Source organism: Micromys minutus, assembly GCF_963924665.1.
Source record: "Micromys minutus genome assembly, chromosome: 1".
Lineage (NCBI taxonomy): Eukaryota > Metazoa > Chordata > Mammalia > Rodentia > Muridae > Micromys > Micromys minutus.
In genome coordinates this window covers 122,140,354-122,212,442 of record NC_137969.1, presented here as the reverse complement: position 1 = coordinate 122,212,442, position 72,089 = coordinate 122,140,354, and the positions used below count along the sequence as shown (strand labels likewise).

The following is a 72,089-nucleotide window of genomic DNA, read 5'->3' as shown; positions in this document are numbered from 1 at the left end:
GAGAAAGACTGAAATGCGAGGGGGTGAGCAGAATTTTGGGGTCCAGTGTGTGAACGCCTAAGGAGTGGCTGCAAACTGCCTGCCACAAGTTCCTAGCATCCAGTCTACCGGAGGAGGAGGCCTCCGCCTCTTCTCCTGCTGCCTTGATAGGGATCTTTGGTTTGGGCACAGACATCACAGGGTAACTGTAACCAGAACATCTGCTCAGAGCACAGCGTGCAAACATTTCGGTTGCCAGGCAGAGCGGGGAGAACCCTCACACGCCTTCTCCCCGGAGTAACCGATCAATGCGGTTCTGAAGGGAGCATCCTGAAGCATGCTGGGAAGAGTGGAGAAAGGGGAAGTTCCGGTTCGAAGTTCCGGTTCAAACCAGACGTATTTTCAAACTCACCTCCAGCTTCTAAGAACAAGGACCTTGACCATGCCATCAGCAATACAGGTAGATTACTATCTAGCCTGCATGAACTGTATTAAAAACCTAAAAAATAAGTAAGCCTTGTCTGGTGCAGTGGCCAGTGTCTCCCAGTTAGCATAGGAAGGTTGATGTGGGTATTTCAGAAGTCTAAGGCCCCGTTTACACAGTGAGACCCATCTCATAACAAATTAACTAAAGCTCTACGGTGCTTGGGATGTGGTGGCCGCACGCTCCGTGGGTGCTGTCACAGACACTGGGATTTTTTGCCTCCTGGGATCCTTTCACACTCACCTTTAACCCCACCTTAAATAACAACTATTGAATCGTAGGACTGGAGAGATTTTTGTCAATCCCCAAATCCTGGTGAGGACAGACTCACAGAGGCCTGTACGCCACAAACAAAATTGCAATGTTGTGTAGTCACTGTCCAGAAACTTCCAAATTAGTTTATCAGTGCAATAACAGAATCTCTTACACATAAGATGAACATCGTGGAACATTCAAGACTATCTCCTGATGTCATCGCACTGTGAACGCTTAGAATATTGCTCTCTTTCACTGGGCAACTATTTACCGAACATTTAGTTTTACTCTTTACTAGACACTGTGTTAGGCACTAGGAAGGTGGTGTTTACCAACAAAGAAAAAAAAATATCGGTCTTCTGAGTTTGCCTATGGAGACAATCAGCCATAATGATGTTTTCTGCTACAGTGTGCTGACTACTAGGAAAGAAAATAAACCAAGCAAGGAAGAGGAAGCTTGGAGGCAGGGGAGGCAGGAGAGTCAGGGGAGGCTTCCCCTGCGGGGAAGAAGATAAAGTCTTTTTGTAACCATCTTGTACAGTTTTGTTTACAGGATCCTTGATCCCTTGATGGTAATTTCATTGCTGTGTCCTGGCCTTCCATGTGCCAACAGTAACCAGCTTCCTCTTCTTCTGGTCTTCTGACTGCTCAGCTGACAATAGCAGGCCCCCCAGCAGCAGGGGACCCAACTCATTTTCACCCTACCTCAGCCCTCCTCTCAACGAACGCTCCTGCACAGCTCTGAGCCTCTCTTGTATCTCCAGTCTCCAGTCCTGGGACTTTTTCCATGAACAAACTGCTGGCCTTCGTCTAGACAATGGCTCTAGCACCTGGTGAGCAATTCCAAGCCTCTGTCACTGGACTGTTTTCTTCTTCAGCTCGCCAGCCTGTCTTAGAGAACAGTGCCGGTGGTACTGCTGAACCGTTAGCTGAGCACCTAAACTGGATATGTTACGCATTTTCTGTGAGTTTTCCTACTAATCTCCCCAACAGTTATGAAGACACAACACATCAGTGTTATCTGGGTTTTCAAAGGGAGAAACTGAGGAATAGGGTGTTTGAGTATCTAGCTTAGGGTCACAGATACAAGGTGACCCAGCCTGACCCCAGAGGGCCTCTTTGTTTCACAGTGATAGCCATTGGATTTGCCTATCGAGAGGGTACCGCGACCCCTGAAACTTGTCTTATCCTGAATTCAAAATGGCCTGGGAGGATCAATTTTAAACTTTAAAAACTATTATTAATATGCCTGCCTCGTGACCGTAATCCCAAAACTAGAGATGCTGAGGCAGGAGGATGGAGAGTTTGAAGCCAACATGGTCTGTGCAGCAAGGTCCTGTGTCAATAATGAAGAGAAATAAGTTCTCATCACTGAAAGACTTTTATTTTTCCTCTCCTTTCCTTGCCCCTTTCTCCCTCCCTCTCTCTCCCTCTCTTACTCTCTCTTTCTCTCCCTTTCTCTTCCCCCCCATCTCTGTCCCTTTTCCCTCTCTGCCCCCACCCTCTTCTCCCTCCCACACAGGCTCAACTTTCAGACACACTCATTTTTAGGTGCTATTTTTACGAGCTGTTGTCACTGTACAACTAAGCTAGAGGAATTTCACCCTTGGCCAGGTAGTTGTGCTTTAGTATGAACCGTGTGTGAAAATGGCTCTCTTTTGCATTTTTGAAAAGGTTCTGGAAGCTTACGGATGTGCCTTCATTTATGCATAGGGCATGTCACTGCCTTATCAATGTCACAGAAAAGTAGATATTGCTTTTTCACTTTGGACTACTTTTTCTACAAGGGACTGACGGTGCGTGGCCTGAGCAAGTACAGGACTCTTCAGGGAAGAAATGTGTTTTATATGAATCTCCTGTCTTAGAAATATCCACTAGCTCTGGTCTACAGAGATGGCTCAGTGGTTAAGAGCGCTTTCTGGTCTTCCAGAGGACCCAAGGTAGGTATCAGGCAGCTAACGAGCACCTGTAACTACAACTCCAGAGGGTATGACACCCTCCTCTCCAGACATGTATGAACACACACACACACACACACACACACACACATAAACAAATAAATAAATAATATACAAATAAATCTTAAATAAGAGAAATGTCCACATGATTTAAATGATAAATACTATACCACTTAAGTAAAAATGTGAATTCTCTTTCTTACACATGTAACCTTCAAGAAGAGAAATTGCTGCATAAATGTCTGTACTTATTTATAAACTAAGAGACAAGGAAGTCAGAATACCTCCTGAATTGAAAATAAAATGACCAATAGTATTATTTGTTTTGTTTTTGTTTGTTTGTTTGTTTGAGACAGGGTCTCTCTATTGTGTAGTTCTGGTTATCCTGGAACTTGATATGTAGATGAAATTACCCTCAAACTCAGAGATCCTCCTGCCTCCACCTCCTAAGAGCTGAGATTAAGGGTATGTACCACTACACCCAGCTGAACCATGGCATTCTAATTACATATACCAGGTCAAAAATACTTTTATACAAATATCCAGAATATGCTTAGATTTCGGGCCTTGTATAAACGTAGGCTTTGTTTTTCTTTGTAGATTCCACGCACTGAATTAGAACGGTTGATAGTCTCACCAGGGTCAAGCAGCTGACTCCTTCGGTTCTGTTTGCTTCAGGGAAAAAGTTTCTGTCTGACCCGACGGTGAATCTGAAAGTTTGTCCAGAGCTTTAGAACACTAAATTAAGATCAACCTACATACTTATTTTTTTTAATCAATATGCTTTTTAACATTTGGCACTTGTGCAAGTAGGTGAGCTACCTTCCTTCCCTCCTAATTAACTTTACATCCTAGGAACCCCAACTTGTTCTCTACAAATGATCTACGTTGAATTCTTTTGGTAAGAGTGTAAATCCTGGTCTCCTTCTTGCTGATAGAACCTTTTAGGGGAGAAATACACAGCAGAATATCTGTACTTATATATAATTCATCCTGTAGATAAATTACATAAACAGGTGAATCAGAGTCACGTGACATCCAACTGACCTCATTCCTGAGGAGAGTCAAGGGCCCAGTGAGCAAGTCCCTTCGGACACTGGCCTGTATGTTTTTTCTGGAAGGCACTGCTCTCCAGTCTTTCCTGCTATTGCCTCACTCCCAAGATGACAATATCAACTCCGTAAATCACAGAATCTTTAGTGACTGCGTGCACAATATGTACTGCTCAGCAAAAAATGCTAGCTCAACTCTGTTTGTAACGGCATTGAGGAAGTCTACCTAAGTTTCTTCTACAAACCCTGAGCGTTGCTTTATCCCCAGCATGTTTTGTGTAACAACTAGTGATTTTATAGCCAGTGTGTCTCAGAGGAGGGTTGATGAACCATGGCGGAGCACAGCAAAGTCATGTTCCCACCATTCAGCCTCTCTAGAGTCACAGTTACATGATTCCAACCAGATGTGGATTGCAACTCTCAGACAGACCCTCCCTCAGTGGGAAACTCCAGAGGTGGGGGGTTAAACCTATTAGAAATCCTGCCTCAGCTTTCCTTTAAAATGGGAGTCACAGCTGGACAAATCTGGGCTATCTACCAATTTCCTCTTCTTCTGGGAAGATGAAGAAGTGTTCAGAAACAAGAAACTGGGTTTCCGGAAAATTAATTCAGTGTCTGAGCTCAGAAAGAAAGAGGTAGTGGGAAATGCTTGATGCTCATTAAAGGAAAACATGTTTGTGGCAGGGGTAGCCAACGATGGCGAGATAGGGCTCCAACCCAAACCCACGTCTTATTATTATGCCTATTATTGTGACTGTGCATATTTTATCATTTAGAAGAAAAAGAAGTCTTCTTGTAACTCTCATACATTGGCACTTCCTGTTCAAACTGCATTTAAAATTTCAAGATTAGTCATAAATATCTATTTATTTTACTTCTTTATCTGCATACATCTTTTTATTAAAATACTTTTGCCAAATAAGACCTTTCATTTCTTAAATGTGTATAAAAAGCAAAGCTTTTTTTACCATTTGAACAACCTATCATTATGACGTTCATCACCCAAAATATAGGGGTTTTTTGCCTGCTAATTCCTGTCTTTTCATCTTTTAATTATAAGATGTTAAGCTTCTTTAAAGTAGTTTGAAATGATTATATTAACATGTCTAAGCTTTATTTTAGCTTAGTTAAAAAAATCTTTATTTTTTATTTATAGTTCACTTCTATAAATATTACCAGAATTGACCACTTCACAAGATTACCTTAAAACATCAAAAGCCATTGGCATCATCTGTATTTTATTTTTGTAAATGAAAAAATCAGAAACTCAGAGAGTCTGAGCAACTTTCACAAGGTCACACAGCCAGGGAGAGGAACACCAGGATCATTTGTCTCCTATCAAGTTACCCTCCCCCAAACCAAACAACTTTCCCAAATTAGCTCTTTATAATATGAGAGGTCATACTGCGTGGATAAGAGCATTGCAAACTGACCTTTGACCTCTTCAACAGAGGTCATAGACATACTAGAATAAAGGTAGGTTATGAAGTTATATGTTCAGTAAAATACAACTTTTTAAAGAATTATTTTTATATGTGTGTATACACACATGTGTGCATGCATGGGTGTTACTATATGCCACATGCATGTGTGTGCCCATAGGGGCCAGAAGAGGTATTAGGCCCCACTCAAGTGGAATCATCTGCAGTTTTAGAAAAACAGCATGTGCTCTTAAATGTTGAGCCATCGCTCCAGCCTCCAATTTCAGTTCTATATGGGAAAAAAATGTATCCATATGTCTAAAGGCTAAGAATAATTATACAGAACAGTAATAGATAACTGAATGTGACATTAGAAATAATTTCTCTCATTCTTTTCTTTAGGTTTTTTTTTTTTTTTTTTTTTTTTTTTTTTTTTTTTTTGCCTCTGCACATTTTTAGTAAATCGGTGAGAACAAACTCTGTAAATAGAGAGATGAATGTTCAAGTTCATCTATTTCAGTCTCTTCTGTGATTAAATCATCTAGTATATTTGATTTCACTTCTTGTTTTTTTCTCTCTTTTTTTGGTGTTGCTTTGTGAGGTGTCTCCTGCCACACAACCTGGAAATTTTTTTAAGGTAGGTGTGGTTTCAATGTTAATATCTATCTATCTATATATATACTGTCCAATAAGTACAGTGTAGTATTTAAAGTGTGTTTTTCCATTCTGGTTCAAGTAGCATAGAGAGTAGGTTTTGAGAACTTGATGCTAAAACAAAACAAAACAACAGAAAAAAAAACAAAACAAAAAACTCACTTCTATAGTTCTCATTATCTCTGCCTTGTCTTGATACAGAATAACACTTGTTCTTAACAGATTTCTAATTTTTCTTGCTATGCCCAGGAACCATTTATTATTTTCTTGTGAAACAAATTCTATTTGGAAAGGAAAAGTGTAAACTGCCCCATACCAGAGTGTGACTCACACTGTCTAGTCAAAGATAATAGAAAGAATCTTCCTGGCTTTCCTGCTTCCCTTGCAGCTAAGAATGTCCATGTCATACAGCTCAAGTCAGTCAAACGTGGAGGAAAATCTTGCTTTCTTCCTAACCAGCAGAACCAGGAGATATGGGCAGGGGCCATGCCATTTTTTTCCTTGTGTTGAGAGATAAATTAGATGTGGAGTACCAAGGACTGGAAAGACAAGAGACCCTGCAGAAGCCTGCCTTGCTGACCCATCCACCACGGCTCGATTATGTCTGCCATGTTTTCTTGTTCTCATCACTGAAACTGAAGGCCTGTTAATGATGTAGTTAAAATAGAAAAAAAAATATATCAAATAAGAAAGATTTTAAAGTTGATGCCACCAATATCTTATAAACTATAAAGAACCAGGGCTGGAGAGATGGCTCAGAGGTTAAGAGAACTGACTGCTCTTCAGAAGTCCTGAGTTCAGTTCCCAGCAACCACACAGTGGCTCACAATCAACTGTAATGGGATCCAGTGCCCTCTTCTGGTGTGTCTGAAGACATCTACAGTGTATTCACATACATAAAATAGATAAATCTTTAAAATATATACATATAAATTTTGGGGGCCTAAAGACACAGAAATGGCTGAAGTCAGACTCGGGGACTTTCCAGTCATCCCAAGGCAGTGAGATAACTGTTGCTCTTAGAAGAAACCAAGTCCTGCCTGTGCTTGACAAATAAAAACAATGGCCTAGAGTAATTCTCAGAAGACCCACAGAATATACTGACTGATAGCCACCTGGCCCTCTAGAAAGCCCTAGATAGGGTTCTGATGCATGTCATAATTATCTCATGCTCAAATCCCAGTTCCAAGAAACAAAACAAGGACAAAAACCCACAGAATTTGCTGGCTGACAGCCACAAGTTCTCATGGAAAAGACTCAAATATGCATCACTGCCAGTCTAAACCCCCTCATCCAATGAATCCAGAGGTCACTGTAACCCACCAATGAGAGGCCACCACACTATGCTGTTGCTGAAATCTCCTCAGAACTGTATAAAAATTGTGTTCTTTGAAGCCTCGGGGTTGTCTCTGTCCCGATTGCAGAATGACTCCAGTATACTGGACTTATTAAACCTCTTGCTTATTGCATTGTTCTCAGACTCTGTGTCTCTGTGGGAGTGGACACTCCAATTGTTGAACCATGTGGGTCCAACAAATGAACTTAGCCAAACCCCAACCTAAATAACCAACAGCATAAATACTTGGTTGTTTTACAAGGAGGTTTGTTTTTGAGTCCAGTTCTCATGTAACCCAGGCTGGCCTTGAGCTCGTAGCCAAGGATGGCCTTAAATTTCTGATTTTCCTCCTTGTACCCACTTAGTATTAGGATTACATTCATATGCCACCCATCTGGTTTTATCCAGTGCTGAAGATCAACCCCAGAACTTTGTGAGTATTAGGCAAGCTGTCTACCAAGTACACCCCCAGCAATATTGGTACTGTTAGTACAGCTCAGTAGAACAGAGTTTTCCTAGCATGTGCAAGGCCCCAGGGTTTGGTCCTCAGCACCACAGATAACAACAATAATAATATCTGTTATGATGGTTAAGAAAATTGTGTGCCTTATAAGATGACATGGAAGAAACAGCAGTAAAGGAGGCAAGACCAAGTTTCCCTGCAACTACAGAGTGCTCAGAGTGTTCAAAAAACCACTAAGGAATCTATTTAAGGAGCTAGGATTGACTGCCAATTACCTATCTCATCCATCCCCCCAGTTTCTAAATGGTGGGTCACATAGGGTGCTTTTTTTTTTTTTTTTTACTTTAAAAAGTATCAAATAACTAGACATGATGGCTCCAGCACTTAGGAGGCTGAAGCAGGAGGATCACCACTAATTCATGACCATCTAGGCTATCTAGTAAATTCTTGGCCAGTCTGGGCTACAGAATGAGATCCTGTCTAAGACAGTAGAACAAAAATATGCACGTACACATATGTTTACAATGAAGTCACTCCGACAGACAGAAATGCCTTTTTAAATCCATGGAGGAAGTTGTATCAAATATAAGATGTTTTGCTCCCTCCTATGTACAAGACAATGTCAATCTTCTCAGTCCATGACCTCAGCTCGATCCTCCCACCACTTCCACTTTGGACACACTTTTTCTTGCCTCTGTGTAGGTTCTTGGAACAGAGCAAGATTCAAAAGGTGAGAGGAAACAAGTTTTAACATTTTCATTATAAAGAGATGATAAATGCTTGGTGAGCATATTTGGCTTGTGCTGACGTGTTACACGGTTCTCCATTGATGTGCACATTTTAAAGCATTATGTCTCAGTTCAAAATCAATCTAACAGCATCCTCTGCCTTTCTCTTCTTGCATGGACATTGCTCTGCTCCCCTTCCATCTTCTTGAAACCAAGAGGCACACCTTTGATTCAACTGCAGAATCCTGCCAGAGAGACAATTAATGGCACAACCAAACACACTGTGACCGCAGAGATCACGTTGGAAGACCTGAAATGCAGCGATGAAGAGGAAGACGAAGGTGAAAGAGATGATGACCCCGTTTTTCTGATGACCCAGTTTCTCTCCCAGATGTTATTTTGCCAGCGATATTGAGAACAGACAGTTCAGGAAAACATCTACCACACAGATGGACTGCCCTTCTCGGGGTAGTGAGGGCAAAGTAAGCCTAGGACGGTCGCTGCTGGAACAGAAATTCCTGAAAGCTAAGCAAGGGCATCGTTGACTTTGTTCTGTCTGCAAACTACTTAGACACCAAAGGTTGACTTGGTGAATCACGCAAGACTGTGAGCAATAACATGCCGGTGGGAACCCTTGAGGACCCTGACAGAAGCCCAACATCAACGTGGCCTTATGGGACAGCCAAGGAGGCCTGGTGCACAGGGTGAAAGGCTGTTCCTAACACTGTGGAGCCATAAGGACTGCTTTAAGTACCAGCTGCACTTCTCTATTTTTAATTGTGAATTTAATTAGACACCCAGAAGACAGACAAGCAAAAGTAAAATCAATCATATTAGCAAGACAACACCTCAGCCAATGTGCAATTTGAGAAGAAATTATCCACCTCTTGTACACATGTTTAACTCCCTTTCCTGAGCCATAGAACACTGTTTTTAACCACGTGCTTGGAGCTCAGGATGGAGCTGTGACGTGGTACAGGTCTGGAATTATAGTAGAAAGGGATATGCCCTGCCCCATCCACCTCCTCCACACTAACAACCCTCCACCAAGCATCCGATAGAAGTGTCTCCAATAGAACAACCGTTCTCCTCTTCCTACCATCCTCCTTTGGTGGCCAAGTTTGAACAAGGACCTTGGATCATGAAGTGAAAGCCACAATCACACTAAAGAGAACAGCTCCTACGGCTCGTACCATGTCTGTTGTTTTTGCAGTGTTTTCTCTATTTCGGAAAGAGAGTCACACAACACACATTGTTTTGCAGTTTAGTTTTATTTTATTGTAACCAATTGCAACAGTGCCAATATCTATCTAGTTCTGCAAAACCAAATAGCCACATATTTTGAGCTGCATGGTGTCCCGTGGTGGGAAAGGTGAAGTCATTTACCTGGCCTACCTTGATGTCAACTCACATTTTAGCTTTGGGAAGCATTATACTTGTAAAAACTGTAACATATAAATAGAATTGAGCATGAGGAGTATTCCTGTGGAAACCTCTAGGAAGCTGTTTTTATTTATATGCCTTTGACTGGTAAATGGGGTACCTGTCACGTTATTTAGAGGGTTAATGAATTAGTGTATACCAGCTACCCTCTGTGCAACTTGATATTTCAATAAATGGTAGCTACTGTTCTGGCTACTATTTCTGTGATTCTAATGACAGCTTTTCAAGATGCTTTTGTATTTAAATAACTCCTAACCAAGTCCCTCACTCGTGTATATAGCCCTTGCAAATGATGTCAAGCTTTCTGTCACCTGCCCATCTCCTTAGAAATGAAACCCCAGCTGAAGACAGACTGGAGGCCCCAAACAATAGGGCAGAGTACCACACAGGAAATCAAACCCAAGTGCCAGCTGCCGACACCCAACAGACTATAAGCAAATAGAAGATCACAAACAAAGGATTCTGGGTTTTCATCATGAACCTCGCCACTATTGCAGCTGCCAAGCAGCCACTGAGCAAACCCATCTGGTCCCTCCACACACAGGTCTGCTGTTCCTGTTAGAAAGCAGAGGGCTCAGCTCTGCAGCTGGTCTCAGGGAGCCCCAGTTGACCTCTGCTGTTACCCTAAGAGCTTGCCCTTGGGAAGCACATTAGCACAGGTTCATTGTTTCCCCACTGAGAAAACGTGCCATGGTAACAATCATTGAAACTCATCAAAAAGCACGTGCTGTCCTCAGAACCACAAATTTCTCTTACAGTCCTTTGAGCTTTTGCAGAGGGTTGGACCTTTTTAGTACAGAAAGCTGGAAGGTTTGGGCTTTTAGGGCTTTCTTGTTTTGTTTTGAAATACACTTTTTTCAGTTTTTGTTTGTTTGGTTGGTTTTTTTGGGTCGTCTCATCAGAGTCTCTCAAAGGTTATTTAGGCTGGGCTTAAATTTTTTATATAGTCCAGGCCTTACAATGGTCATCCTCCTGCCTCATTGTCCTGAGTAGATGAGATTATGGGCCTGCTACCAGGTCCAACAGTTGTGCAAATTTCTGAACAAAGAATTTACCTCCATATTACTTTGTACTATGCTTTGTATTATTTTATAAATTACTTATAAGTTAAAAATTTTTATAAGTTAAATACTTATTTTTTTCTTTTCCTTTCCTTCTATTTCATGGTAGACATGTTTATTTGAGGCAATTTAATTTGAATTTCAAAGGACAAATTGGTCCTGGCAAGCATCAATGATGAGAACTTAAGCCAGCATGGTTTCCCAGCAATAAACAAAATGATGCTATGATATTGATTTTATATATATATATAATGCTATGATATTGATTATATAAATAGATAGATAAACAAATAATGCTATGATATTGATATAGATATAGATAGATGAACAAATAATGCTATGATATTGATGTTAGATAGATAAACAAAGGATGCTTTGATATTGATAAACAAATGATACCATGATACTGATATATATTTATATATAGATAAACAAATGATGCTATGACATATGTAAGTGTGTGTAAGAGAAAGTTTGTGCTGGGCCTAAACCTTTAATCCCAGCACTCAGGAGACTGAGGCAGGCAGATCTCTGAGTTCCAGGACAGCTAGGGCTACACAGAGAAACCGTACCCCTACCCCCAAAAGTGGACACAATCACCTTTTTTTGAAAGAACAACATTTAATTGGGGATGGCTTACAAGTTCAGAGCTTCAGTCCATTATCATCAAGGTGGGAATATGGCAGCGTCCAGGCAGACATGGTACAGAAGGAGCTGAGAGTTCTACTAGCTCCCAGGCAGCTAGGGCAAGGGTATTAAAGCCCACACCCATAAGGCCACACCTACTCCAACAAGGCCATAATTTCCAACAGTGCCACTCCCTGGGCCAAGCATATACAAACTATCATATTCCACTCCCTTAACCCCCATAGGCTTTTTCAAACACATGAGTCTATGGAAGCCATATCTAGTCATAGCATAATTTAAAAAGTACATTTAGTCCAACTTCCAAAGTCCCCATAGTCTATAACAGTATTAACAATGTCAAAAGTCCAAAGTTTAAAGTCTCTTCTGAGATCCATCCAATCACTTCACCAAAATCTCCAAATCAAGACAGGGAATCAGCTGGGCAAACTCTCCATATCTGATATCAAAGCAGTTTTTAGATCTCCAACTCCTTTTATATCTTTGTTGACTGCAATAAACTTCTTTTCTTAGGTTCTACTTCCTGTTAGCAGCTTTCCTCAGGAGGTATCCCACAGCTCTGGCATCTTTAACATCTTTGGGTCTCCAAGGCAACTTCAGTGTTATAGCTTCTTGTTTCAATGTCTGGGATCCACACATGATCTTCTGGGCTCCTCCAAAGGGTTGGTGTCACTTCTCCAGCTCTGCCTTCTGTCCCACTCTAAGCTCAGGTTGATTCACTGCTGCTGCTGTTCTTGGTGATCATCCCATGGTACCGGCATCTCCAATACACTGAGATCTTCTGCTGCAACCAGACTTCACCAATAGCCTCTCATAGGCTCTCTCATGGTGCCAACATTTAAATCCTTTGCATGATCCCTTCAGTCCTGGGCCATCAACAGCAACTGAGGCTTCACTTTCATCAGTGGCTTTCCATGGCCTCTCACAGTGGCAAGCCTCAGCTGTTCTTCATGACCTCTTCATGCCTTCAAAACTAGTTCCATCAGGGTGACTCTTACACATTACCAAGTCCAGCTGCAGCACAAGGTACAACTTTGGCTATCTCTGAAACACACCTTCTTTGTGCTCTCAGAAAACACTTCCCAGAGGATTTTACCTCAGTGATGCTGGTTCTTCTTAACCACCAATTTCTTAGCTGCAACTGATCAGCATCAGTTGTCCCAGTAGTTCCTTCTTTTCTGAACTCTAAAGCCAAAGCCACATGGCTGAAGTTGCTGTACTCTCTTGATTGCTGGGGCTAGAACATGTCCCCATTATTCTATTACCTACTTTCTATTTTCTAGCTCTCTCACTGCCTCAGCTTGGCTTTCCTGGAACTTGCTCTGGAGGTTGACCTTGAACTCAGAGATCTGGATGACTATCTCCTGTAATGCTGGTATTAAAGGTGTGTTGTCACCATACCTAGATTTAAGCTTTTCTTCACCTGGAATCTGCTTTGTCCCAGGCTGGCCTTGCACTCAGAGATCTGTTTAGCATTGTCTTCTGGGATTAAAGGTGTGTTCTGCCATGCCTGAGCCTAAACTTTTCATGGCCGCTCTGCCTCAAGATCTCCATGCCAAGATCCATGTCAAAAACTTGTATCTTCCTGCCTCAAGATCTGGATCACAGGTGAGCTCTCCAATTCTGGATTGTAGTTAGTCAAGTGGACAACCAGGAATAGCTATTATAGTGAGATTGCTTCAGACTGTCTGCAGCAACTGACTATGATTTGCCTCATGCTCTAGCAGAGGTGTGGTTTTGTCAGCTGCAGATAGTTTCTGTGATTGTGTGACTGTTGCGGTAAATATTAGAAAGAAGATAACTTTTTATCCCAGGCTAGGGCCATCACCCATGGGGCCACATGGCACTGTGGGACAGCTCCATGCTGCCTCTAAGAACTCAGGCGTGGCTCACTCCATCTCCCCTGCATGTTGTCTTCACTCACTTTCCTCCACCGACCGATACAAATATGACTCCACAACCATTAACTTATTAAACAGGTTTATATGTTAAATTATCAATCCACAGCCCCTCTACACAATAAGCTTACAACCAGTGGACAAAGATACAAACTGCCCATCTAGATGAGATAAATAGACCATAGAAACCCTTAGAAATAATCATAACAATCTTATCAATCTAGAGATATGATGAGAGAAATATTCACGTCTGCCTTCATTTTGCTTCCTTTCGAATCTTTGCCCAACATAATCACTTTTACACACATCAGAAAAGATTGTTTAGGGCTAATGAGATGTGAGGTGGTTCGGCAGGTAAACAAGTTTGATGTAAAGATGGAGAGAACTGATTCCACAGAGTTGTCTTCTGAGTACGACCACCCACATATACATCACACACACACACACACACACACACACACAAACTATTTAAATAAACTACTTAATCCTTGTTGCAAAAGTAAAGACAATTACACATTTAATAAGTTAATATTAACAATTTTAATTATTTGCTCTAAAAAACCAAACACTTTATGTGCACAGAAAAGTGCACAACACTTTTCTGTGAAACAAAACATTAATCACTGATTGAGGTTGGGGACTGTTTTGTTCTGTTCACAGTACACTGCTATTAGCCATAGACTTTCATGCTACACATTAGCTGGTAAGGCTCATCTGTATGATCCTGGTTTGTACCCTTTAGCCTATATTTCTCCTTTCCTTCCCACACCCCATCCACGCTAACACTTTTATTCCCTATCTCTGTAAATCTCCCTTCCCCCCTCTATGTTAATTACACACTTATTTAAGGTGGTACCACATTTGCCTTCCCATATCTGGTCAGCCTCACTTAACCTAATAGCCTCCAGGATCAGCCATGTTACAGCACAGGGCTCCTTGTAGAACCCTGAATAATACTCCACTGTGAATTTACAGTTCATTCTTTCCCTTTCCACTTGCTGATGGACTTTAGATCCTTTCTGTGTATTAGCCAGTACTGCAGTGATCACGGGAGTGAGGCTGTCTCTGCAAAGTAGTGATCTCATTAGCTTTGGGACTATGCCCAGAAGAAAGAGGGATGGCTGGGCCCTGCGGAATAATATTTTAATCTTCCTTAGATACCTACGACTGTTGTTCATAATACTGGCCAGATGTACAGTCTCAGTGATGGTGTACAAGGACTTCCTTTTCCCTCATCCTCTCCAACATTGTTGCTCCCTGTCTTTTTGGAGCACTAGGGGAGGCGTTATTTGGTTTGGTCTGGGGTTCTCACGGTGTAGTTCAGGCTGCTTTGGACTCCAGATCCTCCAGCCTCAGCTCCTCAGTGTGCACCACCACATGCAGTCTCCTGGTATTTTTGTATTTTTCAGTGTTCTCCCCCCCCCACACACACAATCATTTGTTGCTTTTGTGTTCATTTGTAAGTGAAGAAATGCTGATGGCTCCAAACACCACAAATCTGTGCCTCGTGTTTCTTGTCCTCACTTCTGGGAAGGGAAAAAAGAAATGAGAAAAGATCAAAGGAAAAAGCATGAGAGGAAAGACAGTTACTGATGAGCCAAGTGTGGGGCGATGGGCAAGGTATTTGACAGTTGTGCAAGCCAAGCTCCCCCAGCGAGTGCCAGGCACTGGGCTAAGCTGTAAGCTGATCTTAGCTCAGACAACATTCTAAATTGCTGCTATGATTTCCACCACTGAATCTGGGAGACACAGAATCCCACCCCTAATATCCATCTATATTTAAGATGGGATCTGCAGCCAAGCCCTTTTCTGGCTAGCTTACATGTAGACTCAGCATTATAACAATGTGCTCTACTACCCCTGTGGCTTAAAGGGACCAAGGACAGCCTGAGAAGAGCTAAATAAACTCGGGTGCAGGCGGCAGAATGCTTTCCCAGCCAGTGTGAAGACCTGGGTTTGATCCCCTGTACCTCATAAGGCGAATGTGTTGGTGTGTGCCTGGAATCCAGCCCTCTGGAAGTAAAGGCAGGAAGACTGAAAGTTCAGGGTTATCCTTGGCTACACAATGAGTTTGAGACAACCCTGGGCTACATGAGACCTTTTTCAAGAAATAAAGAAGGGGGGCAAGAAGACAATTCAGTGAAAGCCTAACAACCTAGGATCCCATGGTAGAAAAAGAGGAGGCACTCCTAACCAGTGACCTCTGACCTCTATGCCTTACACTGTCTCTGGTCTGTGGACACATGCCCAGGTATACATACCATGCACACACTTGCATAGATATTTATGAAGTTTGAAAAGACTTCTTAGAATTTTTTAAAGACCTTTGCTTTTCCCCCTCCTCTCTCTTTCCTCCCTCTTCCTCCCGCTCTCCCTTTCCTTCTTCCTACAACTCTAAATATGGCCCTTCAGTGTCCCTGTAACTACAGCACTGCCCGCATCTCCATAGCCCAGGTTACCTGACAGCATTTACTTCTACAGACCTTTTGGTCTCTCTTTAAAGTCATGGATACACACATTGATCAAAGTTGCCGCTAACTCTTTTTTCAAAAATAGCACTGGGTGTACATTTTGGACTTTTGTGTGCTTGTTTACTTAATATTAAGGCACCAGGCAATGTCCTCAAGTGAACTGACCCAGACCTACAGTGAAGCCTGGGTCCAGAACAACCACAGCATGTACTGTTCCACATTCCTAAAGAGCAGCCTCATTCCTGCAAACATGGGATCTAGCTCTGCTCTCCTGGAACCTGGGGCGGTCAGTCCCAATCACTGTGGAGAGACCATGTTAGAAGAACCATTTCTGTCGTCTTCTCTTACCCTCTTCCAGCTACCATGTTGTGAGGGAACCGGGGCTAAACCGGGCACCCAGGTATGAGAGTCCTGGAAGACGGCTTGGGCTAAGGTCTTAGGACAGCAGCTAAATGTTCTGATATGTGTGACTGTTCAGGTGACTCTAGAACCTGCCTTGAGTCCTTCATCTTCCCACGAGGCCTCTGTCATGCCTCTTTTATGTCGGCCCTAGTTCCTGAATAAGAACATGGAGATTTATTCATAAATGCCCAGATGTTAAGTTAGGCTTGTTCCCAATTAGCATGTTGGACTCAGTTATCTTGTTTGTACTAATCTAAGTTCTACTACATGGCTGGCTATAGATTCTTGGTTTCATTCGTCCAACTTCCTCCGTGTCTCGAATCTCAGTGTCAAACTTCCCCTGCCTATTTCCCATAGTCCTCTCTCTCTCTCTCTCTCTCTCTCCTGGATGCCCCACCTCCTAATCCTGCCTCAGCTTATTGGCCATCAGTTTTTATTTTAACCAATCAGAAGGTGTCTTAGTTGGGCAAGGAAGAACAGAAACACATCTCTACACATTTCCTATAATCATTATGCCTACAGGCCTTGGTCACCATGGGAACAAATTGCTTCCACTGTGCTTGTAGTCCTGCTCTGTATTATCAAAATTCCAGACACACACATCCATGAACATAACAAAAAGTCTAGTTTATGACAGCAAGATATAGGGACTTTGTTACATGGCAATAGATGACTGGAACAGAGTAGGTTCGTGCTTTCAAGTGACTGTACAATATTTCATAGTATGACTACAGCATAGCTAATCAAGGACCTCCCTAGTTTCCGGTCTTCTTACTGGGAACATTAACTGCTGCAACACACATCCCTGAAGACATATTACTTGAGAGGCTTCAGAGGTGGCTCAAGAATAGAACGCTGGATATTGGGATCCAAACCCAGGCCTTAATACTCAGCAAGTCCTTTTAGCCAGCCACTTAGAATGGTTTTTGTTTTTGTTTTTGTTTTTTTTTCCTTTTTGAGATAGGGTCTTACTATATAGCCATGGCTATCCTGGAACTCACAATGTAGACCTGGCTGGCTTTGAATTCACAGAGATCCACCCTCCATGAGAAATCTGCCTCCTGATCACTGGGATTAGAGGAATGCATCACTACTCCGGGACAGAATGTTTTTTCTCAAACCTCTTAACTCTACATCTTGGGTTTTGCTGAGAAATTCTGCAGCTTTTACTCCCATGTTCTCTCCAGGTCTCAATTATACATCATATATGTGTATATGTGTTTATGTGTATGCACACATGTATGTATGTGCACACACATAGTAAATCCTAGCCTGTTGCTTACTTATCCTTCACCTTTGTATGTAAGTATATGTGTTTATGTGTGTGCACACATGTATGTATGTGCACACACAGTAAGTCCCGGCCCACTGCTTATTCATCCTCTATTTTTGTACTTCTCTCCTATCTTTAAGTCTCTTTGTTTATAATTTGCTGTTTGGTCAGAGATCTTTAATCCTTTCTTCATGTGGGTGGGCAAGTGTGTGCACGTGTGTGTATGTGTGTGCATGTGTGTGTGTGTGTATTTGTGTGTGTGACTGTTTTTGCCATCTTTCTGTCATCCACACAGGCAGCTGCATGAAGTCTCACTGGACGAGACATTTTTAGTTCTCCCTGACTCTCTCAGTCGCACAGCGATGACCCCACTACCCGATGTCCTTTCTTCTCCTATCGAGAAACACGAGGTTTTCTCTGCTACTCCGGAATCTTGCCAAATGTTTAAGGTGTGTACTTCTCCTGCCTGGAACCGAACAAACACCTATGACCTGCTAATGCAGGGCTTCATCCACTCAGAAAACATGCTTCCATCGAGTCTGGCTTTTCCTTTATTCCTATGGAATGGCGAGTGCCTCCTAGACCCTCAGCGCCTGCATCTCTCCCTTGGCTAGCAGCAACTACAGTCTCAAATGAAGACTGAAATGGAGATGATTTATTGACTGAAAATACTGCACCTTTTTAGACACTGGCACGATTAGCCAATAGTTGATATATAACAGCCTGGAGTGAACTTAAAAAATAGATAATTTACCCTGGTCTATCATGTATATATTGAGATGTCTCCCTTTGCATTCTATAAATGTGTACAATCACCATATACCCATTAAAAATAAAATGATAAAATATATTTAAGAAAAAATACCATTTTATACATAGATAATAAGTATAATTTTCATTATATGTAAAAATATGGATCTATTCAGTGTATCCCTTTTTAAAATGTATCTAGCTTTAAAAACCAACATACATAGGTTACAGTGTGTTCAGGCAATGAAAGCTGGACAGCCTGCCAACTCTGAGGTTCTGTTTCTTAAAGTCTTTATCTACAGTTCCCATCCTCCCCACTGGCTTATCAGACAGGATAAATGCAGACAAAGCAGAGCCAGAAGCAAAGAGTTGAAGACGTCGGTACAGAAGATTGGTTCGCAACCCTTTAATACGGTCCCTCATATTGTGGTACCCCCTACCATAAAAATTTTTTCGTTGCTATCTCATAACTATAATTTTGCTCCTGCTATGAATTATAAACACCTGCTATGCGGGATATCTGATATGCAACCGTCTCAACTCACAGGTTGCGAACCACTGAGAAGGTTTGTAACCAAAAGATCTGTGAGTGTGCACTATGGAGGGAAAAAAAACAAACAAACAAGCAAGCAAACAGACAAACAGAAATCACAAAGAAAAAAGCAGAGATGTGGAAGAGTTTTGTGAGAAGGGCAAAGTAAGGGACACGGAGACAAAGGCTGCGGGAGGGCCGACTGAAGGAAGCTCTCGCCCTTCTGTCTGCAGCCACTACACGGAGCACACGTGCTTCATGTCAGGCCACCAAGGAACACAAGTAAGGGTCAGAGTGACTCTGTGGAGGACCATGCACCTGTGTCCATATCTAGATACACAGCGTGTGAGTGCAGGAACACGCAGAGCCCAGGGCTGTCCGATCTCGCCGGAGGAGTCTTACCGGAAGTTGGACGCTTGGGTGCTGGCAACCAGACTCTGACCCTCGCAAAAGCCTCTTGCCACTCAGCCATCTCTCTCCAGCCGACTCTTTTACTGCCTTCTTAACGTGACACTTCTGAAGTTGAGTCATTAGGACCATTATGTAGCAGGTTTTCTGTCAACTTGACACAAGCCAGAGTCATCAGAAAGGAAAGCCACTTGGCTGAGGAAATGGCCCGTGGGATCCAGCTGTTAGGCACTTTCTTAATTAGTGATCAGTGCGGGGAGGGCCCTGTGGTGGTACCATCCCTCTGTCGTCCCTGGGTTGCTGTCCTGGTGTGTCTGCGTAAGGGGAAGTATGACATAGTTCCTGCCACTGGAGCACCACCTGGTCGTTCATCACATGACCCCGACTTGTGCTGATGGTCGCTGATGCCCCAGAGTTGATCTGCTGTCGTTACTACTCTACTTTCAGTCTTTCTTTCTGGGGAATCTACTTCGCCCGTTACTCAGACCTAATCACGCCATGGTAACTGAAACAAACCCAGTTCTCAAGAATGAGGAATGGTACAGTCATGAGTCTGTGGAGGACAAGGAACAGGCTCTCCGATTGGCCTTCAGGGTCATGGGAAAGGATCTAGACAATTTAATCACAAAGGCCGTAAAAACCTACATGGTCTTATTTGGAAATGGTTCCATGCCAGACTTGACATTGAATTTGGACTCATGAAGAAGCACATGTACCCTCCGGTCCCATTGATTAGTCAAGGTGAACTTGGGGACATTAAGGATACAGAGTTAGAGTGGTTTCAGGAAGAAAGGGTATGGGTAGAGAAATAGGAATTCATGTATGATTCAGGAATAATTAGTATTGGAAGGAGAGTGCATGAAACTATGGAATTGCTAGGATAAGGAAAAGAAGATAAGAGAATTTTAAAATTTATTTATTCTTTTATGTTATGGGTACACTGTAGCTGTCTTCAGACACACCAGAAGAGGGCATCAGATCCCATTACAGATGGTTGTGAGACACCATGTGGTTGCTGGGATTTGAACTTAGGATCTTTGGAAGAGCAGTCAGTGTGTTTAACCACTGAGCCATTTCTCCAGCCCCCAATTAGAGAATTTTTAAAAGATGATGTAGAAGCATATAAAAAGTTAATGCTCTAGTTTTTTGTTTGTTTGTTTGTTTGTTTGTTTAGCTGATTGAAGAATTGGAGATAACGATGCCTGGGAAGATATTAGAGAGAGCTAACTGCTTTACTTACATAAATCTAAAACCTTGTAAGGAATCATTTTAATTAATAGTTTGTCATGTTTCTATTCTTACATGGAAGCAGTTGCTAAAGACTGCTGCCTGCTGTACCAGAAAACTGGAAAAGGTCTCCCAGCTACCCGTAAAGACAGGCTGTGTTAACCCATAAGCAAATGTGTGTTTGCTTTGTTCTTCTCTAAGAAAACAGGGGCTGAAACTATTGATCTGGGACTTAAAGAGTTTATATAAATCTAAGAATTCTTGATCATTATTAACAATAATCACAGCTTCGATGATGTAGCATTAGTAAATAGAAGACGGTGTTCAGGCTGTCTCTGGAGAAATCATGGAATTAAGCTGAAGAATAGAGAATATTGAGAATCACCAAGGAACAGAGAAAGCACCTGAACTAGCAGCTTGCACCACTACTGACTCCGAGTCATTATTGAGTCAGCGCAGTTCCCATTCCAGCCTTTTTCTGGACTCTCCTCACTGGGAGACCTCAACACGGGGTCCTAGAGAAAAGCAGGCTGAGCAAGCTAGGGGGAATGAGCCAATAAGCAGCAGCCCTCCATGGCCTCTGCACCAGCTCCCACCTCCAGGATCTTGTCCCAACTTTCTTGGGTGGTGAACAGCAAAGTAGAAGTGTACGCCAAATAAAACCTTTCTCCCCAACTTGCTTTTTGGTCCTGGTGCTTTGTCACAGCAACTGAAACTCTAAGACACCCCAAAATCTATTCATTTCATTTTATGTGTTTGCACTGTACATACACACATGCTCACATGAGCACACACACACACATCTCTCTGTGTGTGTCCTAGCTACATATTTTCTGGTTTTAACATTTTTACTTTTAAATATGTGTAGATATTAGATATTAGATATGTGTAGATATTTTAATTATGTGTATATATTTTACTTTTAAATATGTATGTGCATGTGGGTGTGTGCATACAGGTGACTGTAGAAGCCAGAGGCACTGGATTTCTTTTGGGTGAAGTTAATAACAACCAAGAGCTGAAGGCCTGATGTGGGTGTGGGGAATTGAACTCTATCCTCTGGAAAAACAGCAAATGTTCTTAACCAGTGAACCATCTCTTCAGTCCCTGCCTCCCATATTTCCTGTTTTAAAACTGGGATCATATAGTGAATAGTGTTTTGTACCTTGATTATTTTTTGCATATACATTATGTTAGCATGTGTGTGTCTGGATAGCCGTCCGCCGGCAGGAAAAGGCGTGCAACAACAGGATTCTTCTTCAAACAACCTTTATTGTACAACACTCTGAGCAGGGGATTCCCGTGGAAGAAAAATGCACTGCTTATATATGCCCAGGAGACTCGTGTCGCTACCTGATTGGTGCACCCTCCAGTAATTCATTAGCATGCCCCGAGAGCGGGCTGTGACGTATGTGGGCAACAGCTCTGTTTGCTGAGTCCTCGGTGGGAAGCCGGCGCCATGTTTGGGTGTGGCACAAACGGCTCTCTACATGTGTGCACTTACACACATGGTTCAAAGCTCATGTGGGTGCCTTTTGATTGTCCCCCACTTTATTTACTGGGATGGTGTCTCCTGATGAACTCAGAGCTAGCCAGCTTGCCTTAGACATTCACTGCTTCTGCCTCCCAAGTTCTAGAATTACAGGTGGCTGCCCAGCTTTTACATGAGCTCTGGAGATTGGAATTTTGGCCTTTACATGCCTGCATGCCAAAGGTTTTGCTCACTGAGCCATCTTCCCACCTTGGTTCTATTCCGCTTAAAAACACAAATTTTTTTGAGCTGCCTACTTCCAAAAAGAGATCTGAGTTGGCTTAAATAAAATCAAAGCCAACTTCAGACTCCAAGGACAGTTATCAAGACATATAAGAGCCAAGGGAAAAACTATATTCAGAAATTCTAGCTAAAAGTTCCATGAGTATAATACAAAATTAATAAGGTACTAAAAAAAAAAAAAAAAAAAAAAAAAAACAGATTCCTAAGTGCTAACTGCTGGGAATTATTTTTGAGAATAAATTAACTTTGCCTAAGGGGGGAAGGGAACAGATCAGGGCTGAGTGGGTAAAAATGTTTGCTGCCTAAATCTGATGAGCTAAGTTCAATGCCTGGAACCCACAGTCATTTGTGATGGCTCACACCTGTAATCTCAGCACCCTTTCTTGAGATGGGAGATGGAGATGGGAAAATTGTACAGCAGCTTAAAGACAGCATGCTAGCTAGCCTGGGGTACACACCACAGTCCTGCCTGACACAGCAAGGCAGAGAGATTCTCACCCAAAAGCTGTCGTCTGCCCCCCAACACTAATAATAAGTAAAAGGAAATACAGAGTAAAATTGCCCTTGAGCCTCTGAAGCTAACTATGCACTCAGTTACTTTCAAGTCTTAGCAAAGAGACTGAGAGGAGTGGCCATGAATCTTCAGTTTTCCTATATGTAGTAAATTTGCAGCATTGTGAAACAATGTATCATCTTTTAGATGTGTGTGTGTATGATATGGATGGGTGGGCATGGCTCATGTATGGAGGTCAGAGGACAACTTTGTGAAGTTGATTCTCTCCTCCCATCTTTAAGTGAGTGCCAGAAAACAAGCTTAGGTCACCAGGTGTGGTGGTTTGAATATGCTTGGCCCATGAGATGCGGGACTATTAGGAAGTGTGGCCTTGTTAGAGGAAGTGTGTCATTGTAGGGGTGGGCTTTGAGGTCCTAGGCTCAAACTCTACCCAGGATGGAAGAGAGTCCCCTCCTAGCTGTCTTTGGATCAACTCTCAGCACTTCCTGCACCATGTCTGCCTGGATGCTGCCATGTTTCCTGTCATGATGATAATGGACTGACCCTCTGAAACTGTAAGCCAGCCCCAGTTAAATGTTTTCTTTCATAAGAGTTACCTCTGACAGGGTGTCTGTTCACAGCAATGGAAACCTTAACTAAGACACTAGATTTGCATTATGAGGCAGTAAGTATCTTTATGCACTGAGCCATCCCATCAGCTTTCTGAAAGTATATTTTATTGGTGTACTGGCTGGTTTTGTGTCAACTTGACACAAGCTGGAGTTATCACAGAGAAAGGAGTCTCAGTTGAGGAAATGCCTCCATGAGATCCAGCTGTGAGTCTTTTTCTCAACTAGTGATCAAGGGGTGGAGGGAGCAGCCCATTGTGGGTGGTGCCATCCCTGGGCTGGTAGACCTGGGTTCTATAAGAAAGCAGGCTGAGCAAGCCAGTAATTAAATCCCTCTGTGGCCTCTGCATCGGCTCCTGCTTCCTGATCTGCTTGAGTTCCAGTCCTGACTTCCTCTGGTGATAAACAGAAATGAGGAAGTATTAACTGAATAAACCCTTTCCTCTGCAGCTAGCTTCTTGTTCATGATGTTTGTGCAGGAGTAGAAACCCTGACTGAGACAATTGGTTCTTCATAGTTTCAGATGGGAAAACAAACAAGCAGAGACATCAAACTCAGTTCTCACTGCAAAGTGATCCGGAGAGAACCAGAGAACATCCATTCCTCATGATCCCTTCATGAGCGCCTCCCGTCGTCCTATCTCCATGGCCTTCCTCCAGAGAACACAAAAAGGCAGAGTAAAGAATGATCCTAAGAGATCCCTCCTCCAAGCATCACTGGACTGAGTCATAGCCAATCAGGGCGAAGTACAGGGACTGTTCGAATAAAGAAAACATTCTAAGTCTTCCAGCCGGCTGAATTTCAGTCTTGCATCCTATTGCAGTCTGTAACCTTCCTAAACAATGTGTATAAAGTGGATGAAATTAGCTCTCTGACCTTCTCTACTCTGAAGACAGCCATCTCTGCAATGTGCCACAAATCACACTGTGGGGAACAAGGATCCTCATCACTTTCAGACTCTGAAACTTGCCCCCTTCCTACTTCCTCCCACTTTCCTCCACACTCTGACTTTCTGAAGCTGTTCTTTGTCTTCAGGACTCCATCTCTCTGTATCATGCCTGATTCCTAGCCCAGGCCATGACTCACCAGCCACTTCACCCTTAGACATACGGTGCCCTGAATTTCTCATTATTGTAAATCTGAGGGGAATCCCTTCATATGTAGTAGATACTGTAAAAATATTCCCATCGGGGCTGGAGAGATGATGACTCAGTGGTTCAGAGCACTGACTGCTCTTCCAGAGGTCCTGAGTTCAAATCCCAGCAACCACACAGTGGCTCACAACCATCTGTAATGAGATCTGATGCCCTCTTCTGGTGTGTCTGAAGACAGCTACAGTGTACTTATATATAATAAATGAATATTTTTTAAAAAGAAATATTCCCATCTAGAGGGTCCTAATCTCATTAATTAAATGATTTAAGAGTGGACTCCAATGTAAACTCATAAGTCAACTTCCCTGGAGAATGGGGGAGGGTGTCAAAGCCATGCCAGCCATGCAGCTTTGGGTCCTGTTAGTATGGAAGAGAGTGCCTCCTGGCTGCCTTCTGATCATAATGTAGAACTCTCAGCAGAAGTGTGGTGAGAGGGAAGCGTCGGAAGGACGAGTAAGGAAACCCAAAGTATTAGGGAAATCATGCTTAGAATGGGTAAGAAGGGAAAGTTAGGCTTTTCAGGGCAACATAGAAAGGCAAGCAGACGGACAACACTGTTATACCTGGGGATCTTAATCGAGTCTGTTCTCTCTGCTGGTTAAAGAATTTAACAGCAGAAAAGAATCTTGAGGGCAATTAGACAAGCAGTCAGCCAGTGAAGAAAGGGGTGAAGACACAACACAGACCCTCTGCAGGCCAGGTTTTCAGCGCCAAAGCCAAGAGCACTGGAGGGTTAAGGACCTTTGAGGGATCTCCCTCCTCTACCTTAGGGTTGATCAGTTTGAACAAGATAGGGAGGCTCACAGGCACACAACCTCAGGGTAAACATTATCTTGGCTTTGGACTTTTGGGGTTCATTTGAGGGGAGTAGAGTGGCTAATGACAAGAACAAAAGCTTGCTAGGCCTGTTTTCAAATACCAGACTTTTGTCCAGGGTCAGGAGGTAACCTGAAGGGTAGATAGACATGCTATTGGTTAGCTTGGTTATAATGTTGCCTATGCAACTTCTGGATGCACTGAAACACAAAGTTTACACGGAAGGCACATTTTTGTCATTAATAAAACTGAAGGCTTAAACACCTGGGAGGGGCTGGAGATGGCTCTGTGGGTAAGAACGCTTGTCGTGCAAGCATGAAGGCCTGAGCTCAAATTCCCAGGACCCATGTAAGGCCAACATGGGTGTGCATGCCTGAAGAGTTAATGACCTAAAAGCCACCACTGGGCTGAGAAACTTAACTTGATTGGCCACACCTTCAGGCTTTTGAGACTAAGGAAGGTTCTGATAAGATCAATGTGCCAGCCTCTGCACACAAAGCTTGAAGGGGTACAGCCCCCAGACTTCCCCTTTCTGCCCTATAAAGCCTGCAAGGCCCTTGCTCCCTGTCATTCTTCTGATTAAAGGACAGTCTGCTTCCAAAGAGGTCAGTCTCCTTTTATTTCCAAGTCACTATCAATCCTGGTCTAACCCAAGCACTGAGGGTCACAGACCCTGTCTCAACAAGGTGGACCATATTGAAGGGAGTCAATGTCTTCCGGCTTTGGCATGCATATGTGTGTATGTGCATGCATACAAGGACGGGAGCTTGGAAGTGGACAGAGGGAGTGTTAAGAAATTAGTGTAAACTTAACAGCCCTAAACCTAGTTGGAGAGATGCACAAGGCTGGTGAGCCTTGTCAACATCATGCAGCTAAAATGAGCCCAGGCTTCCACTTAGTTAACTGCAAGTATGAACAAAGTAAGCCCCATGCTGAAAGGAATGCACCATGCAGGTCCAGGACACAGACTATGAGCTGGTGAATTCAGTCTGAATCACTGAATCCTGGTTCTATCACTTCATGAGCAGTCTTGAACAAGGTGCCTCAGCTCCCCCCGTTCCCCAAACCTAACTGTTCTGAGGACTAAGCAAGTTAGTGCACGTAAGCATAAAAGGGTACAGAGACCAGGAGTTCATTAGGAGTCAAGGATGAAGTCTTTGGAGGGGATTGTTCATCTTAAGTGTCTAGCAAGTTCACTTAAATTTCAGGGTCCAATCTTGAGGGTAGAAATCTGCATTTCTAACTGCACATTTTATGGACAGTTCTTGTGCATATAGCTTGGAAACCACTATTGAGAAATTTTTTTTTAGAAATTAAGACTGAGTCCTACTTTTATACTTTAAAAAAAGTAAAATTTACAGCCTTCCTAACATACCCATTTTTGTTTTCGTGTACAAAAAAAGTACATCAGACAACAACATATCTCATTTGCTGCTGGATAAATTGATAGGAGGAACTTTAGCTATCTATATCCTGGAGCTGGACCACTTCCTTGAATGCTTTCACTTGAGACCACAGACTCACAATGAAGGCAAAGATGAGCTCGAGTTCCTGATTCTCCTACCTCCATCCCTCCCCTGAATGCTGGATTTGTCAGTGTGCACTACCTCACCCAACTCCCTGGCAAACTTCTATACAGCGCAGGTGCCATAATTAATCTTCGTTGTCAACTTGATTGCAATTGCCATGCAAATACTACTTCCGGGAATGTCTGTGAGGGTGCTGAGTTTCAACTGAGGACTAAAGAGCGCCCTTAACTGAGTAACCCCTTCCTGTGACTAAATCAAATGGCTCTGAGCATCAGCATGCATCTCTGCTTCTTCACTATGGATGCAGTGACTAACCCCAATGACTTTCCCTGCCATGATGGACTGCACCTTCAGAGTGAGCCAAAGTAAGTCCTTCCTTAGCTTGCTTTTGTCAGGCATGTTATCACAGCAGGAAAAGTAATGACTACATGCCTAACATCTGGTTTTCCAGAGTCTTGTCATGATGCAGAGACCATTCTTAAACCTGTGGACAAGTGTCCCCAGAATCCCCAAGTAGCTATGATGAGACAACTGCCCCCAGACCATCTATCTAGTCTCTCCAGTGTAGCAAATATGGACATCCCCTTGTCCTGCTCCACTTCTAATGAGCTTGCTGTGTCGTAGGGCTGCAACGTTTGCTTCCCAGATCATCCATGCCTGCAGATGCAGTTTCCACGGAGACCAGATCTTGCTGAGGTTTGGAAGCAGTTGCTGCTCCTGCTCATTGTTGAGGAATCTCGTAGCAGAGATACCCCGGTTCTCTGCAAAGCTTTCCTTGATATGTATTCAGGGTAGGCCAGAAACAGCTGTGGTGGTTGGTACCATGGTGGCTTCCTTCCTGGTGCCTCATCTTTAAATGTGGCAAAGGTGGTAGCTAGGTACGTTAACTCTGCAGTGTTCAAGAACTCCCTCCAGACACAAGCCACCCGTCCACTTCTTTAAATCACCCACTGACTTTAAAAAAAGTTTTCAGTTGGACACAGTTGCAGGTCCTACATGTAGAAGGCAGGAGAGGAACTAGGCCGCTTCGTGAGACTATGTCTCATAAGACAGAACAAATCAAAAATCCCACAACCAAAAAAAAAAAAAAAAATGTCTGTACAGTTTTAAGTGTATTCAAAAGTAGACATTCAATATCCATCCCATCTTCAAAAATTACTTAACTTACCTCCAAGCTGATTTTTGGTTTTGAGGCAGGATCCCCCCCCCCCCCATACAGTAACAGAGTAGCTCCAAATTCACGACCCTCCTGACTCTGCCTCTCAAGTGCTAGAATCAGTGTACACCACCACATCAGCCTGTGTTCAGCCTTGGTTTGTATCACTGCTCCCTTCACTCCTGCACCTCTGGCTGGGGACCAAACCCATTTCTTGCTTGAGTGCAGGCAGACCTTGGGCTGCAGCATAAATCCCCACTGCATCATTTTCAGCAGGAAAGTCTGAAGAGTCCGGCAGGATCACCACCCACCCGGTGCTCGCACTGTTTTACTGTAGCACATTTTGCTTTGTTTTGCTGAGCCAGAACCCACATAAAGTTTCTAGACTGCAACTGGCTGACACGGTTCAAGCCTTGATGTCCAAGTCCTTCCTTCATCTGTGTTTGTCTCTGCAACTGGTTTTGAAGAAACTTACCTTGTTTGCTTCCCACTCTCTGGTTTGCTTGACATAGTTCATAGATCAGTCTTCCATAAGTCCTATAAGTTGCTGGGTATAAAGGCTTCAAATCTCCAAGATGCAGTGAGTTTTCTGAGCTCTGCATTAGCCTCTGCCAGGCAGCTAACAATGGAGTATTTGGGAATACTTAAGCAGTTCCTATCTTAAAAGATGTATAGGGTGGGGGTAGGGGGGTACTGCTTTTTGATTACCATGGGTTATGTGACTTTCAGCTGTTAGATCTGTGAAAACCAAAACTTGAACAATAGCAATGTTCCTTGCAGCAGCCTGGGGTGGGGATTTATTCTCATCCCTTCAAGGATGAAGTCCTTCAGGGTGCTAATTTATGGGTGGTCTCTTATTAGTACCAAGTTTTCTGGGTTTTGTCTGAATTGTTTTGTGAGGTTCCTTTGGCAAACGGCATCTCTGCCTGGTTTTGGCAGAGCCCTCCTGCATGCCAATGATGGCATGTTTTTAGAGTGATGATGCCTTCACTCAGAATTTGTAGTTTTCAAAATTCCTCCAGTGGGTCAGTCCAAGTATGCACAGAATGTGCTGGTATGCCACACTGACCAGAAAAGGTGTAACACTGCAGAAGCAGGACTAGACAGATGAGCCTCTCCCAGGTACACTAAGCTCTGTCCTTTCCTAATCAAGACCACAAGGCTTCCCTCTGCTGTGAGGAGGACCAGCTCCCACAGTAATACTTTCATTTTCTATAAAGGACACACTAAAATTTCTCAGCCTCTGAAAAACCTCCACTGCAGGATATCACTCCTGATACAGCTTCACCTGTTATGCCATTGAAGCCATGAGAATGCAGGCTACAGGCCCTAAAGACAAGGTGTTCAAAACCAACATGGGCTTCTTAGACATGTTTCCAAGCTTGTTTAAAAGAGTATTTATCTGATGTCATGAGAAAGAAAGTATCTTCGGCACCATCTTGCAATACCTTTTTAATAGCCTCACTACCACCCCACCTCACCTCACCGCCTGCAGCTTCCTGCATCTGAAGAGAGACAGGCCACTGATGAGTTACACCATCATTTCTTGACCGTAATGCAATGAATATACGGATATTGTGAAACTTCAGTGATATTAAAGAGGTAATACTCCTTCAGCTCCTTCAGCTATTAAAACTAATAAAAGAAGCTGTGACTACGAGTTTGACAAGGACAGCTCCAGAACCCAGCAAAGGCAAGCAAACTCACATAAAGACAAAGACTTCCAAATATTTCTTTTTCTTATAGAAAGACATTCAATTACACATTTGAATACATTGGTAGCAGAACTGTGGTTAAGCTCACTGGACATCTGCAAAACAGTGACCTCATCTCCCCAGTTTTTTTTCCTTTATAAGCAGGTTCTGAGTCCTCAGATGCAGATGGAATCCTAGCTCCTACCCTGTTTTACTTGTTGCAAATCACATATACAAAATACTGAGCTTTTTGACATGTTGTAATTAAAAGAGGAAGCATAAAGTATATGCAAATGGATTAACTAAGTGTTATCACCAGCAATAATCTATGGGCTACACCCAGTTGTAGCCAAGTTGTCAATTCAAAAGTGATCCTGTTTACAGTCAAATGAAGAACCCAAAATCTATTTCCTCAGCCATAACTAAGTTTACTTGAATGTTTAAAATCAAAACCCATAACATTGTGGGTTTTCCTTATTACTCTTTAGTATTTGGAAGTTACCAATTTCCTGCTAAAGGAATGCACCAAGAACTAGTTTCTACTTATTTGTATATATATCATGGCAAAATGGCAAGGCAGAGACTGACTGCATTCTCCTCACTTCTGTTCTTTCTTTCAAGAGAATGCTCAAAACATAACTAAATATATGCAGTCTAAAACAGATAACTTTCTAGACTTGCTTGTAGGTACATGTGACCACATGACTACATTCTGGCTAATACAACGCAGATCGATATGTACTACAGAGCTTCCAAAGAGCACCTTTCAAAACGCTGGCACCAGCCCACTGCCACCCTCCTGTCCTTCCAACAAAATGACAGAAAACTGAAAGGCCCTTAAATAGTTCATGGATCAGAGAGCTCACACCAGTCCTAGATTTTTATCTCTGGCACTTAATATCAAGAGAGAAACAAGCCATTATATCTTATCCCCCCAAAAATACTGGCTTTCTCTGGATACAGGACAAAGGCAACTTCATATATGAGAGATTTTCAGACATATTAACCAGCCACCCTCCCTCTTCTTCTTTTTTCTTTTTAAATTAGTCTTCAGACAGGGTCTGACCGTACAGGTCTGGAACTCACTATGTAGACCAGGCTAGTCTCAAACTCACAAGAGTTCCTCCTGTCTCTGCACCGCCAAACTCAGCTCACACCTCTCTTTAAGGATGTATGTAGTTGTTACACACTAGGAATCAGGGAGTCTACTTGGGCCTCTGCCACTAACTGGCAAGCCAGTTAACTTCTGTAGTCCTGTATGTCAACATATATGAAAAGTATTAGACAATGCGAATCACTGCACATATTAATTGGTGAGACTATAAGACAACTGTGGGTAGAAACTATATTATACTGTATCTTCAGTAACAAGTGCTCAGTAAATATTTGTTGAATAAATATTTCAGCATCTTTGATAATTGATAAATTCTTTTTTTTTAACTGAATGAGGCTGATGTTAGAGTATTATTTGTGTTCCTAATGGGAACAAATAACTCCTAATTTTGATGTTAATCAGAAGATGCGAGAGTGTGAAGAGAGAAGCCAACCCACTTTTTTGGTCCAAAAGTAAACTTGCAAAAGCAACACAAGGCGGCACAGTTTTTCAGAAGTGGAGATTTTATGACACTGTTCTCAGAGAATCACCAAGACACATCTTTAATATTTAAGCCACTAAATCTACCACATCAAACAAAGGATTTCTTCACACTGGACTGTGATGAAAGCATTTTATTAAATTAAGTGTATAATTTGTAAATGGTTTCATAAGAAATTTTAAAAGCAAAGTTATAAACATTTTCAATAAAAAAGTACAGAGTTGACAGCAAAAATCACATTTTTATAGTACAAATAAAAACCCTTTGTTTCTGATATACTGTCTGAAAACTTATAGTCTGTTCTTCAACTGCTAGGTGCAATGTGGCACTTTAAGGAGACGGAGAGGGTAACTCAACAAAGCAGGTTCATCACCTGACCCGGAAGTCAAGCACTCAAACGTGAGGACAGTGAATGAACTCCGGCATCATCTAACTGAGGTTATGAAGGCTTCAGAACACAGGTGTGTTCTAGCCTCATGTCTCTAGTCACTTCTGTAAAGAGGCATCAAGTAATACTGTAAACTTAAATCACACTTTAAAAAGAAGCACCATTAACATACATTCTACATCAACTCACTTTTCCTTTTAAATGGCACTTGGTTTTGGCCACACAGACATTTAAGTCTGTTTTCTTTACACGTATTTAAAAAATGAGTGACACATAAGCACAGCACAGCATTGTCAGTGTCACCTCACTGCACAGTGGGAAAGCACTCGGGATAAACAGCACACCGGATTTTTGTCCATTTCTTACATTGTCTTAATTGAGAGCAGCTAAAACATTGTCAGAGCAATTTCTTGAGTTTCAAAAGCTTCCAAATGCCAGCTCAGAACTAACTAATTAACCTTGCCCTACACATGTCCTCTCAAGAGAACTGAACACTTGAATTTATAAAGAAAACCAAAACAAAGGACAGGAAACCACCCCAAAGAACTGGAAGCTGTTTCTTCTCAAAATCTGTTATAATGCCTATCATTTCAGTCACAGTTTCCACTATATAATATGGATGATACTTAAATGTCACAGTATATGAGCAGTATGGAAATACTAATAAACAGAACACAACTTCAACTCTTAAAATAACACCATATATCAACAGCTAGTAAGTGTCAGAAAGCATGCACCAGTTGTCTCACAGAATGAGGAAAGAGACTGAAAATGGTGGTGAGGGCCTGGCCCTCACACTGACTGTCATGTGATTCCTATCAATTCTCTATTTTCATTAGGTTGATACCAGTAACAGATTTTACATGTATGTAACTGCTACTAAGATCCTCCAAGTTTTAGGGAAGAAATACTATACTTTTAAGGTGTTTTAAAATAGTAGGCTTACAAAGAGCTCTTCTGATCTGGATCATGTCTAAACCATCTTTACCTCTGACATACAAAATTCAGAATGAGCAAAAGAAAAATCTTTGATCACCAAAGTATCTCTACTTCTGGCTGGGATGTAAGATTTAGAGATCAGCAAATAAAAGTTCAGAAAATGATCTTTCATAATTGTAACTGCTTCAATGATACCAGATAGGAGGGAGGGAAAGAAAATTTGGGGCTATAAATATATATGATGTTCAAACTTTGTGTATTTATAGATAAAAATATAGATAATTAAAAAGAAAAGCATGGCAAAATACACCTATAGTCTCAGTATTTAGGAAGGTGAGGCAGTAGGATTGTGAGTTTGAGGCCGACTGGGTCTTGGTAGCAATCCTGAGGTCTGTATGAGGCTTACTTCATCATAAAGAACCACTAACAGACTTCTGAAGATCGGGCTGGGCACAGCAGTAAAAACAGCCACAGCCTCCAGCCACAAGCACACTAGAACTTCTTCTCACTGCTCTCTTATTCATTAGAATCACAGTAATAATATAAATCTGTCTGAAATATTCAAATGTGTCTGTAAAACATGAGAAAATGTAAACCACAGAGCGTGAGTATGCAGCTATACACACTCCAGTAATTCCAGGGTTAAATTGTCTCATTTTCATATCGTATTAGCTTGAACACAGGAATTTGCTTTCTCTATTAAACTACTGACTATGGTTTTTGTACTGAGTTGTAAAAGGGAACTGTTTATTTGTAATATATATATATATAAAACACTTCTAAGCATTACCAAAAATGGTATGCTACACACTGTAATTTTTAAAACAAATTATTACAAGTGTAAAAATATAAATACTTGAGTATCAGTAATCACTAACTATTTGTAGGTAACAAACATAGATTTTTGTTTTTATGGAAAAAAAATTCAATGGTAAGGCTCTCTTTTAAAAGCATGATTCACAAGACATAAAAACATGGTGCTGAGATTTATTCCCATTAAAATGCTCTTTGGGAGCTCACTCTGTCAGAGTCTCAGGGAGAGCACTGCCGCATTCCTCAGGAAGGTCATAAAAGCAGAACAGATGTTTGTGAACATCATATATGTTGAAAATACTCTGTGTGTCCAAAGTTAGATGTACTTTAACTACTGTTGTCATTCTAGAAAAATTACACTTCTACACACTAAGTCTATAAAAAGGAAACCAGAATTCTACACACAAATGGTTCACTAGCTCAAAAAAGTCAATGAGACTTTTCTTTCAGAAAGTTGGCTCCTTTTCAAAATAAAGGTAAAAAACCTTCCTAATTACAGGAGTTTCTTTGACAGTTGTACCAAAAATGGTTTTGCACTTAGGTCAGTAGGGCTGACTCCCTACCACTTAGAAATGGTGTCTTGAGCCTAAAGCAGCCATGTAGCCCCGTGTCACTGCAGACAGTCAGGACACACAAGACCCCCAGCACCACCCTCCTTCTCTCAGAGAGACCTATTGTACCTATGAGACTACAAGTTACTCTCAGACCCAACTTTCCTCCCAGAAAAAATGCACAGAAGGGGAGGAATGAGAGAAAGAGAGGAAAATACAATCAAGTGTCTGGCTGCCTGTATGAACAGCAAATCAAGTGATTTTGTGGTAAGCTTTGAAAGCAGAAAAGAAAATCTTGTGTCTTTGCTGCTCACCTTCCTCCTTCACTATTTAACAAAATTCTTTGAGAGGCTGAGGCTCGCTGCCGCCTTTAGGACTTTTCTAAATGTGAACTGTAACACAAAGGCAGTGTTTGTTGGTTGGTTGGTTGGTTTTCCTAACAACAATACAGCATTTAAGCCTTTAAACTGCAGATGATAGGTTTTTTTTTTTTTTTTTTTTGAGACATTTTGTAATCAATAAAAATTCCTTTCAATGTTTCAACAAGTAACAGATTGGCTTTGATCAAGTAAAAAAAAATTTTTTCCTTGAATTCTGAAAACATTTTTCTTGTCTTACATTCCTAATGAAATACATTTGAAAATAGAACTGACAAGCAAAACCATCGCCAGCCCACGAACCTCATGCTTCTCAGTCCAGGGCTTTACGTTTCACTTTAGCATGACTTTCAAGCACCCTGGTTTAATTTCAGAGAACCTGTGGAAATGAGAAATGAGCTATATAAATATAAAATTTTAAGCTACTTAAAAACCTATCTTGTAATCAATTTAAATTATCTATACTTAGTATTTGTTACCAACATTGACTCCTTCACTAACATCCAGGACCAATATCTCTGTTTGCAACCCCCTCATTTATTGTCAAAGCAAATACAATCCTAAAGCTGCAGGTTATTCCTGGATCACCAGTCAACATAACATATGATTTTTCAGAACCTCCCAAGCCTGAATTTGACCTTCATGAAGAAGAATCTGCTGTATGAAAGGTAAGATGTTGTATTACCTCAACTCAACAAAGTTCTAATCTAACAGTAAAACTAGCCCCAAAAGGCTTCTAACTTTTATGTACAAAATTAATACTACTGTTTTCTAAAGGTAAACAAGTAACAGTTCACTGTATGGCATAAAGAAGTCTTACACTAACTGGAACTGGAAGACTGAGGAGAAGAGAGGATTTTAACGACTAGTATTCTCAGAGACTCTGCTGAGCAGCAAAGCTTCATCCTTGGGGTTTCCTTGTTTGTTTCTATTGCTGGCTAATGACTACATTGGCAAAGGACACTACATACTTGTCATTAAAAAATCAATTATGCATTTGACTTAGAGGACCTACAAATTCAGTTAGAACTTTAACTACAGTTTAAACACATCCAAATTCTACCCTTTTCAGCCAAAGTCCCACAAATGCACTTTATCCTTCAAAACCAGCAAAGCTCAAACCCTTGTGTGTCCTCTACTTCTGCTAGATAGTGCAGTAACAGAGGATTCAAAAATACCTTTTTTTTTTTTTTTTTTTTAATGAGTCCACTGTCTTCAGACACACCAAAAGAGGGCATAGGATGCCATTACAGATGGTTGTGAGCTACCATGTGGTTGCTGGGAATTGAACTCAGGACCTCTGGAAGAGCAGTCAGTACTCTTAACCACTGAGCCATCTCTACAGCCCGCAAAAATACTTTTTTTTTTTTAAATTTGTGATAAAAAGTCTTAGCAGATTGTCATTGACAAAGCCATCTTTTCCTCTAGTTTCTGGTTACCAGACAATATAAACCTAGCAAGATAAGTTATCCTTTAACCAATTTGTGGCTAAAATTAGATAGTTGAACTGAAGTGACTACTTGACTAGTTTTGAACATGCTGGTAGCAGAAGTTTACACTCACCTGAAGCTGTGGCTTGTGAGGTATTTAATGACAGCTGGTTTGATTCGAGCAACTCCTCCCTGGCTGTGGTTTCCTCTCCCCGTAATCACTGAGAGATAGGGCTTACCTCCACTCTGCTTAAATTCTGTTAAAATGGGAATTCCAACAATTAAAATCATTTTTTACATCCTTAACAGAAAATCTAACTATTCCAAAGCATATGAAATTCTTTTCATGATGTTCTAGAGATTTAAAACTCAAGGAGGTTATGTTTTAAAAGTACAACAGCCTTGAAGCAGTTTACCCATGTGAAGACTTGAGTGGAACCAGACCTGGAACACTTGGTAGCAGGAGCTAAGACAGAGGGTGTGGAGTAGGTGAGTAGGAAGTCTGAGGGACATAGACTCTACACCAGGAGAGAAAATAAAATAAGGCTTAACTGAGAAGAGAGATTTCCAATCTCTACAAGCATTTCTGAGTAATAACAGCAATATTAATTATATCCAAAGAAGTATTACACAGCTGGACTTGATATACTTTCGTGAATTAGAATCAACCCTATTAATCAATCAGCTTTAGTATGAATCACAGTGCTACCACAAATCAACTGTGTGTGTGCATGGGCAAGTTCACTGGCTTCTTGGTATCTGTTTCTTCACATTAAGAAAAGAGATAATAACAGCCACTATTTTATAGATCACTTCCAGAACAGCTACCTATTAGCAAATCTACTTTTAACATGGTCTATCAAAGATAATTTATTGTTAATTCTTCCCAGGCAAGAATTTTTTAAAATACCGAATGACACTCATCTCTTGAAAATATGCGGTTGCCTCTTCACGTCTGACCTTAGGAAGGTAGATATATAAATTCTGAGACCAATAATAGCTTGAATAGAGTAACGACAATAAGAACAAAGACGTCCTATTAATAATAAAGTACTGAATGTAAAAACTTTGCTCTCATTCACAAACAGCCTAAGTTATTATCTTTACTGTTGTGTGTATGTGTGTGCTCGAACACACACGTGTGTAAAATATCAGACATTTCACTACACAGTTCTGGATGACTTGAAACTTGCACTGTAGACTAGATTCTCCTCAAGCTCACTGAGTGTTGGGACTAAAGGTGTGTGACACTGTGCCCAATCTGATGTATATTTTAGGGAGCTATAAATCAAAGGATTTCCTTACTTTTATTTTTATTTATGTTTACTTTTTAAAAATAGAGTTATTTCTCCTCTATTTATAGCCTTTATTTTTACATTACATCTTCGTGGTGATGTAACTAATCACATTCAAACTCTTAGGTTTTTGGATTAAAGGCAAAGGTACTTCACAGGTATGTGTGTACTTCACTCACAACGCAGAGGACCCCGATGTTGTTATTTATCCTCAATTTTAAAAGTTCTTTTATATTATAACTAAAACATAATGCAGAATATCCCATAGGTCCCTACCCCCTACCCCAAACACTTCTCTTCAGCAATTCTGCCATCTGGTGGTAGTGGTAGACAAGGTCCCCAAGTACACACAAGATGGCTATGCTACCCTGGACAAGTTACTGCTCAGCCATGTGCTGAAAGCCTTAATTACAGCCACTCTGGAGGCTGAGGCAGAATCATAAGTTCAAAGTCAACCTGTGTTATGATGAGAGTTAGGTTCAATGCCAACCTACACCAGCCTGTGCAACTTAGTGATATATTGTCTCCAAAAACAAAGCAACTCCCTTATAACTGAGTAGTTTTTGGGTTGTTTTTTATTTTGTTTTGTTTTAGCATATCATTTGCTTCAGCTATACAATCAACACTTGCTTCCAATACTCCCTCTCCTCAAAAGAGAAACCAAGTGGCCATCAGCAGTTCCCAGGCCTAGCCTAGAATCATTAATCTAATCTCTAAGAACATTTCACATAAATGTCACCTTTTGTATTGTTTCAGAATAAGCAGATGAATTTTCAATCATAAATACCACTCCCACTTCATCACAAGTGGTAAGTACTGAACTGATAAATGTATATAAAGTGTAACAATGCAGGCCATCTTTATCATTCAGAACTTGTCCAGTATTAGTGTGAGACAAGTCAGGCCAACTGCACTCTGCTCCTATGGAGCACGGCCTTTCCTGTTACCTGTGTGACTAAATACCAGCAGGAAGAAAGGGGCACTGACACACTGCAGATTCTGTACAAGTCCTTACTTGCTTTTTTGTATCTAAGCAAATATCTACTGAAGACAATATTCAAGAAAGGTCCCATTTATAAGTCACCGAGGACCCCACGTTACACTGCGCCCCATCCTTTAACAGATACAATAAAGGAATACAAAGAATAAGTGGTCACACCACTGAAAATTCTTTGAGGAATGACTAACACAAATTTCTACAAATGAAGTGGATAGCCTCAGTCTGCAGAGGCAGGTTCACTGTGGTTGGCAAGCGTCAGCAGCACATGCCTACCTTCTGTTTTCTGCTGGAGAACTGCTGTCAGATGTTCTATAGCTTCATCCACATGCAGCCCATGCAGGTCTAAGACATTCTGCGGTAACAGGGAGGCATTGACTTTCTCAAAGATCTCCACAGCAGCAAGGTGATTGGCTTCTTTCATCTTCTGCTCATGCAGACTGCCCTTTAATCATAAACAGAAACTTTTGATAATTGCCATTTAAGACAGACAAAGAAGTAGAAGTTGCCTAAACAAAATTCAGAACACTAAATTTAGTATCTTGATGTTAACAGGCTAAAAGATGATAAACCAAACTTTGGAGAAATTTAGTAAGTAATATGGTTTTTAAACTAGTTATAGTAGTAAAATTTTTAAAAAATCTTTAAACAAAACTCATAAAAGACAACAATATTTAGCTCAAGAAAGAAACAATAAGTTTAATGCTTGATTTGATTAATAAAGTGTATCCTTTGATAATGGTGGGTCTCTCAGTTTAATGTTCCCTTTAAAACAGCCTCTAGTTACCCCCTGCCCAAGGACTGTTAACTGTTATTAGGACTCAAAGGGCTACCCTAGTTTGACACCTTCTGTTCATGACAACCTGAGTTACAGTCAATGTACAAAGCTGGGCATATCTGTATGTACCCTAACCCCAGCATCACAGGAAAAGACAGGGAGACCCCAGAAGCTCACTGGCAAGCCAGCCAAACTGAAAGGTTCAACTTCCAGCTCAGTACTACCTTACAGCCTATCTTACGGCAATAAATGGGAATGTATGGGAATAAATGGGATAGTAGAAGATACTTGGTGTCCTTCTCTGGCCTCTTATCCACAGGAACATGTACTAATGTGCATGTACCAAATACATATACACACAGATAAATAAATGCTTTACTAAAAATCGAAATATCATAGACAATGTAAGACCCAAGCAACTCCAGTCTAAAACAACCTTTTCTGCTTTCTTTCCTCCAGAAAACTTCCATCCTTTCAGACTTACTAGTGAATGATAAGCTGCTCGGGAGACCAGATGATTCAGTTTAACCTAAAGGAAAACCCAGGAAAACAAGCCACAATTCCCCAGGCCCATTGGTGCATAGCCATACTCCCAGTAACTTGGAAAGCTATAAAACAGAATTGTAAGTTTAAGGGCAGCCTGGATAATTTAGTGAGAGTCAATCTCAATAGAAAAGGTAAATAAGAAAAGAGGAGAGGAGGGGAAGGGAGGGAAGGGGAGGGGAGAGGTGGAAATGCAGCTCAGTGGCATGTGTGAGAGCAAGTTCACACTGAGGCCTGAAGGACCACGGTACTCATGACACTACACATACAAAAGCAATGACATAAACTCAACAACGTATACAAAGGTTTCACAATCATGGCATCCTTTTATATTAGGCCATTTTATGTCACTTATATAATCTCCAAATTCTTCCCCAATTGTTAAACCAAAACTTCATGCACTTAAGACTATTTAAATACCATAATCCAGTGTTCTACTTCACCTGCTGAGCATAAAAGGTGGCCACATTCTTCTTCCCCATGCGATAGGCTTCCTTGGCCTTGCTGTAGCACTCCATCCTCTTCTGCTGGTGCAGGAAAGCTTCTGCCCTATAGTCATCATACTCCGGGTACTCAAAATCCTGGAAAGACGGGTCACCTGGGGTGTCGTCAGCCTCTTTTGGTTTCTTTGTCTAGAAGAACACGATGCATAATATACAAAGTTTAGAATGGATGTCTTATTCTGAATGAATGTTTTCTTGTTAGAACATGTATGCACAAACTAGCCCGGAGCTAGTATTTAGCTATCACACAAAAGCAGGAAGATCAGGCAATTGGATGTGTTTGGTGTGATATGGTCATAAACAACAGCCTAGCTACACAAAAATTGGAGGCTACTGTGGACTACATGAAACTCTGTTTAATCCCAGCAATCAGGAGGCAGAGATAGGTGGATCTCTGAGTTCAAAGCCAGCTTGATCTAGTCTATAGAGGGAGATCCAGGAAGCCAGGGCTAACAGAAAAACCCTATTTTGGGGGTTGGGAGGAAGCAAGCAAGTAAGAAAAGCTACAAATTACCATTTTGCTTAGAAATATTATTAAGAATTACATTTATATTACATATATATATATATGTAACACATTCTGTAGACAGAATGCTCTGGTCTACAGCATTCTAGGCTAGCCAGGACTACATAGTGAAACCCTGTCTCAAAAACAATCAAAACAAAGAAGGGGGCTGTACAGATGACTCAATGTTAAGAACACTTGCTACTCTTGCAGAGGACCTAAAAATTTGGCTCATGAAGTCTCACAGCTTCTTGTAACTCCAATTTTGAAGGGATTTGAGAGCTTTCTCTGGCCTCCATCTGCTGTGCACACATACTGCACATATATGCATACACACATGTAGGTAAAACACTCAAAATAAAGCAACACAGAAGTTCTTAATGCTGATACAAGATTACAAGTAATCAACTACAATTCTACTGACTTAAAATGAGTTACCCAAACACAGAACAAGACATTTTCAAGGTAAAACAGAGAAGCCACTTAAGAAAGAAGTTAAATATTTCTGCCTACATACTTGAATTCTAAAATCTATGATATAATAAAGCCACTGCTGCTCAACTAGGCCTCATAAGCTACTGTGTTTACCCAGATACATCTAGGCAGAGGCAGGAGCAAGTAGATCTCTGAGTTTGAGTCCAGCCTGGTCTAAACAGCAAGTTTCAGGACAGCCAGGGATATACAGAGAAACCTTGCCTTAAAAAAAAGGAAGAAAGTCTACACAGAATCTACAGGAATTTAAATTTAGATGCTTATCACTGTATACCAATATTAAATAAGAACATATTTAAGTATAAATTCATTCTCTGAGTACACAGATACTCTTTCTAAGTATGTTATTTATTGGTCATTAAACTTTCAATCTACTCAAAATGGTGAAAAATAATCATGAAATTATTATACTCAATAAACAAACCATATTTTTATATACATTTATTTGCCAACAGGGTAAAAGATCAAATTACTCCATACCTTTTTCTCTTTCGACTTCTGTGAAGTCTGAGAAGTGCTATTCTCATTCTGGTGAACACACTCTTGAGCTATAACTGTTTTCACGGGATCTCCTTCAAGAACACAGTTTAGAAACTGCACAGTGTTTTCCAGTGAATAGCTGTTTAAATAAAGGAAATGAAAGTTCTGTGGCACAGTCACCATAGAGCAACTTCATGAGTTTCCCAAGTGCACTGGCTGCTTTTGCAGAGAACTCAGGTTTGGTTCCAGTATCTACATACACTGCTCACAACTGTGCTAACTCCAGTTCCAGTCTGTGAGCACTAGGCATACATGGGGCACACGTAGATACATGTAGGCAAACACTCATATGCAAAAATAGTAATAAATACTCTTGATTTTTAAAAGTATAAGAAATTGGCTTAGTTTTAAGTTTTTAATACTGAAACATGACATGCTCAAAGACTCAAGAAAGATCTCAGGGAAAATAAAAAGTAATCAGGTTTCAGTGCTGCCCTGGGTGCTCAGGAACTTGCTACAGAGATCAAGTTGGTCTAAACTCATAGAGACCTGCATACCTCTGCCTCCTTAATGCTATCTGATGAGGATCAACCCAAGGTCTGTTCATCTAGCCAAGCACTTTATGCTCAGCCTCAAAATCTAATTTTCAAAAGTGCTACCAAGCCAGGCACAATGGCACATACCACAATCCTACCTACTCAGGTAGCTGGGGCAAGAGAATCACAAGTTTAAGGCCAGCCCGGGGTACAGAGTAAAATACTGTCTTAAAATAAAAATATAAACTGGTTGGGAATGAATACAGTTCAGTAATAGGGCACCTGCCTAGCACATACCTGGCTCTGGGTCTAATCGTCCATAGTCAAAAGACGTTGGGAGGAGGAGGAACAAGGAGAACTATGGAAACTAAGTCACAATTAAATATGAGTAATAAATGTTATATGTAGATTATAGAAAACAACTGTATGCTGTGCATTTCAAGAAGCTAGAAAAGTGTACTGAAAGGTCGGTTAGCGTTTTATTATTTTATGTTTAATTTATTATTTATTTATTATGTTTATTTAATGATGTTTCACCATATGCATGCCTGGTATCCCAAGAGTCCAGAAGAGGGCATCAGTGTCCTGGAACGGGAGTTACTGACAGTGGTAAACCACCATGGTATTAGTAATCAAACTCTGGTCCTCTGAGGTGCGGCAACTGCTCTTGAACACTGAGCCATTTCTTAGTACCAAACTTTGTGGTGAAGGAGGTTGTGGTGGAGGAGGTGGTGGTGGTGGTAGAGGAGGAAGAGGTGGTAGTGGTGGTGGTAGTGGTGGTGATGATGGTAAATGGGCAGATGCAATAGCTCAACAGGCAGTCTTGCTCCCACACCTGATGACCCCAGTTTGATCCCCAGAATCGACATGTTGAAAGGATAGAGCCAAGTCTCAAGAGTTGTCTTGTCCTCTGATCTCCACACTTACACCTTGCTGCCTGCATACACAATAAATGAATGAGTAAAAAACTCAGGTGTTAAAAAAAAAAAAACACGTTCCCATGCATCGTGGTTTATGCCTTTAACACTCGGGAGGCAGAGGCAGGAGGATCTCTGTGAGTTCGAGGCCAGCCTGCTCTGCAAAGAGTTCAGAATAGCCAGTACTTCAGAAAAAAACATATTAACCTAATTAAACACTACACAATGTACACATAGGTCAAAACATGTTATCACTCATTATTACACACAATTTTGTGTTTATATACAGTCAAAATTAACTTAACCAAGCTGGGGGTGTAGCCTAGTTGGTAAAATACCTGGCTAACATGCAGAAAGTCCAGGGTTTGATCCTCATAACTATATAAAATTAACCATGACAGCAGATACCTGTAAGCCTAGAACTTGAGAAGTGGAGGCACCAAGGTCAGAAGTTCAAGGTCATCCTTAGCTACATAGCAAATTTAAGAACAGCCTGGATACATGAGACCTTTACATGATTTAACAAAACAAAAATGTAAGAACCTGAGCTCAATCCCTAAAACCAAAATAATAGTAGGAGGTAACACTGATAGCTGGATTTCTAATTTTAATTATTTATTTTAGAGATAGGCTACATAGCTATTGCTTGTCCAGAAAGTATGGCATACCAAGTTGAGTTCTTGCCTATTTCAGGTACATTAGATGAAGTGTTTCTTTTAATTGAGACATCTATATTCCACGAAATCTTTTGAGGATCTATACATAGTTTCAGTTTCCTTCCAAAATTAAACACAGATATTACAATTGATCCCATTCTGATATTTGAATTGTAACAAACTCCATTTAATACCATGATATTCTAATTTAAAAACTGAAGTAAAACACTGCCTACCTCTCAGCTATGTGTTATCTGGGTGTGTTTCCCATGGTAACCAATGGTAAAAAAGTAACAAAAAAGTCTAAAGAAAAAAATTAACAATGAATAAAAAACAAGTTGCTAGAAATTTTCACTTTCTGAATGACACAGATCAAATGTAACAATTCACTAACTGAACTAGAGCTCATCTGGCAGTGTGTTGGGGACACTAGCTGGTCCTTTCAGCACTCACTTGTGATCTTTGAAAATGTCCACCAGGAAATTTTGATTAATGGCTGGAAATATTTTAAAGAGCTGCTTCTCCTTTAGTTTTGTGGCACAGTCTTTTTCAAACATAAGTGTCTCCCTTTTCTACAACAAAACAGAAAACAAGTCACCCAAAGATGAAAATCTGTAAGATGAAATTTATAAGCCAGACAATACTGAACAAAAGTCTAATTATTTTGTTGCAAAAAGACCAATGATTTATAAGCAACCACAAACTTTCTTCACTGATCATAGGACAAAGTAAATAATGTAAGTATTCTTACATTGTTTATTTATATCCCATTTTAACAAGCATTAAAGATGTTGGTAAATACATATAATCTCTCCCTCTCTCTCACACACATGCACACATATATTATATACATACACCCAATAGTCTACTATACAGTATAGCAAGGATAAAGCTACATATACAGTCATGTATACATAACAGCCTTCAGTAAACGATGGACCACATATATACTGGTGTGTGCTGTAGCCTAAGTAGGTGGTGGAGCACATACCAAGCTGGTATAAACGCTATGATATTCATAAAAGTCACATAATGATGCTTTACTTGGGACATTATCAATCATTAATCAATGTAACTACTAAAAAGATAGGATACAAATAAACGAAGTCAAAGATTAGCTCGCAAGTAAAATTAATATATAAGTCCATGCCAATCCTATAAATTGCTCCAAATTTAGTTCTGAGCCCTCTGAATAACAAAAGCAAAAGGGAAAGAAACATTCTCAGTATCCTTAAAAATAAAAACAAAGCGGCTGTTCAGGAGAAGTATAGCTATTCTGGTACTGAAACCCAAAAGAAACGTCTCCCATAAATCCTCACTAAAAGACATGTGGGATGCTGTGACCATACTCAAAACTGTATTTTCCTCAATGGGCAGAAGCTACAATGTGTATATGTTATAAATTCAGGTTGACAGAAAACCTTAGCACTCTTAATTGTTTACATTTTTTTCACAAACATATTTACTAAAAAACAACTATGTGAGTATTATTACTTTTCACACTCCATTAAGCTGCCTATCTAGAATTACTACTCCAGCCAAGCAGAGTTCCAGATGAATATAATGCTTGACATAGAAGATGGAAAGGTAGAAAAAGTTCAAGGCCAGTTTTGAACTATGTACTGAAATCCAAGCACAAAAAGGTAAAACTTCTTTAAATAAGTAAAGTTAAGACTGTCAGACTTTCCTAACAGTTTCTTAACATCGTTCTCCGTCCCTGTCTGTGTGGCACAGTGGTGTGCACTGCGTGCTCCCTGTGGAGGTTTCATCTACTTTCTCCCCATTAGATGGTGTCTCCACAGTAGTCTTCCTGTATATGCCCAACAGCTCAGGTACTAGCACATCCATTTTTTTAAAAATGTTTTATGAGGTGTTAAGGAGGTTGAACTCAAGGCCTCAAGCTTGACAGGAAGTGTTCTTACTCACTGAGCCATCTCCCTGGAGTTCTTAGAGTATCTTCTTTTAGATTCCAAACTAAATCATGAAAAACACAGTTGTTATGTAGCTGGCCGGTAGTGACACACCCTTTAATCCCAGCATTCGTAAGGTAGAGGCAGGTAATCAGCCTGCCAGCCTCGTCTACAGAGTCAATTTCAGGACAGCCAGGACTATACAGAGAAATTCTGTCTCAAAAAACAAGCAAGAGAGAGAACTTTCTCAAAGTAACTGTAATGCTTTCTAGTGTTGACCACACAGTTAAGTAATTTTTGCTTATCATTAAGACTTTAATCTCTAAAAAATAACCTTCTATAAAATTTCAAAGGCAAGTAAGGTAACCCTGAAACTTCCTAGATCAGAAATTTTATAACAATCCTAGAATTATCTGTTTAAAGTTTAGTTATGGGATAGAGATATGGCTCAGAGGTTAAGAGCACTGACTATTCTTCCTGAGGTCCTGAATTCAAACCCCAACAACCACATGGTGGCTCACAACCATCTGTAATGAAATCTGATGCCCTCTTCTGATGTGTCTGAAGACAGCTACAGTGCACTTATATATACTATATAAATAAATCTTAAAAAGAAAAAGTTTAGTTATGCTGAACCCATTTGTTGCAGCAAACAGCAGTAAAAACACTGTGCCCAGAAAATAACTAATTAAGTCAACTCAAATCTCAGCAACCACATGGTGGCTCAAAGCCACCCATGATGAGATCTGATGCCCTCTTCTGGTGTGTCTGAAGAGGGTGACAGTGTACTCATATAAGATAAAATAAAATAAAAATCTTAAAAAAAAAAAACTTACTGGGGCTGGAGAGTTGGCTCTGTGGTTAAGCACACTGACTGACTGCTCTTCCAGAGGACATGAGTTCAATTCCCAGCAACCACATGGCGGCTCACAACCATCTGTAATGAGACCTGATGCCCTCTTCTGGTATGTCTGAAAACAGCTACAGTGTACTCACATACATTAAAAAAATAAATCTTTAAAAAAAAAAAAAAAACTTACTGAAGTAAATGTTAAAAATTACCAATGAAGCCAGTCGGTGGTGGCTCACACCTTTAATCCCAGCACACAGGAGGCAGACAGAGTCAGATCTCTGGGTTCAAGCTCTGCCTGACCTATAAAGTGAGTTCCAGGAAAGCCAGGACTATGCAGAGTAACCATGTCTCAAAAATAAAACAAAACAGAACTAGCAAGGACACAGCTCCACAGCCTGAAATGATTAAATCTTAAAACAAACACAGACTTAACTTGACAGCTCAGGCACATCAGTGTCAACTAGAAGCAAAGCCTCAACTTCAGATTCTATTTACACACCCTTCAGTGTTAAGAAACACAGAAGTAAATGAAAACCACATGTAAGTAACACTGCAGTCAGAGACCATGGGTTAATATCTGTGCCAACCCATACCAAGTCATGTTTCTCCTGTAAGGCAATTTCTTCTGACATTATTTCTCGAAGTGAAACTTTTTTTGTTTGAGTGTTCCAGTGATCCAGGGTCTCAGGTGCTGCTACAGTCTTTAATAATCTTTTGCCTGTTTTCTGAGATGACTTTTGTTCAGAATTATCAAGAAGAGTATGTCCAGCTAGCAAAGGATCTACAAGAGTAATATAAAGTAGTGTCATTGATTCAGCGATTATTGTACAAATTAAGCATTAGTCATAAGACAAAAGAAACATGGGATTTTAAAGTCCTTTTCAGCTTATAATATGATATGACTTTGAAATTTCAAAATAAACCTTCACATAACTACAAGCAAATATTTCATGTGAGCAATGACCTGGGTATAACCCTAGATCAGCTCAATGCTCCTCATTCTTTTCCCTGTCACTTTGACACCCTCCCTCCCTCCCCAACAGAACAGTTAATGCTGGGTAGTGATCAACCGGGAGAGCTGTGCTCAGCCCCTCTCCTACTCTAGAACAGCAGAGAGCAACAAGCTGACAAGTATTATCAGACCAGAGGAAACTATAAATAACAAACTACATTCAAGATAAAGAACAAACCATGAGGTCCTAGTAACAGGAGTTACCATGAAACACAACATCTCTAAGGAGGACAGGCACATTCTGATAGATTCCTGTCTCTGGGGAGTGAAGAGACAGCTGCTGCAGCCACAGGAAGTCACATAACCACAATATAGTCCAGTCACTTCTACCCTTAGACAGTTTTCTCTCTCTCTTTTTTATTAATCCTTGAAAATTTCACATGTTGAGTTCTAGTCATATCCACCCCTCCCCCTGTCCTCCCAGGCTGGCTGGATTTATGTCTCTGGTTCTCAAGCCCAGAAGTCCCTGTCACTATGACCAGCTTCTCTCCTGAAGATGTAACTTGAGGACAACTCTGAAATAAAATGGAGTCTAAGAACCTTCAGCCAACAGTTGCTGTGTGCAGTGCACAGAAAAACTCAAGGTGTTCCTTACAAAAAAAGGCCCTTCTTACCAGGCCAGCCACGACAGAAACCACTGGGTAAGAAATCATCTGGAATAAAGGGCCTTCAAGATTCAGGTTTACCTTCGTAATCTCAGACACTGATATCACTAAAGATGCAAATAGCCAAGTAATAATTCTATAATGCTATCAGAAAGATAAACCAAAAGCTTGTTAAAACCTTACCTAGAAGCACTGTGACAACATGTATCAGAGCACACTTACGACACTGCAGCAGTCATGATAAACATGGTGCACAGCTTTATTTTCCTCTAAGGTTCTATTCTGCATCAAGACAGTGTTACTTTTTTTTTTTTTTTTTTTTTTTTTGAGAGAGAGAGAGAAAGAGAAAACATTTATTTGTAGCTGGGCATAGTGTGATCCTAGCACTCAAAAAGCTTTTTTTAAAAAAAAGCATTCCAAATTTGAGATCAACCTTGACTACAAACTGTCTTAATAAATACACAAAAAGGCAAGTTTTTTTTTAAAGGATTTCTTGGGTTGGAGAGATAGCTTAAGAGCACTGACTGCTCTTCCAGAGGTCCTGAGTTCAAATCCCAGCAACCACATGGTGGCTCACAACCATCTGTAATGAGATCCAATGCCTCTTCTGGTGTGTCTAAAGACAACCCACAGTGTACTCATATACATTAATTAAATAAATGTTTTTAAAAAGTATTTTTTTTCTAGGTGGTGGTGGCACACACCTTTAATTCTAGCCCTATGGAGGGGAGACAGAATCAAGCCAATCTCCGTGATTTCAACACCATCCAGGTTTATATAGCAAGTTCTAGGACAGCCAGGAATACACACACACACACACACACACACACACACACACACACAGAGAAAAAAAAACAAAAAACAAAAAACAAAGCCTGTCTCAAAAACCACATACACAAAAGGTTTTTTTTTTTTTTTTTCATTTGTAAATCAAAATTCTTGGAGACATAGTGAGTAAAGGCATCTGCTGCCAAACCTGACTATCTGAGTTTAATCATCAGAATCCACATGGTGGAAGGACATACCTGCAAACTTCCCTCTGACCTCTATACATACACCATGACATACATTCTCCATTCATACATGTGTGTGCGCGCACATACACACACACACAATCTCACTCTCTCTTAAAATCTTTGGGTAACATATTTTATGAAAGTACATTTAGAATGAATTAAAAAATATGCAGTCAACATTTCAACATCAAGACAAAGTGTCAGTCAAAACAGTACTTTACCGTGCATGCGCTTGCCACGAGAAACCTCCTCCTGTCTCTGTCGCTCCTGAACACAAAGGCAGAGAACAAAGATTGGCAAAGGAGGGTGCAATGGGAAACAAGGCTGTCTTAGTTGTTTTTGTGAACTATGAATCACTTTAAAATTAAGTAAAATAATAAAACTATATAAATAATAAAATTACAAAGAATAGCTATGTCAGCTAGAGAGAAAGCTCAGTGGTTAAGAGCACTAGCTGCTCTGCCAGAGGACCCCGATTCAACTCCCAGCATCCAAATGGCAATCTGTAACTCTAGTTCCAAGGTGTGTGTGTGTGTGTGTGTGTGTGTGTGTGTGTGTGTGTGTTCTCGTTTCCTGTTTACACAGCTGTTTTTTAAGATTTTCAGTATTTTTAAAAATTATGTGCATGTGTATAAATCTGTATGTGTGCATTAGTAAAATGACATGGGGGATAGGGGCCTTCATATGAGGAAGTTACCAACCATTACAGATTCTCTCCACTTCTCATGAATCACTTTAGCCAGATTCAGATCTATATGAACCACACAATCCTCAACTGTTAGAGACCCTTGTGAAGGGAAGAAAAAAAAATCATTACTCATCACACATTTGCAGAAAACATACTCAACTACCACATGCATAAAATTAAATTTTGTCATTAATTACTAACACATTTCTATTTACTTGGGATATTTTTGTTTTCTATGCCATTGTTTTCATACTTAATTGGTACAACATGCAAAGCTTCATAACAAATCTATTTATGTAATCACATGCCCAATATTTAATACATTCCTCTAGCTGAGACAGTATGCTAGGAAATTAATTCCTGCCTTAATCTATCAGAAACAGCACCAAGGAACTCTTTTTCCATAAGTTCACTTTTGCAAATACAAATAAGGTAGTAAGTAAGTACCAGGAAAACTTGCAATATGTCCATAGGTATATTGAAATTTAAAATTCTATATATTCTCTATTTTAAATTGTTTAAATCCTTTAAAACATGTTATGTCAAAAATAAGGCACTATGTAAAATTATGTGACACAAATCAGATACATTCAGCCAAAAAAAACTGCAACTGAAATAGAAACTATATGCTATTTACACACACACACACACACACACAAATTTATTTTCCTTACCTGAATCAATACCAACAGGGCCAAATAGCTCGTTAAGTTGAAAAGCCAGCTCAGGAGGTAATGCCAGCTCCAGACAGTCTATGGTCAGAGACCTGGCTGTCACTGGTGCAGGAGTCAGTACCTCAGCTTTACTCTCCTCACTAACTCCCGTTGACCAGCCGGGACCTGGCACTAGATTTCTCTCCATTTCCTGTCTATCTTCATTTATCAATTCTTCCATGTTTGCAAATTTCACATAATCCTTAGGAAGATCTTCATTTTTCTTTACTTCCAAAGAGCCAGTAAGATACACATCTTCATTTAATTCAGGATTTGAAGTGCTTGTTGCAGAGTTTATAATATCAGATAAATTTAGAAAAGAATGAATATTGTCTCTAGTCTCTGACACTACTAGGTTCTTCTCTATTTCACTAACATCTTTAGGAATGTAAGATCGTGGACTAAGAGAAAGAGGCTGCTTAAAGGTATATACACCCGACAATCCAGCCTGACAGTCAGGCCCTCTTTCATGACTACTCTTCACACTTACAGAGGCATTAGGAAATAATCTGGTTATTAATTCAGGATTTTCAGGATTCATAGCTCTTATCCCTTCCTGCTCTGAGTTCCCCTTTTCTGGGTCACCAGCAGGATGAGCACTGGTGTTCCTGATACCAATTCCAGGACTAAATTCTGATACAGAAGAATTAGAACCTTCTGAGGTTCCTTTGTGACTAATAATTTCCTTCAAATCTAACCCCATGGAAAACGGCCCAACCTGTGACTCACTGTATGGTTTGGGGGGATTCTCAACCTCAGCGTCTTCACACAATTTAGTCTCAGAATCCAACAAGAGGCTTGTGGCCCAAATAATGTCTTTATTACATCTCTCATATAAATCTTTCAGGGCTTCTAAGGAAAAGGACCCGAACAGTTTGCAAAGGATGTTAAGATTTTCCGATTCATCAGCGCTGATGAGCTCACTTTCTTCAACGAATGTACTTTTATCATGCATTACTCTATAAGGAATTGTTTCTTGAACATTTAATTTTCTATTAAGAGTAAAATCTTTTGGCTTAAACCCATCTAATCTTCCTGTCAACACTCTGACAGAATCTGAAACATTGATTTTATTCTTTTCTATTTTCCACAAGAGAGCAAAATCTTGGGGTTCGGTCTGGGTGCAAGTGCCTGCATCTATTCCAGATACCCCCCCTGGAAATTCTGTCAGAGATCGGGGCCCCACTACTCCAGGAAGAGTCACTGCAGTGCCAGAAAAGGTAAGGGGCGATGTGTGCTGGTTCTGAACCATTTGACTCAGGGAAGTCTGATGATGCTCATGAGCTGTTTTACTCGGCAGCATTTCAGAACTTCGAAGATTGGAACTCAGTGTCTTCAGTTCTTCAGGGCTTGTCCCCCAGTAGGCTTCATGTGCTGGATATAAGGGTATTTCACCCAGGTTATCATTACTTCCAAATTCTACACTGGGTTCACTTAAGCCAGCTTTTGGCATTCTCAATCTGTGTTCTCTCGGAGCTAATGAAGCAGATGAGGGCCAGTCGCTCACAGTGCTGAATGAGGTTTGCTCAGTACTTTCATAAGGATCATAGTGATAGCTACTGGGTACTTCTGAATGATTGTCATTTCCATGTGAAGATCCTTGGGGCTGGATAGGATCTGTATTCACAGATACCCTAGTATCTAATACTTTGTGGGCCTGCGGGCGATTACATTTTTTGTCATTTTGTATAGATAAACCTTTTTCAGTTTTCCGGTTCCTTTTGGTTCTCTGGCTAATTGTCTTATCAACTGGCCAGTCACCAACAAAATTTGATAGCTCAGGTTTAGGGAATTTTTCCAAAGATGATTTGCTTTTTTGTTTTCCGATGGTCTTTTTCTTTCCTGCTGTTCTTTCTTCCAGTATTTCAGGAGGTGAGGGGTTTTCACTTGGAAGTGTGGCTGCACTTGCAAACTCACAGGCTTGATTATCCTCAGCACAGTAACCATTTGATGATGCTCCCTCTGCAGGACTCCATGCATCTGCTTCAGAATGCTCCTTTTCAGACAGGGCCTCTTGTTCTTTCTCACTTCTATCTGTAGCTTGAACTGTGCTTTCAGGGAAGTAGGTGCTCGGGGCTTCCTGAATGAAGTGGCTATGAACGCCGTGACTTCCATCACCCAACTCCTTTCTTCCTCTGTTTAAACTGGTATGAGGGAGCAGGGGATCGCCCACAGGTAACACTGCTTGTGTGGCCACTTGAGGTGTCTTCTCTTCTACTAACTCTAAGTTCTTCGGAGACGCAGCTGAGACATTTTCTTCTTTTGCAGAGGTGACAGCTTCACTGTCTCTTGGGCTACAAGACATTTCAAGTGTGGTTAAGAAAGCTTCCTCACAGTGTGATTAATACTATGATTTAAATTAAAGAATCATGTACCCAGACAGCACTTAGCATTTATTCTAAATATTTAAAATTAGATGACACAAAGATTACAAAAGCTGGGATGGGGTGTATATAACTCAGTAGTGGAGCTCAGAGGCAGGACACTGGCCTGTGTGGGGCCTTGAGTTCACAATCCCAGGATTGATAGAAGAAACAATGTAAGAAATGATCTCAACGGTTCCCTGAAATAGCACAAACAATCCTTTACCAACATGGAACACCATGTGAAGCAGACACAGCCAACCCTTCAGCTGTCAGTCACAGTGAGACATGGTGACTATTTCAACGAAGGTTCTAATGTGCTCACAGGGGAGGATAATACCTTGCTGGCTTCCTTCACATCCATATGTGATAGTGGATCTACATTTCCTACAAAGAGAGTTTTATTTCTGCACCTGTTGGTCACAACCTGTCAACCCTTTCATAGGGTCACCTAAGACCATTGAGAAACATATGTTTACATTATGATTCACAACAGAAGCAGGATTACTGTTTTGAAGTAGCAACAAAACTAATTTTATGGTTGGGGGTAATCACATGAGAACACGTAGAAGCTCTAGGTAGGTTGAGAACCACCTATTTACAGATCTCAAAACCAATACTGTCAGAACACGGTCTGAGTCAAGCTGTGTGGGATCTGAGAGCTGGTGAGAACAAGTGAACAACAGTCTTGTGAGCTCTCTTCCCCCAACACACAGGTTGTATTTGGAATGTGCTTTTGTGCCTCCCACATGTGGTAAATATGAGTTTACCACATCATGTTTCTATTATTTTTCAGATAATGTTTCCAAGAACAGGTTTACTGTATGCAACTTGAACTCAAGTGAACTTTGCTCACAAGACCTTGCTTAACCCCCGAATGTCCTCAGAATATAAATTACCTGATGCCCTGAATATAAGCTGGCTACTACATGGGACTCCAGTCTGCACTTCCAGGGTCAAGTTACTAACTAGGGCAAAGACACAACATCATCTGCATGATTAAGAAAAATTAAAGAAGCCGGGCAGTGGTGGTGCAGGCCTTTCATCTCAGAACTTGGGAGGCAGAGGCAAGCAGGGCTCTGTGAGTTCAAGGCTACCTGGTCTACTAGAACAGCCAGAGCGACATAGTACAAAACCCTGTATTAGGGGAAAAAAAAGAAAGAAAAAGAAAGGAAGGAAGGTAAGAAGAAATTTTTCCTTTGAGGGTAGGGAGCTTTCATAGAAGCTGTCATTTGTTAAGTGTTCTAACATCGTCCAGGATATTAATTTCCACCTCATAGGATTACACTTTGAACGTCAATGATTTTCCCTTATTCAGTTTGTCAAGTCATCTTCCTTTATCTTCAAAGACCCAACTCTCCCATTAAGCTTTTCCAAGTAAAATCACATCTAACACTAACTGAATTCTCTATGTGAATACCTAAGAGTGCATTCACTAAAACTTTTTTAAAATTTTAAAAATAAAAAAATAAAAGTAACATGAATATACACAAAAACAATTAATAAAAAAGAAAAATACTCAAGAAAGACAAGTGTATTCCCTGTATAACCACAAACTCACAAACCCTCAGCTCAAAGGGGAAAAAAAAATCATCTTCCAGATGAATTTTTACTTCTGTTGCTAGCATCCTCAGCTGACTTCAGGTGAAACTGCTTAAACAGAAAATAAAGCCTCTTTATTTTCAGTTGATCAGCAGTGATTTCCAGTCTTCAAAACTATCATTAAAAAAGAAACCATAGCTTCACACTGCATTTTTTGCATGTAATATACTTTAACCCACCTAGGATTTCTGTCTTCACAAGCGTATGCACACAACTCAATCCGCTCGGTCTTCTCTGGATCTGAAGAACTCATGATTATTGGCACAGAAACAAAGCGCTGATAGTGTTCCAGCATCCTTGATATTTTCTCTTTGCTTACTCCATGAATATTACGTCTGAAAAGTCCAGGGAAGAGAAAGATGGGAAGAAGGTTGACAACCAAAAAGAAAAAAATCAAAGAAAAATGAACATACAAAGTCCTTCTGAGTCCTTTTCTTCGGTGCTGGGGACTGAACTGAGGTAAGCACGTTACCACTGAGCTGTGTCCCTACACCACTGGCATCTCTCATGTTAGACAAAATAAAGGCCTTGCCTTTACACGTATGTGCTGTCTAGTTCTCAGTTCATTCCCATCTCACTTTGTCCTACAAGGTTTGTTTTCATTTGTTTTAAGATGTGGTCTTGCTATGAAGCCTAGGCTGCTGACCTGAAACTTGGGATCCTCCTGCCTCAGATATTTGAGTGTTGGGATTACACCACCACACCCAGCCTAGACTTTTAAATTGCCATGCTAGTTATTATACTATACAATTTTTCCACGAATTCTTTATTAATTCAGAAGGTAGGTTTCAATTGCCTTAAAAAAAGTTATTCTAAAATTCCGGGGGGAAAAAATCCATAAAACAATAATTGTTATTTAAAAGGTTTTAATTAGGCATTCTTTTAAAGATCTGTTTATTTATTTTTATGTAAGTACACTGTCATTGTCTTCAGACACACCAGAAGAGGGCATCAGATCCCATTACAGATGGTTGTGAGCCACCATGGGAATTGAACTCAGGACCTCTGGAAGAACAGTCAATGCTCTTAACCACTGAACCATCTCTCCAGCCCCTTTAATTAAGTATTAACTATGAGCAATAAGTTCCCCACTATAGAGACTAGGTAAATATCCCAAAGTGCCTTCCTGTTATAATAAAACCAGATCTCAACTAAATTAAAACAAACACATTTTATTACACTTTAGGTTCAAATAATATTTTTTAATTTCTAGCATATTAAGTCTCTAGACGTCCAAATATGAAGTTGATGGTTTGCATTTCCAGTCTTGCTCGTTCATCTGTCTGTCAATGAACTTGCAGTTAGTTAGCCCACCATGGAAATCATTAGGTCTCAGACTGAGGGTGCGTTCTGAATTTGTAATTACCAGGAGGCAGGAAAACATGCTTCAATCCCCCTTGGGTTTGTTTCTCAATGAAAGCATCTCAGCCGTAACTCTCTTAGCTTAGTCTGTATACCAAGCCTTTATAACTGAATTCCAGGGCTAATATTTATGTTTGCCTCTTGGGTAAATATGGCTTTCATATTTACCTACCTCGATCTTGTCTGGTTTCATATCACAGAGAAGCAAAGAGATAGAAAATATGAGAGAGGTTAAGAAACATAGACATAGAGGCCAAAGCAAAAAAAAAAAAAAAAAAAGGTCTAGTATACCACTGACTCAAGTCTGAAGAAGAGAGATAGGACAAAAGCAGTGTAAAGATAAATGCTGAGAATTTTCTAGAACTGATGAATGACACACGTGTCCTGACTTCAGGAGTCAAACAAGGAAACAGAGTAAGAAATCTATAACTAAAAACATATGCTAAAACCGCCACTCAAAGAAAAAGGAGATGACATTAAGCAAGAAATTTAAAAATGTGGCTAGTCATATAGATAGAAACAAATGATTAGAATGAAAAGACTTAGCAACAGTAAAAGAAATAAAACATGTTACTTTCAGCAACAGAAACTAGCTGACAGCCCAGAATATATACAGTAAGTGTCTTATAAGAATGAAGATGTTAAAATATTTTCAAAGGAGAACTTAAAAAGAAAAAGTTTCAACATAAACAGACTCTTAAGGTAAATGCCAGGCAGACAAGCTCTCAGATTAAAAAACGGTCTATGCTGCAATTGAAAAACAGAGCACAAAGAAAATACTTGAGCAAAACAAACAGTTGTGTATAAATTCACAATGATTTCATCTCACCTATACTCATGAGGAACTATCACAAGTGAGTACTATAAAGTCCTTGTATTTGTGAGTAGGTAGGCAAAGAAAATGGCTTAACTTTAGAGTTAAGCTTTGCATAGTGAAACATGGAAGGTGGCCACTAAAAAATTAAGCAAAACATGTAATTGAGAAATTATTAGGGAAGGAAACAGACTTAAATTTCACCTAAATTTTCTAAAATATGAGATTAAAAACTTCCCATACATATTTTTTCTAATAACAATCATAGAAGTCAGGCCTGGTGGCTCGTGACTTTAATCCTAGCACTTGGGAGGCAGAGGCAGGCAGATCTCTGAGTTTGAGGACAGCCTGGTCTACAGAGTGAGTTCCAGGTCAGCCAGAGCTACACAGTGAGACCTCATGTCAAAACAACAGAAACAAACAAAGCATTAATCATAAAGAGGAAAACGCGAATCAAGCACAGTGATCACTGAGAAGGCGGCCGCTGTGTGAACAGCAGAACACCCATAAGAGAGCTGATGCAGCAACTGAAGCCAAGATGGGCTGAGACTATGGTATTTGCCTGATATCCTAACACTGAGAATAGAAGCAGGAGGATCAGGAGTTCAGGAGTTTAAGGCTAGCCTGGGCTACAGGAGACCCCCTCCAAAGTTCTGCCCCCTAACAAACACCCCCCCACACACACACACAAAGAAAAAGCCAAGGCAGACAGAAAAACAAGCCATACTAGACACAATAAATACATAAACATTAAGAATATTAAAAGGTTGACAGTAAAGGTAAGAAAAAACTCTCCAATATTAACTAAAAGGATGCTAATACAGTTCTATTAAATAAACCAAACTTTCTAGCAAAAGCTATTATTAAATACAAAAGAAAAAAATCACTGGGAAGAGATAAAGTCCAGTCAATTAAGGTAACATCAAACAAGCAAACACTCTTAGGAATTTCAATAACTACCCTCCAAAGTATTCACAGGCGGGATGACAAAGACTGACCGTATTAGAGCAGAGGGATTCACACACTTCTCACATTGGAAGAGTTCACCATCTATGTGCAAAAATTAATGTACAAGACCAACCAAAAGAAAGCCACAGAACATACTGGACAGAACTGCTAAGTACTACCTACCTTACTAACACAACAGAACCACTGGAGGGGGAGGTGTGGAGGGGACTTCTGTATGCATGTATGTGTTGAATGAATGCATACATGCCACAGCATACATGTGGAGGTTACCCTAGGGATCAAATTCAAGTCCTCAAAGCTTGACTCTGCCTATAGAATTCTCTCACAGGCTCCCAACACACATGCTCACTCAGCAAGTATGGAGCATTTAAGAAGTAACTACTAGGGCTGGCTGCAATGACACAGGCCTCACACCCCAGCACTCAGGAGGCAGTGGTAGGCAGATCGCTATAGTTCCAGGGCCTCCAGGACAGCATAGTGAGACATTGGAGAGAAGAGAAGGAAAGCTACCACACAGTCACACAGTATAGCCCTATCGCGGGTGAACTGAAAATCTACAAGAAAAACATCCACTGGCTTGAAAATTATAAAACATAATTCTCAATAACCCAAAAGCTAAAGGATACATAATTATAATGCAACTTTACAAATAAACATGCAAAAGGAAGCATTGAACACTAAATCATGAATAAAATAGCAAGGAGATTTTGAGTATCAAATGTTCAAGTTATAAAAATGATCTACACCTTAAAGATTTTAAAAATAGAAATAAGCATAATATATACTTTAAAACAAAGGTAGAATGAAGAAAATCATAAATGAATTAAGCAAAATAGCATACAACAGAAAATAAGACCAACTAAGCAAAGAACGGTTTATTTATGAGGGCAACTTTGTTGAAAATATTAAAAGCAAAACCAAACCATATCACCAGTCAGAGTAGTGAGGAGGAACACACACTGAGACCGCATCAAGCCTATAAAGAGACCTTGACAGCTTACACTGTGGATGTGCAAATGCTGGAGGAATGTAACTTTGTTAAAGTCTAACTTTGGTGTGAGGAGGGAAATTCCAATTGAGAGGAAATATTTCTTAGTGAGTTTATGACACCAAAAGCGGGCAAGGTAGGTCGGTGAGGTGAATGCTGCTTGTTAACCCCACGTATCTGCACAAATGCAAAAATTTCAAACACAATATAGAAAAGCAAATCCAGTAACATATGAAAAAGCAATTAAGAGATATGGGTTATGACATGCTGCAATATATAGGTAAACCTTGAAAATACTGTCAGTGCAAGATGCCAGAGAAAAAGACTCTGCATGGTCAATGTATATATACTGTCCAGAATAGAAAAAAACCCTGGAGAGAAAACACAATAGAGATTGCCGAAGAGGGAGAAACTGCTGGGGTATGACTTCTTTGTAAAAAGATGAAAATGTTTCAGAATTAGACCGTGGTGATAGTCATACAACATTGTGAATATACTAAAGTCAGATAGCCCTTTATTTTGTATTGAATTAGTTCAAATTATTACAAAGAAACTATCTCAAAATTAAATCTTCAAAGCATAAAGGAAAAAACAATGTATACTCATCTCTTAAAAATAACATTTTTAAATTCAAGACAAGCAACCAAACAGAAAGTAGGGGAGGAGACTGAAATGCCTGTGATTTTTCCATCACTATGCCCTCCTACTCTCTAGTGCTCTAGAAACTACAAGTCCTTGCCCTCAGCAGACACATGGCTAAGAGTGCCAATTCCCAGGGTCTTTTCTAGTTTAAAATATTAGCGTTTTATTACAACTGACAACATAAGACAACTGGAAATTCCTTGGCTGTTCATTATAAAATATAAATCTCCACCTCTTCATAAAACCAAGGATAAGGCCCATCAAGATGGCTGACTGGTTGTAGGCACTTGCTGAAGACCTGATGATGTGAGTTTAATCCCTGGAGCAGGAAGGAGAGAACTTGTTCTAGAGAGATCATCTCTGACCTCCACACAGAGACATATGGGTGGGTGCACACATCATATGCACATAGGCACACACACAATAAGTAAGCTTTCTGAAATAATTATTTTAAACTACCAAAAACATTTACAGTGCATGTTATCAACTCTTAAGTGGACAAGTCAAAATCTAATCAGTTTTGTTTCATTCATCATTTCTAAAGGGAAAACTCTGGCTAAACTCTGGCTCTCTGCTGTAGAGTAAAAAGCTCGCTCAGAAAACCTTTAGGCCTTACCTTGCAAGTTCCTTCGGCTTGAACTTCCACCATGTATCTGGTTCCCGAAAAAGGACTTTATATTTATGCTTCTGAGACTACAGAAAAGGCAAAAAAGGATGGAAATGACTTTCCATGAAACTAAATGCAATTTTATAGACTATCATATTAAAAATGAAACAGCCTCAGGGGTGATCTGATCAGCAGCTGAGCTGATCAAGCATCTGCTCTCAGCTTTCTTTTAAAGAAACAGCAAGTGTTATTGCACAGTCTCAAGTAGCCTAGATTGGCCTTGAACTTGCTTGACAGAAAAGTTGAAATTACAGGCATGCACCACCACACCTGGGCCTTACTGAGATGAGAGGTTCTGACTCTTGTGAGAAACACACAAGCTGAGGAAGGGGATAAGTTCATTTTATAAGGCAGGAGATTCTAGTCAAAGAACAGGAGGTTGTGCAGGCTGGGTCTGAGCATCAGGAACACAAACACAAAAGCAGAAAATAAAGACAGAAGACTCAGGGGGGTTACAGCTAAAACCCAGGCCTCTGGCTGCTCTCTCCCTCATATCTATAACAAAACCACCTCTTCACCACACCCAGGGGTGCTCAGGTCCTCCATGGGTAGAATGTAAAACTTGCTGCCAACAACTGCTAACTCCACGTTTCAGAGTTCTAGTGTGACTACACTAGTCATCAACTTCTGCACGCTCACACGTCCTTCCTCGAATCCGGCTCAGGCATCAAAATCTTTCTCTTCAATTAACTCCAGAACACTTATTTGCCAGCAGCATTCTATGTTCCAAACACCAGCTATTTCCCATATGTCCTTTGTTTACCCCAGGCGATGGTGGGGTACCATCCCTCAGGAGGCAGGGCCTGCATCACCCCACCCCTCAGAGCCCCCTGACAGAGCCCTGACTCCCTCCCCTACTTTCTCCACTCTGTATGCTTTCCTTTGTTCTATCAAGCAGGCAGCAGGCTGCTTGGTTTTTGTTTGTTTGTTTGTTTGTTTTATTTTGTTTTGTTTTGCAATGTTAGCTGGACCTTCCCTTTCATGCACACCTCTGCTAAAAATGCAAGGCCTGAGATGTGGTCTTTGATCTAACTTAACACTTTTGGCCTAACCTCATCTCCTTTATCCAAGTCTATATGATAAAATAATGAGTCTGACACTCTGTGAGAAGCAGGATTCTCCTATTTGTTTCTGAGTAAAGTTAGAAGAGCCAAGAAATCAATACTGGAAAAATAGTTTTATATTTTCAATCATATAAGAAAAAAAGAGCTGGATATAGCAAAGCATGTCTGTAATTCCAGCACTCAAGAGGCTAAAATAGACATATGAGATCAAGAGTTCAAGGCCAGCCTGGGTTATGAAGTTATATCCTAGCTTTGAAAAAAAGAAAGAAAATATTACAGACAACAAAAGAGTTGGAACCCTTTATTTTCTACTTAGGAAAGTATTGGTGCTAGGAGAGAGCTCAGCAGTTAAGAGACTGGCTGTCTTGCTTGGGTCAGTTCAGTGCCCACAGGACAGCTCACAAGCACTTCCAACTCCAATGTCTGCCTCTGTGGACTGCTGTGAGCAGATGATGCATATGAACTTATGCAAGCACACACACACGCGCACACGAAAATAAGACAGCATCACACACAAAACTCTGAGAGAACAAGAAACCATGTGAAGATGTACAGAGCCATCCTATAGGACCCAGACGGCCTGCCCCAGTGTGGAGTATTTTAGTGGATGCTTGGAAAGCAAAGCAGATTCCAAGTTCTGATGAACTAAAATAAAATCAATGGCTTCTGTAGTAAAATACATGGGGAGTGGGGTGAGATGGATTTCTCTGTATGTAGCCCTGGCTCTCCTGGAACAACCTATGGCTCTGAACTCACAGAAATCAACCTGCCTCTGCTTCCCCAGCTCTGGAATTAAAAGTGTATTCTTTTTTCCCAGAAAGATAAAGAATTATACTTAAAAAATAGTTGAAGTGCAGTAAATGTGATGGCTAATGCTATGCTTTAAGTTTACTGTTCTTAAGAGACCTAAAAAACAAAATATCTCTAACCCTGTATGCCTTACTTGCCTAAATAAGTATGAGATGCGGGGAGCTATTGTTCATATAAGATAACAAACCACCTGTGTCTGCTCCTCTAAACAAGCTTGGTTTCCCCAAATGTACAGGATGTGTGTTGATCTCATGGAGGCAGGATGTATGTGTGCTTGCTTCTGAGTGCAAGAAGGCAGGAAGTACATAGCCTTTTGAGTTTTGCCTTTATAAGCCCACCTAATATAATTTAGAGCAATGCTCTGTGCATGAGTCTTGGGTATGGAACTGGCCAGTGTCCATGGTTCTGGACAATATTTAATAAAGCTTCTATTTGTTAAAACTTATCGTGAGACTGGTCAATCTGAGTGATCCCAGATCCATAACATTAGTTTAAAAAAAAAAGAGAGAGAGATGAACAACAGCTTGGACATGCTAAGGACATAAAGAATCAACATGCATTCAACTAAGAAAGCATAAATGCTGCTTCCATGTGCACAGCATATGCCAGTAATGGAAGACACACCACACACACACACATGTTATTATATACCAAGCACAGGGATACACCAGAAGATTCAATGGTAGAAAAAACAAGGGTCCTGCAGTCAAGAATAAAACTTGGCTTAAGGTCAAATCCAGCCCAACAGCCATTACTGATACAGCCTCGGAACTAAAGAAATCGTTCTCATATAAAGAGGAGAGAAAAGAGGAGGAGAGGGAAGAGGACTGGAGGGAAGGGAGGAAAGAAGGTGACATTTGAGCATCCTCATTTTACAGCTGAGTAGACACAGCTTTAGGGAAAAGCTCAGGCATGCTTCTCACTTCACTGAAGACCAGAGGAAATGCAGTTCAAGGCAAACCAAGATACTCTCTCAATTGCTAGAGGTTCACTTGTGAAATCGACATCCTTTCAATGACCCCAGACTCAGTATTATAAACTGATGGTACCAACCAAAGCAACATATGGCTTCATTTCCCACGCTTGGAGGTTTGTATTATCTATGATTACTGGAGAAACCTTCTTCTCAAATGCTTCTTTCGCTGAAAAACACAAAAGAACATAATTTTGTCAACATTAAATAAAGGGCAGGCTGGTGGTAAAACATTGGGAGTTAGACTCCTGGCAGGCTGATAAGACAGAGAACAAGGCTAAGTACTAAGGGTGGTAAATTTCCAAGATGGCCAGCTTCTTCTTTACCCTCCAACTTAAGACAAAAGCCTGGCAGCTTAAAACAAAGACCTTGTAGGGAGGGGAAGAGAAGAAAAGAGAGGGGAGGAGAGGGGAGGAGAAGAGAGGGGGAAGGAAAGCAGAGGGGAGGGAAAAGGAAAGGGAGGGGAGGGGAGGAAAGGGGAGTGAAAGAAAGGAAACAAAAAACTAGAGCTTACCTGACAACTATAATTGTCATTAGCTATTGAGAAACTAGTAGAACAGATTTAGTTCTTACAGGATCCCTGCTGATTAAATAAAACCTAAATACTGTCATATATTCTAATCCTCTTACAAAAATTAACTTTAAAACATCTTCCCTCTACCTACCTGTGTGCACACACAGGGAGTAAGACATCAAAATCAAATTTTTATCTTTTTATTTTTTTTTCTGAGCTAGGGTCTTACTATGTAGAGCTGGCAGTCCTGAACTCTCTATGTAGATCAAGTCAGCCTGAAACTCAGAGACCCTTCTTGTCTCTGCCTCCCCAGCACTACAATTACAAACACACACTGCCATGTCTGATTTTTATGTGGGTGCTGGGAACTGGACACATGTCCCTGTACCTCAAAGGTAACTTTTAATTCTCACTGCTTCCTGAGTAAGGTAAGAATTACAATTTTTTTAAATAAATAAATAAATAAAACAAAACAGGGTTTCTCTATATAGCCCTGGCTGTCCTGGGACTCACTCTGTAGATCAGGTTGAGCAAGCTCAATCTACCTGTCTCTGTCTCCTGGTTTGCTGAGATTCTCTAGGACCATTCTTCATGGCTGGGGCCAGTCATAGTCAGCAGCAGCTCATCTGTGTAGCATGTTTAAGGACCACAAAACACAAGTGAACAAAGTTCTCCATGTCTCAGAACACAGCTGCTACAGAAGACATTCCTCTCGAGACACGGTAAGACCATGCAGACCTCAAAGCTGCTCTTACCTCGATTCTGGTTCCACTCGTGGGCTTCCCCTAAGTACTTTACGTCAAACTGGTACTGTCCATTTATATAAAAATAATCATCAGTGCTGAGGATGACACCACCTGGGTTATCCTCCTGAAGAGTCCTATGAATGACAAAAAGAATTATTTCCATTTATTTTCTTTCCAAAATTTTCTCTTCTTTTGTAGTCATAATTCAAATAAGAATTCGAGTGATAGTATTAAAAGAAGTGATAAAATTCAAACAAATTGCACTGAAAATTCTCTAAGCAAAAAGTTCAACTCTTCAAAAGAACTTATCCAAGATAGGTTATTTTGCTTTATACAAATTATTCAGAAACAGCTTTGTTTTGTTTTATGAAGTAGTCTCATACAGCCCGAGCTGGCTTCAAACTTACTATCTAACCCAGGATGGCTTTAAACTCTTGATCTTTCAACCTTCATTTCTCAAGGGCTGAGACTACAGGTATGATTGCCATACCTGGTGCTCTTTTCTTTTTAAATAACTCATGCATCTGAGCTATCTTTAAATAAGATTATAATCATAGACCAGGGAGCCTGTTAATGCTCAAGTACAGCTAAGTCACTTGTCACGTACGCATGAAGGATGCGCAGAGCTCCAGGACCTGTGTAAAAATGCTGTGTGGGTACAGAAGCCCACCAGAAATCCCAGTGGAAGGTGGAACAGATTACAAATTTACACTCTTTAAAAAAGATATCCATCCATGACCTTTCCAATAAATCTAAAAGCCTTGTTTATACATCAGATTTTCCTCACATCACATGATAAGCTAGTGTTATGGACCATACTCAGCTCATGTCTATAGAACCTTGTATTTCCATTAAAAAGATGGCTATTTTGTGGTAAAACCTGCATTTGGCTTTTACTCTAAGGCCCCTGAAACCTAGCCCTACATATCTATTACCTTCTAAAGCACTGCTTTCATTCCCACTAATTTTACAACACTAATGCTGTAACTCACATGATTTTATATTGCTTGCTGTAACTGGAGCTATAGTTCAATTGGTAGAGTACATTTCTACCATGCACAGGCCCAGGGTTTGATCATTATTTTTTTTAAGATTTATTTATTATTATTATTCGAGTACACTGTCAACTGTCTTCAGACACAACTGAAGGGGAATCAGACCCCTGGATGGTTGTGAGCCACCATGTGGTTGCTGGGAATTGAACTCTGGAAGAGCAGTCAGTGCTATTAACCACTGAGCCATCTCTCTAGCCTGGGTTTGATCACTATTACTACATAAATCAGCTATGGTGGCACACACTCGTAATTCCAGCATTTGGTGGTTTAGAGGCAGGGGGTACAGAAAATGCATAGACCTGGCTACAAATTCAGGAAGAAAAATGCAAATAAATACATCTTAAAATGTAATGGCCAGAGGCTCTAAAGAGAAACTATTCTTGTAAAAAACACCCGTGAAGCAGTGCAGGGGTCTTCTAACCCTGACTCTGGTCTCCCATATCAAAGCAGTAACAACTGGCTTGACACGAAAACATAAACAAAGCTTTGGGCCATGAGTAGTAACATACACCCTTAATCCCAGCACTCTAGGGCAAAGAGAATGGCCAGCCTGGTCTATATATATTAAGGTCTAGGATAGCCAGGCTATGCAGTGAGACTCTGTCTCAAAACATCAAAAATAAACAAATGGTTTGAAACCGTTAGTTCTGTAATTATTACTATTCATCTCTCTTCCTTATAACTATGTTTCTTTTGTTCATTTGTTCTCTGTGATTTGAGACAGGGTTTCCCTGTAGAGTCCTGGCTGTCCTAGAACTCAAGAATCTGCCTGTCTCTGTCTTCCCAGCGCTGGTATTAAAGGCACATACCACCAAGCCCAGTTACCATGCCTCTAAAAGCACTATTTAACAATATACTTTAATTCTCCACTTCTAGTCATCAGTTGAATTCATGTATTCACCATTTTCTTTTTCTGAATTCAATCAACTGTGGATCTGATTTTTCTTATTTTCAAGTATGGCTTTTACACTCTATAAACAAGGTTGACCTCATATCTCTCCTAATCAAGTTGGCTCACGTCTACAGAAAGTATTTCACAGTCTCAGATATCTTGAAACTATCTCTAATTTTTTTCTACTTGTCTGTCAAAACTGTGTGAGAAAAAAGAATTCAACAAAAACGTTCAGTGAATAGTATTATTTAAAAGATCACAAAAATATTTGAGTTATTATTAACCCTGTGTTAAGCAGTTATTAACTGTGTATTCTGGATATTCACATTAGCTATACAAATCCATGCACTATACTTTCTAACAAATGTCAATGAAACTTCCTACCTTGCCAGAAAGGATTTCCCTGAGCCCGGCAGCCCTCTGAGTAGGACGAGGACCAAGCCTACGTAGGAGGTGGTCTTCTTTCTCGCAGCCTGTGACACTGGAGCCTCCTGCACCTGGTAAGCACTTGCCCCCTCACTGCCTCTCCACACTTTTGTTGGGGAGTTGTGGGAGATGATTGGGGGTTGGAACGTGTAGTTGACAGGTCTCCAGTGTGCAGCTGTGGTCACAACAGGGGCTACAAAGCCATGGTTCCCTTGAAAGAGATCAAAAGCAGGGATCATCGGGTTCCACATTGGCGGAGGTGGTGGGGGCGGAAGGAGCAAAGGGAGAGGAGTAAGCACCGGGCAGTAATTCATGTCCTTCCCCTTCGATGGCAGCTCAGGGTGTTTGTGAGGCTTGAAACTGAACCCTTCAGAGGGCACAAAAACATCAGGCGCAGAAGTAGACTTCTGATTCCCATCTGTACCTGGTAAATCAGATCCTGAATTGTGCAGGGGGCGATTTGAAGGAACCTGAGGTTCACTGTTGTTCAAATCTACAAGGGCTGAAGAATGTTGCACACTAGGACACTCCGATTCTAAATGATCTTTTTGTCTTTGGCTAAGATTGCCACAACCCATAACAGAGTCATTTGTTGGATTTGCAGAGCTACTGAGAGGAGTGTCTTCTGGGTAGCCCTCTTCCAATGCCAATGTGCCACTCTGTGTACAGCTTTCAGGCTCACTCAAAACTGAATGTGAAGTCAGTGAGTTTGAACCTAGTAAAGAAGCAGAACTCTTGAGAATTTCGGTGTTTGAGCCCGTATTTTGTACAGAAAGAAGGGAAGTCATACCACTTGAATCCGAATTTATAAAAGTGGAAGAGTCATGAAAACTATTAGCATCTTGCAGAGGTGAGAATGGGTACACCTGATCATTAGGTGGAGAGTTCAATTTCTCAAAAGCATTCTGTATTAAGGAATCCAAGTCTTCAGTTAACTGCATATCCAAAAACGAATCCAGTTTTGAATCTTCGCTCTCGTCTTCAGGACGGCACGTCTCCATTTCTGCACTTCCTGATGCAACTGGCTTGTTCTCACGAGCAACAGAAGTTTGTGAAGAGGATGCTTCCATCTTGGCATTAGTGGCAGATAATTCTAACAGACAATCCATGGCATTTTCAACTGCATGAGAACAATAATAACAGTAACAACAACAATAATAAAAAAAGAATGTGTGTGTGTGTGTGTGTGTGTGTGTGTGTGTATTACACACTGAAAATGTACCAGTATCTAGTCATCTTTTAAAAATTAACACTACTCTAATACATCAAAATCCACACTAGAGAAGTATTAATGATGGAGCCATGGAATGATATTCTTTTAATGTAATAAACCACTGTCAAGTACAAATTTAACAGTTTAATGAGTATACATATAGACTGTATATGTTAGGGTCATATATAAAGATCCTGAAGTCAGTTGATATATTCAACAATTATTTATCTATTAGATGTCCTTTTAGGGATCAAGTATGTTAAGTAGGTATTCTCTTAGCAAACATGCTCATTTATACAGTCCACACCACGTATTTCACAGTATGAAAAATATATGCATCAGAAATGTACACACAAAAATGAAGATAAATTTTTGATATAAAGGATTTTGTAAAGTTTAAATCAAATATAAAGACATGTACATTAAAATATAATTACTTCATAATATAAATTAAACAATGTATAATTTCTAATAATGTGCAAATGCTACAGTGATGGAAAAGAAAATAGGAAAAGATTCCACATAAAGTAATATATGATCCGGGACTAAAAAAATTAAAAATAAAGTTGCCAAACAGGACAAAAGATAAAGCCAAGCTTGAAAATACAAAACCACCTTTAATCCCAGCACATGAGAGGCTGAAGCAGGTGGATCTCCGAGTTAAAGCATTCAGAGAAGTTGGTTGGAGAGTTAGCTTACAGGGTTCTGCATGATGGATAGAAGGAAGGAAAAACTGGGAGACTGAATGAAACTGAGAGGGTCCAAGATATCACACTTTAGTCTCTAAGGGAATGTAAAGGGAGGAAAACTGACAACCACAGAATTTGGGCTAGGAGCATTACACGGATGGTCTCACTGTATCCTCAAGTAATACTATGAGATCAATCATCACAGAAAACAAAAGAAAATGAAGCTCAAAAAAAAAATATAGGAACTGGACCCAAGTCCCACAGTGACAGGGCCAGTGTGTCTGACTCCAATGCTGAGCTCTGGTTGTAACACAGAGAGCCATTAGGTCTTCCAGCATGTAAGAGCAAGGGATGCTGATCAGTGGCTTGGCGCTTTGCCTAACATGCTTGAGACCCTGAATCTGATCATCAGCATCACAAGAAAACAAAGTAATTCTTAAGCATTTAAAATTTGAATGCCTTTTTTTTTAACTTACTTTCTATTTTGTACTGTTTTTGTTTTAAGAAAGATAAACATGGAGAAAAAGCACAGCACTGTTGGACACAGCTCTGTTCTGGAGTCAAAACACCATCATTTAATTATCTACTTGCTTGGTATGATTCCCTAAGCAGATCTTCTTGTTTGTAATATGGGGATACTAAAAACACCTACCTCAGAGGTTGTTGTGAGGTAAATGAGATAATCCATGAGAAGTGCCGTGCACAAGGACTGGCACCTAGTAAGACCCAGTTAACGGTCCCTTAAGAGAAAAAAAAAGAGGGGTTGGAGGACAAGCCTGGCAGAGGTCAGTCAGGAGAGCCAAACAGAACTGCAGAGGCAGGAATCCCTAAACACTGAAACACAGTAAAGGGAAAAACACAAACAGAAGGGGAAAAACTACATAGCAGAAAAACCTGAAGTGATCAACTAAAGAACTAGCATATTTATAATGAAAAGCAGTATAAGTAAAAATACCAGAATACATAGATAATTATCATAAAAAGGAAGTCTTAAACAGATTGTGGGGGGGAACTATGCATAAAAACAACCTTAAAAACTGAATACTTTATAAAATAGAAGAAAAATTCAAATATAAAAATATTCAACATTATTCTCTATTATAAAAAGAATAGGCACAATTTATTTCTATTAAAATGTTAAAATTCCCAATGCTGAGAGGCTGTGGGTATTACAAAAGACATACTTCCTTGGTAGGTAAACTACAGAGTGTTTTCAAGGCTAGAAAACTATTCTTAACCTGTGCTGCAGAAAAGCTTTGGGACTAAGAAGAAAAGCCAGAAGAACATGGCCACTTCCAGTGCAATGTTCCTTCTCTGCACTCATGAGAAGCTGCACTGAAACAACTGCACTAGATCAACTCCCTGGAGCATTGGGACACACCGGAGAGAAGCAGACAGCATGTTACACAGAAGTACATAAGAGCACTGACAACAGCTTCACTGTGCACATTTAAACAGCAGAATGTATGTTTTAGTGCCATCAATGCTTTTATTCAAACTAGCCATTACATCAAGTATTACAAAGAAGGTATACGGAAGATCCTGAAAAACAGAAATAAGTGTGTTAGACTATATAGTTGTCACTCCCACTGCTTTATACACATGTTCAACAGATCACTTCTATCTCTGAGCACCAGCTTCAGTACTGAAACCTGGGAGTATAGCATGACAGGACAGAAATGCTTACACACAGCTCACACAATGACTGAGATCATAGCTTATCCAGCATTATCCAGACATTCAAATCTAGAATGATTTTAACTTATAATAACCATAGCCAAAAACTATACTAACCAGGTGAGAATTCACCCAGGCACCTTAAGAGTTCTTTTTGCCTGCAAGCATACTTCTAAACAATTTATTACAGGTTATTTATAGCATACTATGCTGAAGTCTTTACCAAAATCAAACAAAATACATTTTCTTTTTTTTTTTCAAAATAAATTTTCAATCCTCCCCAAAAAAAGTCCTGCCCAGTAAGATACATACTATTGTTTTTTTCATTAACAAGTTAGAAAAACAACTCAAAAATGTCAATAGCACCAACCTGTTTAGAGGAGATATAAGAGAATAAAATGTGGACTATTATTTATATTCATGTATCTTACACCTACAAGTGTACATTTCTTTATAGTAGAAACCATCTTTATCTTCCATATCCGCAGTGATACAACAGCACCTTTGTCCCTGGGAGGTACTTAACGTGATAAACAAAGTAACAGTATCATTGCTCTATATTGGTGTTCACTGTGGCACAGAATATGAGGTCTTCTTAGAAGATGCAAAGAGTCAAACTAAACTTTTCTCACCTTTAAAATCACATTCAGAAAGCATCAAATAAACTACATCAGGATCCAGAGCAGAAAACATCTCTGAGATACTGGTGAAGAGTTCTTCCTGATCAATTTCTGTCTCACACTCGGAAGGAAGAGTAGTGGTTGGCTCCTCATGACTAGCAACACGGGATACAATTTTCTGAGAGTTTGCAGTCTTCCGCAAAGAATTTCCCCCAAGATTTTTCCTTTTCCTTGGCATTCTTACTTCCAAACTAAAATATTTCCCTTTTTAAAAAAAATTTAAAGATTTTTGATATTTAAATCATAATTCAAAGGAAAATTGTATTAAAAATTCTTGAAAATCCAGTAGTAATAGAACCTAAAATAGAAAGCAAGTAAAAAAAAAAAAACTCAGGCTACATAATTAAATCTCCACTTCCAAAGTGGAGTGACATCTGTGTGTAACTCTAAGAAAGTACCATCAACTCTAGCAGCAAAGCCAAAAGCAAATCAGGGTATCTCCAAAACACTCCAGTTTTGTCAGGATTGAACATGTTAAAAATTAAGATAATACAACATATTTCAAAATAGTAAATATACTGTTTTAATAACATTATTAATTTTTACATAAAAGGACCCATAAACATCATCAGAATGCCTATTGAACACCTACATTCAGATACCTAATAGGCATCATAAACTTAACATGTCCAAGACTGAGCTCCTGACCACTCCCTTCAAAGCTGCTCTCCTGGGTCTTTCCATCTCAGCTAATGTAATAACCTTTGCCTCCTCTCACCCAAGTGGTAAGACAATTTGCCAATGCAATTCCTAAAGTGCAGACAGAATGTGATCACTCTGTATCCCCAACACTGCTATCAACCCAGACTTAAATGTACTAGGTCACACTAACCAATCACCTCACTTCTGCTCTTGCTCCTGCAGTGTACTTAGCAAACAGGCAGTGAGAGCTAATTCACAGGTCGGATGATACCTCCCTTCTCACTCAGGAGAAAGAGAACTTTAAAATAGCCTGTCGTCCAGACCACTGCCACCTTGGCACTGTCTCACCCTAACCACTCCCTTGCTCTGACCACTGAAGCACATTTAGCCTCCTGGCTCTTCTGCTCCTCCTTTAATGCTCTGCCGTGCTTCCACTGGCTCTTCTGTTCCTCCTTTAATGCTCTTCCGTGCTCCCGCTGGCCCTTCTGCTCCTCCTTTAATGCTCTGCCATGCTCCCACTGGGGACCCTTTACACTTTGCCTCCCTCTGCCTACTTTTCTACTTGGAAAAACAGATTTTCTCACCACCTTGTTATTACTCAAATATGATCACACTGTTAATCCAGCATAACAAAATCTTTCTTTTCTTTTTATTTCTTAGGGTCTCCTGTAGCCCAATTGACCTTGAACTCCCTGGGTATCCAAGAATGACTTTAAATTTCTGATCCTCCAGCTTTATGTGGTGCTGAGATCAAACCCAAGTTTCCTGAATGCTAGGCAAGCACCTTACTAACTGAGCTGGATCTCATGCTCCTCAAAGACATACCTCATGTCCTGCCTGGGTTTCTCCTTGAATGTTACCTCTAACAAAAACGTACAGTATTCACTTCTGTGGTTATTTAGCTATGTGTCTACTCCCCATATGCAGTAGGATGTAAGCTCCACAGGGCAGCCTCATGGACCTGGAGAAGATCACAGTCCACTTCTTTCTTTCTTTGGATACATCTAATAAATATCTCCAATTT

General features: G+C 40.4%; 1 protein-coding gene across 1 annotated transcript; it reads right to left on the bottom strand.

Annotated features, from left to right (window-relative positions):
* Positions 1 to 34,681: 34,681 nt before the first annotated feature.
* N4BP2 (NEDD4 binding protein 2) lies at positions 34,682 to 70,607 on the bottom strand (the record flags this gene model as incomplete). Its single annotated transcript, XM_080908045.1, has 16 exons — positions 70,376 to 70,607; positions 66,123 to 67,284; positions 63,801 to 63,925; positions 62,612 to 62,700; positions 59,634 to 59,710; positions 54,422 to 54,577; positions 50,239 to 52,571; positions 49,578 to 49,663; positions 49,098 to 49,143; positions 46,837 to 47,024; positions 43,934 to 44,052; positions 41,372 to 41,510; positions 39,835 to 40,023; positions 38,347 to 38,515; positions 35,912 to 36,035; positions 34,682 to 34,727 (listed from the first exon to the last, which is right to left on the bottom strand). Exons 1-16 carry the CDS (start codon positions 70,599 to 70,601, stop codon positions 34,682 to 34,684), a joined length of 5,274 nt encoding a protein of 1,757 aa, XP_080764171.1. The 5' UTR covers positions 70,602 to 70,607.
* Between the last annotated feature and the right edge of the window lie 1,482 nt (positions 70,608 to 72,089).